Below are 72,089 nucleotides of genomic sequence, written 5' to 3'. Positions count from 1 at the left end.
CTGAAAAACAGAGTATGGATGATCACCTGCTCTTGAGTATATATAGAGAAAAGGGCCAAAGAGAGAAGAGCCAACTTTTAAAAAGTTATAAAAGGGAGATCCATGAGGGAGGCAGGTAAAAAAAATATATATATATAGTGTAAATAACATGAGAAGAAAATAGGGTCCCAAGGGGAAAGGAATGAAAAGTTTCAACAATATGCAAAGGTTTAGGCAACGTAGACATCAAGTAACTTGGAGCATCCCCAACCATCTCCAAGGGAGGAGGATGTTTAAGACCATTTGAGCCAGGTAACATAAATTAATGAAGTATCTGGACATAAAACAAATAGTTACAAGGACTGTTGCCATGTCAGATGATAAGTCCAGGCATATCAGGTCTTCAAATATGACCAAAATAAATGTGGGGAATGTCTCAATTTTTAAATGTTTTTTACAAACATATTTTTTAAAATGCATTGTATAGTAAATAATCATACAACATGATCAACTAGAATTTATTTCAGATATACAAGGCTGGTTCAACATTTAAAAACCAGTTATGCACTCCATCACATCAACAGTCTAGGAAGTAAAATTACATGATCACATCAAAAGATGAGAAAAATTATTGGATAAAATTCAAAATTCATTCATGATAAACCTCTCAACAAATTAAAAGTACATGAAAGTGAAAGTGAAATTCACTCAGTTGAGTCCAACTCTTTGTGGACTATGGACTATACAGTCCATAGAATTCTCCAGGCCAGAATACTGGAATGGGTAGCCTTTCCCTTTTCCAGGAGATCTTCCCAACCCAGGGATTGAACCCAGGTCTCCCACATTGCAGGCGGATTCTTAAGAACCTATTCAATTTGACAAAGAATATCTAAAAAATCCTACAACTAACATCATATTTAATGATGAGAAACTAGATGCTGTCCAGCTATGATCAAGAACAAAACAAGGATGTCCCCTCTTATTATCCTTTTCAACATCACACTGGAGGTACTAGATAATGCAATGAGAAAGGGAAGGAAAATAACGGGTAAAACAAGTATGCAGAGTGGGAAGAAATAAGTAAAACTGTTCACAGATTATATGACTGGCTATGGATAAAATCTGAAAAAAGTCAACCAAAACTCCTGGAACTAATAAGCAATTATATAAAAGTTCATGTACAAGGTGAATATAGAAAAGTCAATTGCTTTCCTAAATATATGAATACCAGTGATAAACATGAGAAATTTGGAATTAACACAATACTATTTATATTATATACCCCAAATTAAAGACATGGATATGTATAAGATCTATACTATGACAACTATAATACCCTGATGAACAAAATAAAAAATTAAATAGAGAGATATTCCATGTTTATCAATAGGAGATTTAATATTATCAAAATACCAGTTCTTCTCAACTTGATCTATAGATTTTGTGTAATCCTAATCAAAATTCCAGCAAATTTTTGTATGGATATTGACAAACTGATTCTAAAGTTCATATTGAAAGATAAAAGATAGAGAAAAGTCAACATTATATTAAGGAAGAACAAAGTCTGAGGACAGGTGCTATCTGATTTCAAGACTTATAATAAAACTATAGTAAATTCAGTTCAGTTCAGTTCATTCGCTCAGTTGTGTCCAAACTTTGCAACCCCATGAACCTCAGCACACCAGGCCTCCCTGTCGAACACCAACTCCCAGAGTCCACACACCACAAACCCATGTCCATTTGGACGGTGATGCCATCCAACCATCTCATCTTCTGTCGTCCCCTTCTCCTCCTGCCCTGAATCTTTCCCAGCATCAGGGTCTTTTCAAATGAGTCAGCTCTTTGCATCTGGTGGCTGAAGTATTAGAGTTTCAGCTTCAACATCAGTCCTTCCAATGAACACCCAGGACCGATCTCCTTTAGGATGGACTGGTTGGATTTCCTGCAGTCCAAGGGACTCTCAAGAATCTTCTCCAACACCACAATTCAAAAGCATCAATTCTAGACTGTGTTTGATGAAAGAATAGACGAACAGATCAATGGAACAAAATAAAGAGCCCAGAAATAGATTCACACAAGTATAGTCAACTGATCTCTGATGAAGGAGCACAGGCAATCAATTAAGAAATGATAGCCTTTTTGCAAATGGTATTGGGACAATTAGATGCCCAAAAATGGAGATACAGAAATTAGAATCTTCAAAAAACTCAAGTCATAGACCTGAATGTAAAATGCAAAACTATGAAACTCCTAGAACATAGAAGAAAATCTAGATAACCTAGGTTTGGCAGTGACTTTTTAGATACAACACTAACAGCATGACCCATTAGAAAAGATATAATAAGTTGGACTTCATTAAATTAAAAATCTTCTACCCTGTGAATGTCACTGTCAAGAGGATAGAAAGACAGCCACAAAAGACCTTTTAATCAAAATGTACAAAAAAATCCTTAAAATTCAATAATAAGAAAATGAATGGCCCAATGAAACAATGGGTAAAAGATCTGAGCAGTCAGTTTCCATAGAAGATATACATACAGGTGAAAATAAGCATAGGAAAAGATGTACAATATCATGCATCATTAGGGAATTGCAAATTAAAACAATGAGATACCACCACGTATCTATTAGAATGGCTAAATCCAAACACCAACAATACTAATGAAGATATGGAGCAATGGGACCTTTCATTAATTTCTAGGTGGAATGCAAAATGGTACAGCCACTTTGGAAGAATTTTGGCAGTTTCTTACAAAACTAAACACACACTTACCATATGACCCAACAATTGTGCTCTTTGGTATTTACTCAAATGAGTCAAAAACATGTCCACACAAAGACATGCACACAGATATTCATAGTAGTTTCATTCATAACTGTCAAAATTGGAAGCAATTAAGATGTCCTTCAATAGATAAATAGATGAATAAATAATGGTATATTCAGTCAATGGAATTTCATTCAGCCCTGAAAAGAAATGAAGTATAAAGCCACAACAATATATAACAAACTATGCATATCACCAAGTCAAAGAAGATAATCTGAAAGCTACATACTGTATGATTTCAAGTGTAAGACATTCTGCAAAATGCAAAACCATCAGATCAGATCAGGTCAGTCGCTCAGTCATGTCTGACTCTTTGCGACCCCATAAATCGCAGCATGCCAGGCCTCCCTGTCCATCACCAACTCCCAGAGTTCACTCAGACTCACATCCATTGGGTCAGTGATGCCATCCAGCCATCTCATCCTCTGTCATCCCCTTCTCCTCTTGCCCCCAATCCCTCCCAGCATCACAGTCTTTTCCAATGAGTCAACTCTTTGCATGAGGTGCCCAAAGTACTGGAGTTTCAGCTTCAGCATCATTCCTTCCAAAGAAATCCAAGGGCTGACCTCCTTCAGAATGGACTGGTTGGATCTCCTTGCAGTCCAAGGGACTCACAAGAGTCTTCTCCAACACCACAGTTCAAAAGCATCATTTCTTCAGCGCTCAGCCTTCTTCACAGTCCAACTCTCACATCCATACATGACCACAGGAAAAAACCATAGCCTTGACTAGATGAACCTTTGTTGGCAAAGTAATGTCTCTGCTTTTGAATATGCTATCTAGGTTGGTCATAACTTACCTTCCAAGGAGTAAGCATCTTTTAATTTCATGGCTGCAGTCACGGTCTGTAGTGATTTTGGAGCCCAAAACAATAAAGTCTGACAATGTTTCCACTGTTTCCCCATCTATTTCCCATGAAGTGATGGGACTAGATGCCATGATCTTCATTTTCTGAATGTTGAGCTTTAAGCCAACTTTTTCACTCTCCACTTTCACTTTCATCAAGAGGCTTTTGAGTTCCTTTTCACTTCTGCCATAAGGGTGGTGTCATCTGCATATCTGAGGTGATTGATATTTCTCCCGGCAATCTTGATTCCAGCTTGTGTTTCTTCCAGCCCAGCATTTCTCATGATGTACTCTGCATATAAGTTAAATAAACAGGGTGACAATATATAGCCTTGACGAACTCCCTCCTTTTCCTATTTGGAACCAGTCTGCTGTTCCATGTCCAGTTCTAACTGTTGCTTCCTGACCTGCATACAAATTTCTCAAGAGGCAGATCAGATGGTCTGGTATTCCCATCTCTTGAAGAATTGTCCACAGTTTATTGTGATCCACACAGTCAAAGGCATTGGCATTGTCAATAAAGCAGAAATAGATGCTTTTCTGGAACTCTCTTGCTTTTTGCATGATCCAGCAGATGTTGGCAATTTGATCTCTTGTTACTCTGCCTTTTCTAAAACCAGCTTGAACATCAGGAAGTTCACGGTTCACATATTGCTGAAGCCTGGCTTGGAGAATTTTGAGCATTACTTTACTAGCTTGTGAGATGAGTGCAATTGTGCGGGAGTTTGAGCATTCTTTGGCATTGCCTTTCTTTGGGATTGGAATGAAAACGGACCTTTTCTAGTCCTGTGGCCACTGCTGAGTTTTCCAAATTTGCTGGCATATTGAGTGCAGCACTTTCACAACATCATCTTTCAGGATTTGGAATAGCTCAACTGGAATTCCATCACCTCCACTAGCTTTGTTCATAGTGATGCTTTCTAAGGCCCACTTGACTTCACATTCCAGGATGTCTGGCTCTAGGTCAGTGATCACACCATCATGATTATCTGGGTCATGAAGATCTTTTTTGTACAGTTCTTCTGTGTATTCTTGCCATCTCTTCTTAATATCTTCTGCTTCTGTCAGGTCCATACCATTTCTGTCCTTTATCGAGCCTATCTTTGCCTGAAATGTTCCCTTGGTGTCTCTAATTTTCTTGAAGAGATCCCTAGTCTTTCCCATTCTGTTGTTTTGCTCTATTTCTTTGCATTGATTGCTGAAGAAGGCTTTCTTATCTCTTCTTGCTGTTCTTTGGAACTCTGCATTCAGATGTTTATATCTTTCCTTTTCTCCTTTGCTTTTCACTTCTCTTCTTGTCACAGCTATTTGTAAGGCCTCCTCAGACAGCCATTTTGCTTTTTTGCATTTCTTTTCCATGGGAATGGTCTTGATCCCTGTCTCCTGTACAGTATCACGAACCTCATTCCATAGCTCATCAGGCACTCTATCTATCAGATCTAGTCCCTTAAATCTATTTCTCACTTCCACTGTATAATCATAAGAGATTTGATTTAGGTCATACCTGAATGGTCTAGTCGTTTTCCCTACTTTCTTCAATTTAAGTCTGAATTTGGCAATAAGGAATTCATGGTCTGAGCCACAGTCAGCTACTGGTCTTGTTTTTGCTGATAGAAACAGTATTAAGATCAGTGATCATCAAGGGTTTGCTGCTAAGTCACTTCAGTCGTGTCCGACTCTGTGTGACACCAGAGGAGATGGCAGCCCACCAGGCTCCCCTGGGAAGTAAAGATGAACAGGTGGAGCTTAGAGGATTTTTGAGCAAGGAAACTATTTTGTAAGATATATAATTGTGGACACGGACATGATACCTTTGTTAAATCAGTAGAACAACGTAAACGTGTTCACTCTAATGCAAACTGTTGATAATGATGTGTCAATGTTGGTTTATCAACTGTAACACACTGGGGTGGAATGTGGATGTTCAGAAAGGCTGCATATTGTCCCTATGGTGAAAGGATACATGTGAACTCTCTGCTTTCTGTTCACTTTTGCTGTGAGCCTAAAACTGCTGTGAAAATAAAGTGTATTCATTTTTTAAAATTTGAATAAAATGAAAACAAGTCTATTTATTTAAAAACAACTGAATAAAATTAAAGAAAGCCACATATAGTGTGAGTCAAACAAAACAGGTCACCAGACTCAATTACAATTGTTTAAAGACTATGGCAGCACATACTCTCCAAGACTTAGAATATAATTAACAATATGTATAAAACACAGAAATAATGAGTAAAGGAAAATGGTCATTATTATACCATCCTTTATTTCTGTGACTGAAAGGAAATCCTAAGTACTAACAAGTCAGTGGGTAATGATTTCCACATTCTAAATAAAAATGTATTTCTTTTAGAAAGCAGAATCCAGGATTCTAGCAATTCATACATAACTGAAAAATAACAATAGTCAAATATTGTATAATCAAAATATGAGAAAAGGAGGAAATAAACCTTTCCACCCAAATCCATTCTACAAGCATACATGTAGGCTAAAATTGAATACAACATTTAGAAAAGACCACAACAGTATTCAAATAAAATTAAGACATAATTTTCAGGACAATATGGACTTTCTTTCATTTACTGATTTTTCCCTAGAATCTAAAACAATTTCTAAAATACAGAAATAAAAACTAAATAGTCAGTTAATAAATACATGAATTATATATTCACTTTAGAAAAAAAAAAATTGATCTACCTATATTGTGGACCAGAAAGGGGCAAGTGTGGAGATTAGAGGAACTTAATTAGCAGCCTATTGTAACTGTTTAGCCATAAAAAAATGTGTGTGGGAAAAAGCAATGGCAGAAACGAGTGAGTGTAGCCAGAAAGAACATAAACAAAGGCACAGTTAGAACAATGAGAATCAGCCACTGAAAGCACCAAACACTGAAGGGCTAGAAGAGAGCCCGAGAAAGATACTGAGAACTAACATTTGATGATGAAGGAAAGCACTCACAAGGCAACAATGTCACAGAAACTCAGAGAGGACAGACTTCAGAGAGAATAATACTATCAGGTTCACAAAGAGGCCCGATACCATGGGCAGGGCTGGGACAAGACAAGGTGAGGGAAGCACTCACCATGGGCAGAAAAAGTTAAGGGAGATCAAAAATTCTGTAATGAAGATAAATAATGTTTAAATAAATCACTTTAAAAGTAAAAGCAAATGCAAAATAATCCATGGTGAACAAAATATAACAACTTTTTTTCAACAAATCACAACTTTGAGTAAAGACGGGTGGTTGTAGGCGCTATTACCCTGTGTTACTGTACATGCCCACAGTCCGCAGTTCCTAGACCTCGGAAGACTTTGCTTCCCACCCCCGACCCGGCCCCCAGTAGGTATATGAGGCCGACAATGGTCTGCCAATACATGGGGCAGGATGGAGTTTATATATAGGCTCTTTTTTTTTTTTTTTTTTGATAGAGCTATTAGTAACTTTTTCCACTTATTTGAGAACATTGGGGAATATTTTAACAAGGAGATCTAGGGCCATGCCTTTTTCCTTTACCACAGTTTTCCAATATGACTTGGTACAGCACTCACTGAGACTTGGAAATCTTCCTTTGGGTTTAGCAATTAAAAGTCACTGGTGATTCAGTGGGAGTAGTTTCAATGTGGTAGTGAAAGGAGTGGTCAGATTGCTGTTGATTAGAGAAAATAGGCTGAAGACAAAGGGCAAGAGAGGGAGATATTTAAGGATAAAGGGTAAATAATCCATGAGGCAATACAACTTCAACACTGTTCTTTTATTCAAACAGATCCAACCACACCTGTTTCAGGGAAGCAAAAATACAATTAAAAAAGAAAAAAAAAGGAAAATACAAGTCATTCCTGGTATGCTTCTTCAGAAACCAGCATCTTCATGGAGGCATTACACTGAATACTTATGCCTGAGGCTCTGTGCTAATCAACCAATATCACCACGGTTTCAATCAGAACATTTCTGAAAGGTTCCCAGCAATATGTATGTTGACATATCTTCTACTCATCATACCACATCCCAAGAATCACCTCTACAAAGAATCATTCTCTTGAAAACTGGTTGACTGCTACTAAACAATAACCAAAACCCACAAATTTATACTTCCATTTACACTCATTTTGAAACCATAAATCTCCACTTGTTAACCTCTTAGATTCACAGATATCTCATAGGAGAAATTCCAAATTGGTTTATAAATGTAATCTTGGCTACAGAACAATCCTTGAAAGTTAATTATATCTTTACTCTTAAAATTTTCCAATATAAGTATGCAAAGCAGGCATATTCATTGTGCCCCACAGAAGACTGTCTCAATGTCAATGGAGGTGAAGGGGTACGAAGTAAATAAAAGGGGAAGGTTTCTAATTAAAACTGAGTTAAACACTTAAAGCAGAAAACTATGTTTTTAATTGTTTTGTGGGACTAATCTTAAAAGGCTAAAGTCTGATGAATTAGGTTATAGTTTTGTCAAGCCCAAAACTTCCTCCTGAGACATACATACAAACTGGTGGTTAAATGAGAAAAAGTGGAAAAGATATCTCCTACTTAGAGTGTGAAACCGGAAGAGTACTTAGAGAGAACATGAGTAAACAGGTAAAACTGACACAATGTGCTCCTTAGGAAAAAAATTACATATTTTAAGCCAGTAAATGATTTTCTTTTCAAATATTGGACAGCAGTGCTTCTCAATCTATGCTAAAACTACCTCCACGAGTCAACTCTGGACTTTGTGAAAAGTCAGATTCTGCACCCTTCAGGATGAGAATCTGAATGGGTGGGCCCAAGAATCTGCATTTTAAACAAAGTTTCAAAATCCCCATTTTTAGCAAACAACCCCAAGTGATTCTTAAGGGAAGAAATTTTAAGAAGCACTGAAGATGATATAATATGTATGCTAACATTTATAGAATATGCTTTACCATGAATTTCATAGTGGAAATTTACTGCAAAATAGGTCTACCATTCCATCAAAAACATCACAAATGTTGTGGAAACTACTTATAATGAAGTTAGCACCTTAGATCCATGAAGATAACAAATGAAATATCATCACAAGCATTTGTGGAATGTTTACAATACATGCACTAAATAAATCCAATTTGTTAAAAAATACTCCTTATCCCTAGAAAGCTCACATTATGTGCATTAAATGTGAGTTTTTCCTCTATTTCTAATAGTTCAGAATTCAAACATTTTCATCTTTTATTTGCATATTCCCAAAATAGCAACAGTCTTCTAAAAAACATAATACATTTAAATATGAACATGAAATTGCCATATGAATATTTCAATATTTGTTTACTGACATATTCAAAAGGGTTTAAAACAGACTGTAGAGATTATGTCAGAATTATGTAATTGCTTATCATAAGATCTATTGGCTTTCCTGGTGGCTCAGATGGTAAAGCATCTACCTGCAATGCAGGAGACCCAAGTTTGATTCCTGGGTCAGGAATATCCCCTGGAGAAAGAAATAGCAATCCACTCCAGCCCTCTTGCCTGGAAAATCCCATGGACGGAAGAGCCTGATAGGCTACAGTCCATGGGGTCACAAAGAGTCAGACACGACTGAGTGACTTCACATTCATGTTCGTTCAAGATCTATTTCAAAATATAAAAGAGGAACTCAAAAGCCTCTTGATGAAAGTGAAAGTGGAGAGTGAAAACGTTGGCTTAAAGCTCAACATTCAGAAAACGAAGATCATGGCATCCAGTCCCACCACTTCATGGGAAATAGATGCGGAAACAGTGGAAACAGTGTCAGACTTTATTTTGGGGGGCTCCAAAATCACTGCAGATGGTGACTGCAGCCATGAAGTTAAAAGATGCTTACTCCTTGGAAGGAAGTTATGACCAACCTAGATAGCACATTCAAAAGCAGAGACATTACTTTGCCAACAAAGGTTCGTCTAGTCAAGGCTATGGTTTTTCCTGTGGTCATGTATGGATGTGAGAGCTGGACTGTGAAGAAGGCTAAGTGCCGAAGAATTGATGCTTTTAAACTGTGGTGTTGGAGAAGACTCCTGAGAGTGCCTTGGACTGCAAGGAGATTCAACCAGTCCATTCTGAAGGAGATCAGCCCTGGGATTTCTTTGGAAGGAATGATGCTAAAGCTGAAACTCCAGTACTTTGGCCACCTCATGCGAAGAGTTGACTCATTGGAAAAGACTGTGATGCTGGGAGGGATTGGGGGCAGGAGGAGAAGAGGACGACGGAGGATGAGATGGCTGGATGGCATCACTGACTCGATGGACGTGAGTCTGGGTGAACTCTGGGAGTTGGTGATGGACAGGGAGGCCTGGCGTGCTGCGATTCATGGGGTCGCAAAGAGTCGGACACGACTGAGCGACTGATCTGATCTGATCTGAAGCTATAGGTAGAATATAGCATATCTTTAGAAATACACTCCTCTATGAACACACTGTGAGAAATACAACCTAGCCCAGCAGCTAGAAGTGAATTTCCAAAAGGTTAATTCTTAATTAATAGCTTTTAATTGGACTTCCCCAGTGGTGCAGTAGATAAGAATCTGCCTGCCAATGCAGGGGACACAGATTCCATCCCTTGTCTGGGAAGATTCCACAAATCTCGGATTGACTAAGCCCATGCACCACAATTTCTGAGCCTGTGCTCTAGAGCCCAAGAGCCACAACCACCAAGCCTGTGTAACACAACTAGAGCACACTGAAGCCCTGTGCCCTAGGGCCCTTGAGCTGCAACTACTGAAGCCTGTGCTCCTAGAGCCCGTGCTCCACAACAACAGAAGCCACCGCAGTGACAAACCTATCCACCACAACCAAGAGTAGCCCCCAGCTGCCACAACTAGAAAAAGCCCATGTGCAGCAGCAAAGACCCAGTGCAACCGAAAAATAAAAGAAAGAATTTTTTAAAGCCTTTAAAAATAGCTTCTAATTAAAAAAGCATCTTATTTATTTGCATCTTATTTCTTTTCTTTGAGCAAGACTTTCATATTTTAGTTTAATATGTAATATGTCATACTACTTCAGCATCAGCCCTAGCATCACAAGGCACAGAGCCAGTTTCAGAGAAGCAAAAGGGCCTGAGGAAAGAAATCATCATGGGGAAATCATCATCTTCAAATGGTATTTTCATTATTTTAAGGGAATTTCTTCTAAAACTCAAAAAACTTAGAAACATGTATCATTTTCTTAAAACCTCATCAAAGGATTGTACCTTTAAGCAATGGGTGTGCACAGCAATTGCTGCCAACTCTTTAATGCATGTTAGGCTGACTCGGATAAAAACAAGTATTTTTTCAACTGTTCATTTACCATCAATCCTTAAAAATCTCCAGTGTAGTATAAGTTATGTATCATTCTCAGAAGAGAATGTTTCTCTTCTCTTTAATATTTTCTGATTTATTGGGCCACAGAAACTTCTATTGTGTTCAGGGCCTTATTTTCAAAGGATAATACAGTTGCATCGACAATAACAGTGACCATTTATTAAATACCAAATAGGTGTAAGGTGTTAGGAACTTGACACAAACCACAACTAATCTTCAAATATTCTTTATGCCAATCCATAATAGTATTTATTATCATCCCAAGTTTATAGATTAGGAAGGTATCTCACAAATGTAAATTCCTTTAACCAAAGTCGCCCAATTATTAGGAAACAAAACATCAAATACACTAATTCTACTTCCCTCAGTCTACAAGAAAAAATTAGAAGACAGTGAGTCAGTCAGTCTCTCCTTCTTCCTCTCTCTCATCTCCTTTCTCCAGCTGACTGTCTCTCTGGCCATAATATGGAATTGATTTTCCATCTTCTTTCCCATGAAAAAAGTATTAAATGTGTATATATGTTAATTAAAGAAAAAAAGTCCTTATTTAGGAAGAATTTTCAACAAGGCATGACTTTTTCACAGAAGACACATATATAAAGTAATGAGGTTAAAAGAAGCTATCTATTAGCCTGCTAAACCAGTCAACTTTGCACAGTGTCACTAATGTCCCCAGGCCAAGGACCCTTCCACTTGATTTACTGAATTAGTATTTACTGCTCTTCAACTTTTTAAAAGCAAGTTAATTACATGCTTTTTTAAAAAAAATTAAAGCCCAAAGTAACCATTTTAAGTAAGTTTATTGCATTATATTTACATATGCCAACTGATTCTGTTAATAACATTTGTTAGAGTGTAGATAAACTGTTAGAAAAGACCTTTGTCGATAAATAGAAATTTGTATTTCCACTTTATCTTGTTAATCACACTTTAAGCAAAAACTAGGAGGGTTTAAATCTAAGAAAATTTTTTAAAATTGAGAATTACTTGCAAAGAACAGGAATGAAATGATGTAATGGGTATTAGTAATATATTGGACTCAATGGGAAATGATAAGGATTCTTCAAACCAAGACATATCATCATGACCCCAAACAGAGAGCACAAATGTGAGTTAGGGACCATAGCTTTCCTGGGACAATATGGTATTAGAATTTTTGCCTTTCTGGATGATGTGAAGGGAATGAGGTTTGGAACAGATTTATTATAGGGGGAAAATTGGGGGGAACCCTGAATAACAAAAAAAAGAAGGTTGAGCACCAAATAACTGATGCTTTTGAACTGCTGTGTTGGAGAAGACACTTAAGAGTCCCCTGGACTGAAAGGAGATCAAACCAGTAAATCCTAAAGGTAAACAACTCTGAATATTCATTGGAAGGACTGATGCTGAAGCTGAAGCTCCAATATGTTGGCTAGCTGATACAAAGAGCCAGCTCATTGGAAAAGACCCTGATGCGGGGTAAGAATGAAGGCAGGACGAGAAGGGAACGACAGAGGATGAGATGATTGGATGGCATCAACAACTCAATGAATATGAATTTGAGCAAGCTCCAGGAGGCGGTGAAGGACAGGGAAGCCTGGCAAGCTGCAGTCCATGGGGTCACAGAGTCAGACATGATTAAGCGACTGAACAGGATAATGAAAGAGAAAAGAATAGGGAAACTGTCACCATAGGCCTCTTGGGCTCTTATTGTCTTGCTGAGCCCATGACCTTGGCTACTCTTTTACTCAGGTCACCTTTCAGGACTGGTTATGAAACTGGAATTCTGAGAAGTGAGGTCAGATGAGATGCATCTGGTTTCTCTGTGGTCAGTTTTGCTTACCAATTGCTATAAAAGCAATGGGCCTCCCAAGCTCATGTTTCTTCCTTGGCTTTGCCCTCACTGCTCAGGTTGGCTTCAGCTGGCATTCTACATGATCTTGTGATATTCTGAGAACCAGCACAACAAATATTTTGACCCCTGCTTCTCCTTTGAGTATCTGCAGGAATCGTGTGTACTCTGTCAGCATACATGGAACTATGTGCCTGTGCTCAATTTTGCTCAGTCATGTCTGATTCTTTGCAACCCCATGGACCATAGCCCACCAAGCTCCTCTGTTCACAGAACTTTCCAGGCCAGAATATTACAGTGAGTTGCCATTTCCTATTCTAGGGGATATTCCCGACCCAGGGATCGAACTTGCATCTCTTGCGTCTCCTGCATTAGCAGATTGATTCTTTGCCACTGCACCACCAAGGAAGTCCCAGGGAACTACAGTAGGCTCTGCAGTTGTTTCAGTGGAAATTCTATGGCTTTTACATCTCCACACCATCAACCTTATTTTATCCAGACACAAAGATTATTTTATTAAGGAGAAAGAAATGCTAACAAGGATTCCTATCTTCCTTTTAGGCCAGTTTCCATGCAATTATAGAATTTGGGGTCTTTGCCCTGCTCCAACACTGCACCTTGCTCTTGCATCACTGCCTCACATTTTTCGTTTCACTAGCATTAAAAATTGAACTTTCAGAAGGAGGCTCATTCATTAATAGAAATTTTAAGTATTTTTTCTCATTCTATTTATTTAATGAAGGAAAATATTTAGTAGAATAATGCCATATTCCAAAAGCTTTGGCTTTAAAAAAATCTGTATCTTTATCACCTCTTAAAAACACTTTGACAGAATATTTCACAGAGTTCTTATTAACTATACTAACTATGCTTTACCACAATTTGGATCTGAAATTACAGACTGTTTCACATAAATAGTATTGGATTCATAAATATTAGCATAGTGTGTTAATTTAGGGCACATTTCTTATTTTATTATCACAGAAAAACTATCAAGAAATTAACAGAAAATTTGATTCCCCCCCTCACATCTCCCTCCATCCACCCCTCCCTCTCTCCCTCCCTCCTTCTTCCTTTCCTTCCTCTCTCTCTCTCTCCATCTCCCCTTTGCTCTTGCTCTTTTTCATTCTGGTTAAATATTTAATAATCATTTAAATTCAACAACAGTCTGCTTCAGTTGAAAATATTGAAATTAGTCATGTAAAAAATCATGTTAAAGTCAAGCACCGGAAACACACATTTTGTGCACTTCATTTCATTTTATAGTCTCTACGAACTATTACAATTTTTAATAAACTTGTATCTGGGATTTGAAGCCAAATGCTTACACTCAAAAGGCAAGAATTTATTAACCAAAAGACACCCAAAGTGGTACTAAAATGTATTCCCCAGTGATAAGCTTTAATGGGTTGTAAAAACTGAATTTTATTAATCTAGTCACAATTAAAGAACAACAGCTGTCCTGTCTATATTCCCAATGCCCACTTTTGTAATGATGATGATTTTTTTCATTTATGACATTGCTGATAAGCAAACATCTCATGGTTGAGTTCCAAAATCTTAGTTCTATCACTCTAATGGCAAAATGTTTTATTTCATCTTAAGCTTTAAAATATATGGTACTACATAAGTTTAAATTAATAATACTCTACATTAAAACAAAAATACTTTCTAATCTGTCTATATTCTTATCCTTATTTATGTCCATATCTGTATATCTAATGTGTATATGTACACATACCTACTTTTATCTATATATGTAGCAATATCATATATAATGTATTTGATTCATTTATCTTGGATTACTTCTCATTATGCAAAATAAATTAGTTCTAACTTTTGCTATGAAGAAATGCTTTTTTAACTGCCATGTCAGTGTCTTCCTTTAAAATTCATAGATGTATTAAAATCTGCTTTCCAAAAAAAATAATAGAGAATTTAATTTCTTTAAAAAACACAAAATTACATTTTAAAAGTTACTTTAATAAAATTTTACATCAAAATGGATCCTCTGGAATGTTTTATTTAAACTAAAATGAAAAGTGCTTTGTCTTTCATAAAGCAAATTATTTCTGGATATTTTTAATAACATTACTGTCAAATTCAGGCAGCTTTTCTGACAAAGTATATTAGCACACCACTTCATTGACTAAATGTAATATTGCTTCAAACATCACAAAATCAGGATGATATTGTTGTTCCCCTCTCATTTTATCTCTCAACTATATTTAGGGTTAAAGTTAAAAGTGAAAAATAGTCAAAAGCTTTAAGGAAGAGTCAGGATATTCAACGATAACAGCTTCAAGCTAATTAGGAGGAAGACTATATCTTGTGGAAAAGGTTTTGGTTTCTCTCTTTACCCCCTGGGTTGCTAAGTCTATCATTTATAAAATATAGGAAACATAAGGGCTCATGAATATGGAGCAACAGGCATTGAAGTTATATACATTTTATGAAATCAAGAAAATCAACAATTTTTAAAATCATAATGTTAATTAATATCTTAAAGAAAAAGAAAAACTACACAGAACCATTTGGAAACAGAATATAAGCATTTTGATCTTTATATTTCCAATATTAAAAAGTATAAAGTGACAGAGGATTTTTCAAGAGAAAACAAATGCATACCATGAAAGTCACTCATTGCGTTCAACTCTTTGCAACCCCATGGACTATACAGTCCATGAAATTCTCCATGCCAGAATACTGGAGTGGGTAGCCTTTCCCTTCTCCAGAGAGTTGTCCCAACCCAGGGATCAAACCCAGGTCTCCTGCATTGCAGGCAGTTTCTTTACCAGCTGAGCCACAAGGGAAGCCTTGATACGCTGGATAGCCTTCATACCCTAATAGGCATAGCATAGCCTATTAATATTATTTAGTGTCACTGGTATGTGAAATAGCAGAAGTGTTCATTTCTAAACTAATGTGTTTTTAAATATATGTTTTAACACTTTTATAGAGCTGTTTTTTAAATGAATTTCATTCTGTTACATTAAATAGAGTATGCTGAAAACAAACTACCTTTCTTTATGAATCAAGTCATCATCTTGTGAGTCACTCTGTACAGTTATAACATCAGAGACCACTTAGGCTTACACGTTTATTTTTTTATTCTTATAATGGCTTAAAAACATCTAGAAGAAGGGATTTTTTTTTAAATGAAAGGAAGAAAAAGAAAGGAAAGATGAGGGAGGGAGGGAAGGAGGAAGGAAGGAAGAAAATATTCAATTCTTTTCATTCCTATCATTTCAGCCTGCTTTGCTCTTACTGGATCTTACTACTATAATGTGCTGACTTATTTAAATACTACAGCCCAAATGAACATCACTTAGTTTCTTCTGTTTTATTTGGGCTTCAAAGTCATGTGACTGAAAGACAACTGCTTTTCCATGGGCTTTAGAAGGAGACATCCTGGGTTTAGACAGGGCATATGATCTGAATTCTGAAATTCACCATCTTGGGAACCTAAGTTAGGTTTATTAACCTCCCAGATTTCAGTTTCTTTTTCTTGTTAACTAGGGAATATAGTTTCAGTCTCTCAGGGCAAAAACTGAACATTCAGTAAAGTCAAGTCCTTTACCTCTGTTTTTCAGAAAATGATTTCTTATCCTAGTTCTGCTTTTAAGTACTATATTAGATTCATTTCATCTCTCTGATTCTCAGGTATTATGTCAATAAACCTGGGAATACCAGACCACCTGATCTGCCTCCTGAGAAATCTGTATGCAGGTCAAGAAGCAACAGTTAGGACTGGACATGAAACAACAGACTGGTTGCAACTTGGGAAAGGAGTACATCAAGGCTATATATTGTCACACTGCTTACTTAGCAGGGAGAAATATCAATAACCTCAGATATGCAGATGACACCACCCTTATGGCAGAAAGTGAAGATGAACTAAACAGCCTCTTGATGAAAGTGAAAGAGGAGAGTGAAAAAGTTGGCTTAAAGCTCCACATTCAGAAAACTAAGCTCATGGTCCCATTACTTCATGGAAAATAGATTGTGAAATGGTGGAAACAATGTCAGACTATTTTTTTGGGCTCCAAAATCACTGCAGATGGTGACTGCAGCCATGAAATTAAAAGATGCTTACTCCTTGGAAGGAAAGTTATGACCAACTTAGATAGTATATTGAAAAGCAGAGACATTACTTTGCCAACAAAGGTCTGTCTAGTCAAGGCTATGGTTTTTCCAGTGGTCATGTATGGATGTGAGAGTTGGACTATGAAGAAAGCTGAGAGCCAAAGAATTGATGCTTTTAAACTGTGGTGTTGGAGAAGACTCTTGAGAGTCCCTTGGACTGCAAGGAGATCCAACCAGTCCATCCTAAAGGAATTCAGTCCTGAGTGTGCATTGGAAGGACTGATGTTGGAGCTGAAACTCTAATACTTTGTCCGCCTGATGTAAAAAGCTGACTCATTTGAAAAGACCCTGATGCTGGGAAAGACTGAGGGCAGGAGGAGAAGGGGACGATAGAGAATGAGATGGTTGGATGGTATCACCAACTCAATGGACATGAGTTTGGAAAAACTCCAGGAGTTAGTGATGGACAGGGAAGCCCGGCGTGCTGTGGTCCATGGGGTCGCAAAGAGTCAGACACGACTGAGTGACTGAACTGAACTGATATCAATAAAATAATAAGTGTATGGATTCTTTGGATCTAATTTTCTGTGATTTTATTTTTAATTGAAAAAATAGGGCCTTAACATCTTATTTCAGTTAGAAAGTAACCTCTAAGAAACTAATGGCAGGATGATCTTGAATCAATGTTTATAACATAAATTACTAACATTAAAAAATGATAAACATTTATATAGTAGGTGATCTTAAATCAAGAGAGGTGATGGGACTGATAACCCTTCACAAAAGAATGATTCGTTGAACATTTTTCAATGACATAGCTAAAAAGGAGATTTCTTATAAAGGAGTATTTTTTAAATTTAATTGTATGCATGTCAATGAATGCTGGAGGAAAAAAATACTCTTAAATATCTAAATAAATGCTTTAAAGCATAATTTCTTATTACACATTTATTATTCCATAAGGAAGTCATGAGAATTTGGAACCAGTTGGAGGGAACAGTTATTAATTACATGAAATATATATCCTGAAAATGTAATTACTATATTGAGAATATATTTCAGAATTATAGAAAAAATAATACTCAATCACCTTTTATCATGAATCTTTGAAAAGGACTCATTTGTCCTACTAAACAGAAAGATTAAATGGTTGATCATTTTCCAGCCTTCTAATAAAGATAGGTTTTCTTACAAATGAACAGCATTTTTAAAATGTATATATTGTTAGATATGTACAAAAAGACTAGCATGTCATTTCTCCCTGCTTCTAGCTCGCAGTCCACAGCATTATTTTCACACTGCAGCAGATGAAACAAAAGTCTCTGGTGCATCAAAACCAATATCAACTTTCTTGAATTAATTACTTCCTTCAATCTTAGCTTTATAATGAGTCTCTCTGGGAATTGGCACAATTAAAAAAAATTGAGTCACCAGCAAGATGGGGGAAGATGCTGCTCTAAGGCCTGTTCTCTTTCCTCTCTCTTCTACCATTAAACTCTTCAGATTAGTATTCAGGAAGTAAAATTTCACTTCTAAGGATGATCTCTATTTAAACAGTCAAGGTTTTCAGATCACTGAGAAAGAAAAGTCATTTTCAACTCCCATATTACAAAACCAAATGTACCATGGCCTTCTCTGTTTTTACACGAAATAAGGTCTTTGAAAAAAACATTTTTAAATCTGGCACTCATTGTCTTTACTTGTGTTTTAGGGAATATTAATATGTCACAAATATATATAAGCTACTAGCATTTCTTCTTCAACAATTCAGAGATGGATATGTCCTCTGGGGCTAGGCTTTCAATAAAATTTTAATTCTGTTCTTCAATAATACATTATTACAAGAATGATTCTTAAATCTAGCTGGACATTAGAATAATTCCTGGAGATGTGGATTCCATAACATTTAATGGAAAAACTGGAATGCACTTTTAGGTCAACTAAGCTCAACAAAGGTCCGTCTAGTCAAGGCTGTGGTTTTCCCTGTGGTCATGTATGGATGTGAGAGTTGGACTGTGAAGAAGGCTGAGCGCCGAAGAATTGATGCTTTTGAACTGTGGTGTTGGAGAAAACTCCTGAGAGTCCCTTGGACTGCAAGGAGATCCAACCAGTCCATTCTGAAGGAGATCAGCCCTGGGTGTTCTTTGGAAGGAATGATGCTAAAGCTGAAACTCCAGTACTTTGGCCACCTCATGTGAAGAGTTGACTCATTGGAAAAGACTCTGATGCGGGGAGGGATTGGGGGAAGGAGGAGAAGGGGACGACAGGATGAGATGGCTGGATGGAATCACTGACTCAATGGACTTGAGTCTGAGTGAACTCCGGGAGTTGGTGATGGACAGGGAGGCCTGGCGTGCTGCCATTCATGGGGTCACAAAGAGTCGGACATGACTGAGCGACTGAACTGAACTGAACTGAAGCTCAACATTCAGAATACTAAGATCATGTCATCTGGTCCCATTACTTCATCGGAAATAGATGGGGAAACAGTGTCAGACTTTATTTTTGGGGGCTCCAAAATCACTGCAGATGGTGATTACAGCCATGAAATTAAAAGAAACTATAAGCAAGGTGAAAAGACAGCCTTCAGAATGGGAGAAAATAATACCAAATGAAGCAACTGACAAACAACTAATCTCAAAAATATACAAGAAACTCCTGCAGCTCAATTCCAGAAAAATAAACAACCCAATCAAAAAATGGGCCAAAGAACTACATAGATATTTCTCCAAAGAAGTCATACAGATGGCTAACAAACACGTGAAAAGATGCTCAAGATCACTCATTATCAGTTCAGTTCAGTTCAGTCGCTCAGTCATGTCCGACTCTTTGCGACCCCATGAATCGCAGCACGCCAGGCCTCCCTGTCCATCACCAACTCCCGGAGTTCACCCAGACTCACATCCATTGAGTCAGTGATTCCATCCAGCCATCTCATCCTCCGTCGTCCCCTTCTCCTCATGCCCCCAATCCCTCTCAGCATCAGAGTCTTTTCCAGTGAGTCAACTCTTCACATGAGGTGGCCAAAGTACTACAGTTTCAGCTTTAGCATCATTCCTTCCAAAGAAATCCCAGGGCTGATCTCCTTCAGAATGGACTGGTTGGATCTCCCTGCAGTCCAAGGGACTCACAGGAGTCTTCTCCAACACCACAGTTCAAAAGCATCAATTCTTCAGCACTCAGCCTTCTTCACAGTCCAACTTTCACATCCATACATGACCACAGGAAAAACCATAGACTTGACTAGACAGACCTTTGTTGGCAAAGTAATGTCTCTGCTTTTCAATATGCTATCTAGTTTGGTCATAACTTTCCTTCCAAGGAGTAAGCATCTTTTAATTCCATGGCTGCAGTCACCATCTGCAGTGATTTTGGATCCTAAAAAAATAAAGTTTGACACTGTTTCCACTGTTTCCCCATCTATTTCCCATGAAGTGATGGGACCGGATGCCATGATCTTTGTTTTCTGAATGTTGAGCTTTAAACCAACTTTTTCACTCTCCACTTTCACTTTCATCAAGAGGCTTTTGAGTTCCTCTTCACTTTCTGCCATAAGGGTGGTGTCATCTGCATATCTGAGGTTATTGATATTTCTCCCAGCAATCTTGATGCCAGCTTGTGTTTCTTCCAATCCAGCGTTATCAGAGAAATGCAAATCAAAACCACAATGAGGTACCATTTCACGACAGTCAGAATGGCTGCGATCCAAAACTCTACAAGCAATAAATGCAGGAGAGGATGTGGAGAAAAGGAAACGCTCTTACACTCTCGGTGGGAATGCAAACTAGTACAGCCACTATGGAGAACAGTGTGGAGATTCCTTAAAAGACTGGAAATAGAACTGCCGTACAACCCAACAATCCCACTGCTGGGCATACACACTGAGGAAACCAGAATTGAAAGAGACACGTGTACCCCAATGTTCATTGCAGCACTGTTTATAATAGCCAGGACAATGGAAGCAACCTAGATGTCCATCAGCTGATGAATGGATAAGAAAGCTGTGGTACCTATACACAATGGAGTATTACTCAGACATTTAAAAGAATACATCTGAATCAGTTCTCATGAGGTGGATGAAACTGGAGCCGATTATACAGAGTGAAGTAAGCCAGAAAGAAAAACACCAATACAGTATACTAACGCATACATATGGCATTTAGAAAGATGGTAACAATAACCCTGCATGCAAGACAGCAAAAGAGACACAGATGTATAGAACAGTCTTTTGGACTCTGTGGGAGCGGGGCGGGGGGATGATTTGGGAGAATAGCGTTGAAACATTTATAATATCATATAAGAAACGAATCGCCAGTCCAGGTTCGATGCAGGATACAGGAAGCTTGGGGCTGGTGCACTGGGCTGACCCAGAGGGATGGTATGGGGAGGGAGGTGGTAGGGGGGTTCAGGATTAGGAACACGTGTACACCCGTGGCGGATTCATGTTGATGTATGGCAAAACCAATACAATATTGTAAAGTAATTAGCCTCTATTAAAATAAATAAATTTAAATTAAAAAAAAAAAAAGACGCTTACTCCTTAGAAGAAAAGCTATGACCAACCTAGATAGCATATTCAAAAGCAGATACATTACTTTGCCAACAAAGGTCTGTCTAGTCAAGGCTATGGTTTTTCCAGTGGTCATGTATGGATGTGAGAGTTGGACTGTGAAGAAGGCTGAGCGCCGAAGAATTGATGCTTTTGAACTGTGGTGTTGGAGAAGGCTCTTGAGAGTCCCTTGGACTGCAAGGAGATCCAACCAGTCCATGCTAAAGGAGATCAGTCCTGGGTGTTCTTTGGAAGGAATGGTGCTAAAGCTGAAACTCTAGTCCTTTGGCCACCTCATGAGAAGAGTTGTCTCATTGGAAAAGACTCTGATGCTGGGAGGGATTGAGGGCAGGAGGAGAAGGGGACGACAGAGGATGAGATGGCTGGATGGCATCACCGACTTGACGGATGTGAGTTTGAGTGAACTCTGGGAGTTGGCGATGGACAGGGAGGCCTGGAATGCTGCGATTCATAGGGTCACAAAGAGTCAGACACAACTGAGTGACTGAACTGACTGACTGATATATATATATACACCTGCACAAAATAAAATAAATTATATATAAAATAAACAACATAAGATATATGTCTGTCTCAAGGCCACATTCTTAAAGATTTTGATTATGTGGGCCAGGGAAAGGAGTTTATTTTTCTTATTAGATGAACATTGGCCTAGTATCTTTTTTCTTAATCAGGGTGAAGAATACTATATTAACATAGTACATATTATTAAGATGCAATGAAAAACATTTGCACCTCTATTATGGTTTAATTTCTATATGTTAATATACTATTTTCTCGAAATATAACACAGATATGAATCTCTTTTACTGATACAGACTGTATTAACATAGCAACATCAGTCTTGCTATGTCATTGTATTTGGAACTCTGTTTAAAATATTCTTTACTTAAAGTATGTGAGACTACTCTGCTTTGGGGGAAAAATGTAATCAAATCAAAAAATTCAATGAACAATAGCTGTGATGGTAATCTGCCTTAGATATATGCTCATTCACCAGTAGGTTTGAGCTGGCTAACTATGATAAATAGGCATTCCTATCTAGCTCACCTGTCTATAGGTTACCTTCCTAGAGCAGCGCTTACAATCAGAGAGGCTGACTTTTTAAAATAGAAAAAGACTATTATTCATTAAGGATATTCTATATAATGGTCAAATAGAAGAATAAAGAAAAAAAGAATAAAGAAAATGAGGTCAAAAGAAGAATAAAGATAGAAAAAGTCAAGTGCTGGAATGAAGACTGGTAAGCAAAATATTTGGAGTAAGATACATGTCAGTGAGAGGAAAACAAAAATTGGACTTAGTATTTTAGAAATCAAAGGAAAAATGAAACATAATAAATTATGCCATTCACACTCTTGGAAAACAATAAATAAAACAAACCAATTATTTAGGAAAATCTCAGGTATTCCTGGAACTGAAACAGAGGAAAAATACCTTCTGTGGATACTGGAATGGGGTAAGACTTATCTATAACATTCTACTCTCTCTCCTCAACCCCAAACCCTAAGTAAATACAGTAACAAGTTTCATTAGTCTCTTTCTTATAATACCTATTAACACAGTCATTAGAAAAGAAATGAGGAGCTAAAACAATACAATGTAAGAATTTTTTCTGCAACCATATAGCTTAACCTGAATTATACACAGCTTCTTGGAATTATTCTCTTCCTCATTATTGGTGTAAATGATAGATTTAATATGTTCCACTGACAGCCAGACTAGGAGTAGGAAACCCATTTACTAAAGAAATTTGAGACTCTTACCCATACTTAAAGGCTTTCCTACTGGCTCAGTGGTAAGGAATCCACCTGCCAATGCCGGAGATGTTGGTTCAATTCCTGGCTTGGAAAGATCTCCTGGAAAAGAAAATGGCAACCCACTCCAGTATTCTTGCCAGAGAAATCCCATGGACAGAAGAACCTGGCATGCTACAGTCCATGGAGTCACAAAAAGAGTTGGATGTGTTTCAGCATCTAAACAACAGCAACCCATACTTAAATATCAAGCTTCTCAAATTCAGCACAAGGCTAAGTTATGAAAACATGGGAGAACATCACTAACATGTTCATAAAGAAAGAATCCTGGGTTTGTTCCATAAATGGAGAAGTAGTACTAGTAATTTTAATCTGCCTGAAAAACATTTGAAGCATATATAATTAGTAAATATATAAAATAGTGTCAATATTGCACTCGGAATTTTGGGCAACATAACTTCTCAGAAATCTTTTAAACTGGTTGCAAAATGCACATGCTTCAGTATTTAGAAGAATTGACTTAAACACATACTTCATAGTTTTATTTCAGTGAAACACTGAATAAAAATTTCCAAAACTGATTTGGTTTACCTTAAATCATTCTTCCTGGACAGTAATCAGAGAGCAGAGTCAACTGACTAATAAGAGTAGTTTTCTGCTTTTGACCTTAAAAGTCGTCAACACTGTAAAGGCAAATGCTTGTCTTTCTCTTTTATACAGAATGCTGCTGGGTTGAAGATAGCAATGAAATTATTAATAGGGAACATATGAGTAGAACTCATTTGAAAGTATCATTATATCATTATAAAATATTAAGAAGACAGACAAGATATACCCTTCTTTATCCTATTAGAAATTATTAAATGATTTGGCAGGAGACCATTCTGACCAATTCATATTCTCAAAGTAGTTTTAAGGTTATATTGGGAATCAATACCTCATACAAGCTAGGTAATAATCAATTGATATCTGGGGACAAGGGTAAGAAAAAGTCAATCAGATAGATACAAAATTTTCATGTTTTGTCCTAAAACTTTCTACATACTGTGAAAGAAGAGGGTGCTATAGCAACTTCATGCAGAATATTGGACTGAGGAGCCAAGCCTTCTGATTTACCAATGAAGAAACAAATATATCGTCTGCAGAGAAAATCTAATAAGCTAAATATTTTATAATCTGGGGGGAATAAAGGTTTGTCACTGAAAAGGGAACTGATTACAGTCTAAACTTAGAAATAACTATACTTTGGAAGTTTACACTTTGTGGGTAAAATAAACAGGAAAGGCCAGAGCCAAGTATTAGAAATAAACGTGTAGTTTCTTGGAAGTAGAAAAACGAGGTACTTCACAATTAACTACAATATATGAGAAAGTATAACTGGAAAGCACAATTCTACTGTTATGGAGTTAGTGAAAAAATCCACACTCCTCTTATAAGAACTAAATATACTTGTATAGATGAGGTAGAAAAATGAGAAATTGTGTATGTAATTTGATATAAACTCACTCAAGTGGCCATTTAGAAATTTGACTTCCAATTTGCCCTCACCAATCCAGAGTCAGGTTTCCCATTGACTGGACCAACCTGAATTATCAAGGTGGTTTGGGGAATGCTCTATGCTAAAGTATTTCAAGTGGAGAAGGAAATGACAACCCACTCCAGCATTCTTGCCTGGAGAATCCCAGGGACAGAGGAGCCTGGTGGGCTGCCGTCTATGGGGTCACACAGAGTTGGACACGACTGAAGCGACTTAGCAGCAGCAGCAAAGTATTTCAAGAGATTATGTCTTTGCTTCTGGAAAGACATTTATAAACTGCTCCTGCAGTTTATAAATATGAAATTGGAGCTGTTTATGGATATGAAATTGGAGCTGTTGAAGTCAGTTTTCCTCTAGGTGGAAAATACGGGAAGAGAGACTGAGAACTTCATAAGAATGGAGCCAGAGCTCTTATAGATCACAAATAGAAGCTTAAGACAACACCCATTTGTTATCTCACAGTTTTGTATTTCAGAAGTTTAGCATGGACATAATGTTCTGGATATAGTAAGGCTGAAATCAATATTCTGGCCAGACTGAATCATTCCTTAAAAATTCTATGAAAAAATCATCTCATTAACAACAGCTCCATTCTTGTTGCTGGTAGGACTCACATTCCTGTAGTTGTAGAATTAAGGTCTCTAGTTTCCTTGCTGACTGTCACCCATGAAGTTTTCTCAGGTCTTAAGAGGCTGCCACATGACCCCTCTTTTTCCAAGCAGGCAATGATGCTTCAAGTCTGTCCTGTGTCTTCGATCTTATTTCCTCAACCAGCTAGAAATAATTTCTACTTTTCAAGGTCTTATATGACTAGTTCAGAATTATCCAGATAATCTCCCTATCATAAGATCAACTGATTTGATATGTTAGTTAATTCATAAAGTCTTTTCACAGTGGTATCTAAATTCATGTTTGACTGAATAACTGGGTGAGAATATCTACTAGGGACTGGAAATCTTAGGATATCTTCATAGAATTCCATAAACCACAAAAGCCAATATATTCACTTTGATATTTATACCAGGTTGAATCACAATTTCTGTGTTTATAAACAAAAAAAACACTGTAACTGATATACTCCTTGAGAAAAATGACATGCATAGTGACATTCAGTTCAGTTCAGTCGCTCAGTCGTGTCTGAGTCTTTGTGACCCCATGGACCACAGCACTCCAGGAGCTGTTCATCACCAACTGCTGGAGCTTGGTCAAACTAATGTCCATTGAGTCAGTGATGCCATCCAACCATCTCATCCTCTGTCATCCCCTTATTATCCAACCTTCAATCTTTCCCAGCATCAGGGTCTTTTTCTTCACATAAGTTGGCCAAATTATTGGAGCTTCAGCTCCAGCATCAGTCCTTTCTTTAAGATTGACTGATTGGATCTCCTTGCAGTCCAAGGGACTCTCAAAAGTCTTCTCCAACACCACAGTTCAAAAGCATTAATTCTTCAGCACTTAGTTTTCTTTATAGTCCAACTCTCACATCCATACATGACCACTGGATAAAACATAGCTTTGACTAGATGTACCTTTCTTGGCAAAGTAATGTCTCTGTTTTTTAATATGTTGTCTAGGTTGGTCATCAGAGAAGGCAATGGCACCCCACTCCACTACTCTTGCCTGGAAAATCCCATGGACAGAGGAGCCTGGTAGGCTGCAGTCCATGGCGTTGCTAAAAGTCGGACACGACTGAGCAACTTCACTTTCACTTTTCACTTTCATGCATTGGAGAAGGAAATGGCAACCCACTCCACTGTTCTTGCCTGGAGAATCCCAGGGACGGAGGAGCCTGGTGGGCTGCCGTCTATGGGGTCGCACAGAGTCGGACACAACTGAAGTGACTTAGCAGCAGCAGTAGCAGGTTGGTCATAGCTTTTATTCCAAGGAGCAAGGGTCTTAATTTCATGGCTGCAGTCATCATCTGCAGTGATTCTGAAGCCCAAGCAAATAAAATCTGTAACTCTTTCCATTGTTTCCCTGTCTATTTGCCATGAAGTGATGGGACTGGATGCCATGATCTTAGTTTTTTGAATGTTGAGTTACAAGCCAGTTTTTTCACTCTCCTCTTTCGTTCTCAGGCACTCTATCAAATCTAATCCCTTGAATCTACTTCTCACTTCCACTGTATAATCATAAGGGATTTGATTTAGGTCATACCTGAATGGTCTAGTGGTTTTCCCTACTTTTTTAAACAAAACCTTGTGCACACCAGGAGCCAGGAGAAAGGAACAATGCCCCACAAGAGACTGAGTCAGACTTGCTTGTGAGTGTCTATGAGTCTCCAGCAGAGGTGTGGGTCCACAGTGGCCTGCTGCAGGGTAGGGACACTGAATACAAAATGCACAAGTCCTTTTGAAGGAGGTTGCCATTATCTTCATTACCCCTATCTTAGTTTGGCCTCATGTCAAACAACAGGGAGGGAAAACGGCCCTGCACATCAACAGAAAATTGGATTTAAGATTTACTTTACTCTTGCCTGGAAAATGCCATGGAAGGAGGAGTGTGGTAGGCTATAGTCCATGAGGTTGCAAAAGATCTGACAGGACTGAGCAACTGAACTGAACTGAAGCATGACCCCACCCATCAGAACAAGACCCAGTTTCTCCCACAGTCAATCTTCCCCATCAGGAAGCTTCCATAAGCCTCTTATCCTTACCATCAGAGGGAAGATAGAATGAAAACCACAATCACAGATAACTAACCAAACTGATCACATGAACCACAGCCTTATCTAACTAAATGAAACTATGAGCCATGCCATGTAGGGCCACCCAAGTTGGATGGGTCATAGTGGAGGGTTCTGAAAAAATGTGGTCCACTGGAGAAGGGCATGGCAAACCACTTCAGTATTCTTGTCTTGAGAACCCCATGAACAGTATGAAAAGGCAAACAGATATGACACTGAAAGGTGAATTCCTCAGGTTGGTAGGTGCCCCATACGCTACTGTGTTGGGGGCCAGAGTGAGGTACTCCGCCCGTGACAAAGGTCATGAGGAAGGAGGCTTGACATACGCAAAGGCGGGATCGAGCCTCAGGAGTCCCCCTGGAAATCCTCGAGCGTCTACCCCCATAACCAGAGCCTGCCTACTTTACTACTTTGTGCTCTTACCTACACCTCTGACTTTACGGGGGGCTGTCCCCCACCACCTCTTTCGGAGAAGGAGTTAACCTAGAGCTCCAGTCAATAAAAACTCTTGGGTGTGACAAGAGTGTTTTAACCTACAAACTCCTCTGAAGGTTCTCTAGCCTGCCTGACAGGCTCGTCCGGCCACATGTGATTGCTCACAGCCTCCCAACCGTGAGAGGCACGAGATGCTTTAAACCTTCTAAAAACAGGTTCCTTAGAAAAGTTAGAAAACTATTAGTATAAGTATAATGGGCTGATTAGAAATTGTGTTGGTGAAGGGTTTTTCATTTGTTGAGCCAATGTTTGTTGGTAAGTCTCCATATCCCCTGCCCTTACACACATTAATGAATATATAGAAGGAATAAGTATTAACCTTTGATATTAATCACGTTAGACTTTAGGCTAAGTAAATTCTTTCCTTAACTAAAACCCACTACACCCTCACCCTGTAGGAATGTAACTTTATTTGGGTGGCGTCTGTTTTGAGAATAATCAGCCCTGGAGAAATAAGTGTCCTGATTGACTGACCGCTGTCACAAGGAGAGGGTGGTAAATTGTCAGCAGGCCCCCCTGGCCAGAAGATGATGTAACACCCCTAAGACCTCTGTATACATTTGTGTGAAGCACCTGACTTTAATAAAAGTCAGGACTGCTGTCCCCACGTGACTTTTGTGTAACATCTCAGTGTATAAAAACAGACTCTGGAAAATAAAGAATTGGGATCAGTTTCTCGAAATACTGGTCTCCCCATGTCGCTCTCTCTCTCACTCTGGCTGAGTCTCCATCTGGAGCGCGGAACCCACCATGCTTACTAATTATGCCTGGGCTTCTAAGATCCGACCGGGGAGGCCTCAGTGTCTCCTCTCCTTCGGGAGAACGGAAGGACGCCTGCGGCCTACGTAAGTGGTGCAAACTTCTTGTCTTGAAGTTTTATTGGTCTCCCGCGTAAACCAAGCTACTCAGCCTCTTTTCTCCACTGAATTTTCCTACTGAGCTATCCTTATTCTATTACTCTTTATATCTTTAATTAATATCTAATTGAAGCTATTGTATCCTGATTCTCGCCTATGCCGTCTCTCCTTCGAATACCCTGGATCAGCCGGGGCTGGTCCCCGGCACTACTGGAGAAGAATGGAGAAATAATTTCAGAAAGAATGAAGAGATGGAAACAAAGTGAAAACAACAGCTAGTTTTGGATGTGACTGGTGATGGAAGTAAAGTCTAATGTGTAAAGAACAATATTGCATAGGATTCTGGACTGTTAGGTCAATGAATCAAGGTAAATTGGAAGTGGTTAAACAGGACATAGCAAGAGTGAATGTCAAATTTTAGCAATCAGTGAACTAAACTGGACTGGAATGGGTGAATTTAATTCAAATGACCATTATATCTACTACTGTGGGCAAGAATCCCTTAGAAGAAATGGAGTACCCCTCATAGCCAACAAAAGAGTCCAAAATGCAGTATTGGGTACAGTCTCAAAAATGACAGAATGTTCTCTCTTTGCTTCCAAGGCAAACCATTCAATATCACAGTAATCCAAGTCTATGCCACAACCACTAATGCTGAAGTTGAATGGTTCTATGAAGACCTACAAGACCTTTTAGAACTAACACCCAAAAAGATGTCCTTTTCATCATAGGGGACTGGAATGCAAAAGTAGGAAGTCAGGAAATACATGGAGTAACAGGCAAGTTTGGCCTTGGAGAACAAAATGAAAAAAGGCAAAAACTAAAAGAGTTTTGTCAAGAGAATTCACGGGTCATAGCAAACACCCTCTTCCAACAACACAAGAGATGATTCTACACGTGGACATCAGCAGATGGTGAATACTGAAATCATATTGATTATATTCTTTGCACCCAAAGATGGAGCAGCTCTTTATGGTCAGGAAAAACAAGGCCACGACCTGACTATGGATCAGATCATGAACTCCTTATTGCAAAATTCAGAATTAAATTTAAGAAAGTAAGGAAAATTACTAGATCATTCAAGTATGACCTAAATAAAATCCCTTATGATTATCACCTTTTCACATATACATATATATATATATATATGCATTTGTTTTATATATGCTGCTGCTGTTAAGTCGCTGCAGTCGTGTCCAACTCTGTGCAACCCCATGGACTGCAGCCTACTAGGCTCCTCCGTCCCTGGGATTCTCCAGGCAAGAACACTGGAGTGGGTTGCCATTTCCTTCTCCAGTGCATGAAAGTGAAAAGTGAAAGTGAAGTTGCTCAGTCATTTCTGACTCTTAGCGACCCCATGGACCGCAGCCTACCAGGCTCCTCTTCCCTTGGGATTTTCCAGGCAATAGTACTGGAGTGGGATGCCATTGCCTTCTCTGTGTTTTACATATAGATATAATAAATTATAAATTTAATATTAATGTTTTCTTATATATGATTTGCTATTCCCTTATCAGATATACGGGTTTCCCATGTGGCGCTAGTGGTAAAGAACCTGCCTGCTAATACAGGAGACACAAGAGACATGGTGTTAGGGAAATTAAATAAAAAAAAAATAGTCTTGCTTAGGCTTCAGAGACAAAGCAGAGCAGTCTTCTGACCTTACTTCAAACCTGCATGGACAGTGTCCTGACTGGGAGTGACTGCCTGCTATGAGTGCAAGACTTGCAGCACCATAGATAAGATAGGGGAGAAATCTTATGATTGTTGAGCCCCTGGAGGGGGCCTGGCCAGCCAAGCCCCAGGCTTAGCAACATTCCAAGTTTTACAGGACAAAACAAATAGCATTAACAGGAAAACAAGCTGACAATTTGCTCACAGATTGATGATATTATTTTGTGTCTGTCTTTGGATTATAAGTGGAACCCCAAACTGAAATCTTTGAAGTCTCACCCACAGAGTGGACATGCTGCCTGGGACCCTTTCCCAATTGGGACTCCAGATGTGCTGTGACACAGGACTTCCCAGTGCTGTTTAAGTCTGGATATTGGTCAAAACCCAATTTGGTGATGTATTTTCTGTTCTTCCTATTTCTCTTTTCTTTTAATGTTAATATGTTGAAAGTAAGCTAGATAAATATATGTATCTCTAATAAATATCTGTATTATTTATTTGTATATAACAAGTGGCTTATTTTGTTACCAAATCCTTTGAATTTGAGACGAAAGTGAAAACCTTCAGCAAAACACATGGATTCAATCCTTGGGTTGGGAAGATACCCTGGAGAATGAAATGGCAAACCACTCCAGTATTCTTGCCTGGAGAATTCCATAGACAGAGGAGTCTGTCAGGCTATAGTCCACGGGATCACAAAGAGTCAGACATGACTGCTTTCGTATATAGGTATATATTTGGCCATGCTGCATGGTTTGTGGGATCTTAGTTCCCTGACCAGTGATTGAACCCATGGCCCCTGTACTGGAAGTGTGGCATCCTAACCACTGGATTGCCTGCCAGGGAATTCCCTAGAACTAGAATATTAATTAAGGGGGAGCCTGATGGGCTGCCATCTATGGGGTCGCACAGAGTCAGACATGACTGAAGCGACTTAGCAGCAGCAGCAGCAACAGAATATTAAAAGAAATTCTTTCATGGAAAATTTCTTCTGAAATATACTGGAATTCCATGACAATCAGTATCTTAGTGCATTCCTGTTGTGATAACCAAATACCATAAGAACATGGTGGCTTATAAATAACAGAAATTTATTTCTCACAGTATTGGAGGCTGGAAAATCCAAGTTCAAAGTGCCAAAAGATTAAGTGCCTGGTAAGGGCCTGCTTCCTGATTCATAGACAGCCATCTTTTTGCCATGCCCTCACAGAACAGAAGTGAATGAGTGAGTTCTCTGGGGCCTCTTTTATGAGGGCCCTAATCTCATTAAAGAGGGCTTTGCCTACACGACCCAATCACCTCCCAAAGACTCCAACTCAAAATGCCATCACATTAGGGATTGCTGCTGCTAAGTCGCTTCATTCGTGTCTGATTCTGTGTGACCCCATAGACGGCAGCCCACCAGGCTCCCCCGTCCCTGGGATTCTCCAGGCAAGAACAGTGGAGTGGGTTGCCATTTCCTTCTCCAATGCATGAAAGTGTAAAGTGAAAGTGAAGTCACTCAGTCATGTCCGACTCTTAGCAACCCCATGGACTGCAGCCCACCAGGCTCCTCGGTCCATGGGATTTTCCAGGCAAGAGAACTGGAGTGGGGTGCCATTGCCTTCTCCACATTAGGGATTATGTTACACCATTTGAATATGGGGGAATACAACATCCAATCTATAGCATATATATCATCTCATGTCACAGAACAAATTATGTTCTTCAGGAGACAACTACTAATACTATGAAATGAATGAGTATGATATTATCCAATTAATGCATAGGGAAGGAATTGATGATTTTTCACTTATACAGAAGTTTTGATCTGCTTTTAATCATAGTGTGTCTGTGTATTTGTTTTCGTATGTGTGTGTGTCTCTAACTTTGTCTCATTTACCTTCTTGCATGGCTGTTTTTGGCATTATGAACAAATCTACTAGTATGAATTTATAGTTAATAAATCAAAATATGTCAATGAATAAAAACATCAAAAGTGTATCATTTATTATAAATATTCTTCTTTCAAGTGGATATTCTTTATTCAATTATAATAGAACACCCTTGTCATATTATTATACTATGGAATACTCTCTAATTATAATCATTTTTTAAGGCTATATTTGAAATTGCAGAAAATAGGAATCCATAAAAGGAAATTATTTATTTTCATAGTTTGTTCTTCTAATGTTTCACTTTTGTAGTAAGTAGACAGCATTAGAACACTTCATTATATCAAAAACACACATTAAAAAAAAAAGTAAAAAAAAAAACAACTATGTATTAATAAGTGAGTGACCATCAGCCTGAACCTTCCATATGTCCCGGTTCATTCCATTAGAATAAGTATTACCAGTATCACATAGAACATGTCCTCTTTCTGAACTGATAAATAAAGAAGACGTTCCTCATCCAGAGAGTTTCTAATTTAAAGCCCTTAGTGTTCAATCCAGCATAGAGCATGCACAGACTTGAAAAAATTCTCCTACAGTAGGAGGCCAGAGATCACACTTCCCAAGATTTCAGAATGCTGCTTTAGTTGTACCAGAATGAAGCAAATGGAAAAGTAAAACTCCCAGGGCAGAGTGGAATATGTCTGTAAAGTTAAAAATGCCTTTAACTTTACGGCTAAAAGTAATAAAAAGTTAAATTGGGATATTCAGTCCTCTCTTTACTTTCCATGCTAAGCCCTATACCTTAAACTGATGTTGTAAAATCTACAAGATAATCTTGCATAACTAAAAATCCTATTAAACTACCAAAAAATTTCCTGGCCTTGCATTTATAGGTGATGATGATTTCCGAGAAGATTAAACCCTCTAATTATAAACTTCATTAGTACGTCCTTCATAGGCACTCATGATCTAAAATGAGAAAATCTTCACATATTACCAAATGACTGTGGTCAGGATAACTGTGAATCCTGAACTCTCATGACTTCTGGGAAACTAGTCAGGCCAATTTGCCCAGCATATTCTTTTCTTCTTTAAAAACTTAATATTGCTGCTTATTTTCTCACTAGTCTCATCTCTTCATATTATTCACTTATTGATATTTTCTTGTCAATTACTAAAAGGTAAACATCCAACTTCCTCTAGGAAACCCTCTCTGAATATTTACAAGGACTACTTTTTGAGTACTTTTTACTTGAAATTTAGTTCCTGCTATCATATTTTCAGCTCACCACCTGCTTTCCCAAGGGGCATGCAAACTCTCTGAAAACCAAAGCAGAACCTGATGTATCTTAATATCATAGTTATCTCTTAACCTTATGAAAATCATCCACATAAGTGATCATAAACTGCACAGTAATAAGCAAGAATGCATTATCATTACACTGAATCTTAGCTGACAACTTTTGAATATGCTACTTCAGCAGATACAGAATCTCATGCTTCATTATACCCCCAGAGCTTGAATAACCCTCAGTTCAAATCAGTCGCTCAGTCCTGTCCGACTCTTTGTGACCCCATGAATGGCAGCACGCCAGGGCTCCCTGTCCATCACCAACTCCTGGAGTTAACTCAGACTCACATCCATCTAGTCAGTGATGCCATCCAGCCACCTCATCCTCTGTCGTCCCCTTCTCCTACTGCCCCCAATCCTTCCCAGCATCAGAGGCTTTTCCAATGAGTCAACTCTTCGCATGAGGTGGCCAAAGTACTGGAGTTTCAGCTTCAGCATCATTCCTTCCAAAAAACACCCAGGGCTGATATCATTTAGAATGGACTGGTTGGATCTCCTTGCAGTCCAGGGGACTCTCAAGAGTCTTCTCCAACATCACAGTTCAAAAGCATCAATTCTTCGGCGCTCAGCCTTCTTCACAGTCCAACTCTCACATCCATACATGACCACAGGAAAAACCATAGCCTTGACTAGATGAACCTTTGTTGGCAAAGTAATGTCTCTGCTTTTCAATATGCTATCTAGGTTGCTCATAACTTTCCTTCCAAGGATTAAGCATCTTTTAATTTCATGCCTGCAGTCACCATCTGCAGTGATTTTGGAGCCCCAAAAAATAACGTCTGACACTGTTTCCACTGTTTCCCCATCTATTTCCCATGAAGTGATGGGACCAATGCCATGATCTTTGTTTTCTGAATGTTGAGCTTTAAGCCAACTTTTTCACTCTCCTCTTTCACTTTCATCAAGAGGCTTTTCAGTTCCTCTTCACTTTCTGCCATAAGGGTGGTGTCATCTGCATATCTGAGGTTATTGATATTTCTTCCAGCAATCTTGATTCCAGCTTGTGCTTCTTCCAGCCCAGCGTTTCTCATGATGTACTCTGCATAAAAGTTAAATAAGCAGGGTGACAATATACAACCTTGACGAACTCCTTTTCCTATTTGGAACCAGTCTGTTGTTCTGTGTCCAGTTCTAACTGTTGCTTCCTGACCTGCATACAAATTTCTCAAGAGGCAGATCAGGTGGTCTGGTATTCCCATCTCTTGAAGAATTTTCCACAGTTTATTGTGATCCACACAGTCAAAGGCTTTGGCATAGTCAATAAGGCAGAAATACATGTTTTTCTGAAACTCTCTTGCTTTGTCAATGATCCAGCAGATGTTGGCAATTTGATCTCGGGTTCCTCTGCCTTTTCTAAAACCAGCTTGAACATCTGGAAGTTCACGGTTCACGTACTGCTGAAGACTGGCTTGGAGAATTTTGAACATTACTAGCGTGTGAGATGAGTGCATTTGTGCGGTAGTTCGAGCATTCTTTGGGATTGGAATGAAAACTGACCTTTTCCAGTCCTAACGCTGAAGAAGCTGAACTTGAACAGTTCTATAAAGACCTATTTGAAAGAGATGGGAATACCAGACCACCTGAACTACCTCTTGAGAAATTTGTATGCAGGTCAGGAAGCAACAGTTAGAACTGGACATGGAACAACAGACTGGTTCCAAATAGGAAAAGGAATACATCAAGGCTGTATATTGTCACCCTGTTTATTTAACTTATATGCAGAGTACATCATGAGAAACGCTGGGCTGGAAGAAGCACAAGCTGGAATCAAGATTGCCGGGAGAAATATCAATAACCTCAGATATGCAGATGACACCACCCTTATGGCAGAAAGTGAAGAGGAACTCAAAAGCCTCTTGATGAAAGTGAAAGTGGAGAGTGAAAAAGTTGACTTAAAGCTCAACATTCAGAAAGCGAAGATCATGGCATCTGGTCCCATCACTTCATGGGAAATAGACGGAGAAACAGTGGAAACAGTGTCAGACTTTATTTTGGGGGGCTCCAAAATCACTGCAGATGGTGACTACAGCCATGAAATTAAAAGACGCTTACTCCTTGGAAGGAAAGTTACGACAAACCTAGATAGCATATTCAAAAGCAGAGACATTACTTTGCCAACAAAGGTTCATCTAGTCAAGGCTATGGTTTTTCCTGTGGTCATGTACGGATGTGAGAGTTGGACTGTGAAGAAGGCTGAGTGCTGATTAATTGATGCTTTTGAACTGTGATGTTGGAGAAGACTCTTGAGAGTCCCTTGGACTGCAAGGAGATCCAACCAGTCCATCCTAAAGGAGACCAGTCCTGGGTGTTCACTGGAAGAACTGATGCTGAAGCTGAGACTCCAATACTTTGGCCACCTCATGAGAAGAGTTGACTCATTGGAAAAGACTCTGATGTTGGGAGGGATTGGGGGCAAGAGGAGAAGGGGACAACAGAGGTTGAGATGGCTAGATGGCATCACTGAGTCAATGGATGTGAGTCTCAGTGAACTCCAGGAGTTGGTGATGGACAGGGAGGCCTGGTGTGCTGCGATTCATGGGGTCTCAAAGAGTCGTACATGACTGAGCGACTGATCTGATCTGACCTGATCTGATGAAGACCTATAAGACCTTTTAGAACTAACACCCAAAAAAGATGTCCTTTTCATTATAGGGGACTGGAATGCAAAAGTAGGAAGTCAAGAATCACCTGGAGTAACAGGCAAATTTGGCCTTGGAATACAAAATGAAGCTGGGCAAAGACTAATAGAGTTTTGCCAAGAGAACACACTGGTCATAGCAAACACCCTCTTCCAACAACACAAGAGAAGACTCTACACATGGAAATCACCAGATGGTCAATACCAAAATCAGATTGATTATATTCTTTGCACCCAAAGATGGAGAAGCTCTATACAGTCAGCAAAAACAAGACCGGGAGCTGACTGTGGCTTAGATCATGAACTCCTTATTGCCAAATTAAGACTTAAATTGAAGAAAGTAGGGAAAACCACTGGACCATTCAGGTATGACCTAAATCAAATTCCTTATGATTATACAGTGGAAGTGAGAAATAGATTTAAGGGACTAGATCTGATAGACAGAGTGCCTGATGAACTATGGACAGAGGTTCGTGACATTGTACAGGAGTCAGGGATCAAGACCATCCCCATGGAAAAGAAATGCAACAAAGCAAAATGGCTGTCTGGGGAGGCCTTACAAATAGCTGTGAAAAGAAGAGAAGTGAAAAGGAAAGATATAAGCATCTGAATGCAGAGTTCCAAAGAATAGCAAGAAGAGATAAGAAAGCCTTCCTCAGCGATCCGTGCAAAGAAATAGAGAAAAACAACAGAATGGGAAAGACTAGAGATCTCTTCAAGAAAATTAGAGATACCAAGGGAACATTTCATGCAAAGATGGGCTTGATAAAGGACAGAAATGCTATGGACCTAACAGAAGCCGAAGATATTAAGAAGAGGTGACAAGAATACACAGAAGAACTGTACAAAAAAGATCTTCACGACCCAGATAATCACAGTGGTGTGATCACTGACCTAGAGCCAGACATCCTGGAATGTGAAGTCAAGTGGGCCTTAGAAAGCATGAATACCCCTATGTATTCATTTAACTCAAGTTGACTGAATGGTTGAATTAATAAACAAATGTTTAAAACAGAAGAGAAAAAATTAAGAATGAAGTATTCTCATCATGTAACATCTACTACCAGGACAACATTGCATACTGACTAAAGCAATAATAAAAAATTATCTGAACATATATTTAACCTCATAAGGTATATGAACAACTGATAAGCATGTGAAAAGATGATCAGCATAATTAGTCAGTAGAGAAATAAAAATTAAAATGACATAGCTGCCAGATTGACCAGAATTAAAATGACTGATCATGGACTTCTCTGGTGTCTAGTGGTTAAAAATCTGCCTGCCAATACAGGGAATATGAGGTTCAGTCCCTGGTCCAGGAAGATCCCACATGCCACGGGGTGACTAAGCCCTCATGCCACAACAACTGAGCCCAGGCTCTAGGGCCCAGTGCTCTGCAACTGCGGAGCATGTGTCCTGCAACTATTGAAGCCTGCATGCCTAGAGCCCACATCTGCAATGAGACAAGCCACCACAATGAGAAGACTCTGCACCTCAAGGAAGAGTAACCCCTGCTCACTGTAACTAGAAAAAAATCCACGCACAGCAACGAAGACCCAGGGCAGCCAAAAATAAATTCTAAAATACATTAACAAAACAGACTGACCATACTAAATGTTGGCGATGTGGATAAGTTTTAGAATTCTCATCTATCATTGGTGGGAATGGAAAAATGATATGACTACTTTGGAAAACAGATTGGTAGTTTTTTTACAAATCATGGTCCAACAATTTCACATCTAAATGTTTACTTAAGAGAAACGAACACACATGTTCACATAGACCTGTATACAAATATTAAAATCACTTTTATTTGTAATAGCCAAAATATTAAAACAATCCAAACGTCTATCAACAGGTGAATAAATAAACTGTGATATATCCATCCAATGAAACTTTCCTGATCAATGAAAATAAACAATCCATTGGTAATTGCTCCAACATGGATATTTCTAAAATAATTATTCTGAGTAACAGGAATCAGAGTAAAGAGTACATACTCAGTGATTTAGTTTATACAAAGTTCTAATACCTACTGATGCAATTAATTAATAGTGAAATTAAATATATTAGTAGTTGCCTGGGATTGGGGAGGGGATTGGGAATGAGGAATTAAAAAGGGTCATAAGGAAACTTCTGTGGATAATGGATACCTTATTATCTTGTCTGTGATGATGGATTCATAGATGTAAAGGTTTGTCAAAAGTTCTGAAATTGTATACTTTAAATATGTGTAGTTTGTTGTATGTCAATTTTACAACCATAAAGTTCTTCAGAAAGAAAGACTAAAAAAATTATTAGAATAAAATATCCAATATGTAATCTGAAGATGATCAATGAAGAGATATTATTTCAGTGTCTGACTATCTTACAACCTGCTTTACCTTCTCTGGCATCTGTCCAATAACTTTTAGTGGTGGTTTTTAAGTCCATGTAAGATGTAATTTAACATATCATTTATTATAATATTCATGAAAATATTATAATTATGTATTTTAAAATAATGATTATAATTATAAATTTATTTGGATTTTAATATGCATTTATAAATATGAATTATTTTATAAACATAATTATATAATCATTCAACTAGTTGAAACTAAAGTCTTCTTAATGCACTTAAAATAGCCAAACATTTTTCCATGGTTTAAAATCTCCCTTTTCATTTATCTTTTTAATATCATAATACTCTTAAAAATAGATCATTATGCTATAATCTTACTGACATTCTTTTTGTTCCTCTCCATTAGGAACATGTCAACTTCCATTTCCCTTAGGATATTGCACTTGCTGAAGCATTTTTAAACACTTTCCACAGGTCATCATCTCAACTCCTACATCCTTAGGGAAATCATCATCATAATACAATCCAATAGTCTACTACACCCTTCTCAATCATTTTTTTTTAATCACACCACCTTACTTCATTTTCCTTATTGTATTTTCTGATTTGTCCCATTTATTTATTTATTTACTGGCTATTGTCTATCTGTTTTTCATCACTAAAATGCAAGTACAATAGCTATGCACTTTGTTTTGTTCATCTCTGTAACTCCAGAGTGTAAAACACACCTGAAACAGGTAGGTAGTTGACACATTATTTTAATGGATAAAATGTTATATATATAGCATGATTTTAGTGTAAGAAGCAAGTCTGTTGCAAGTAGGCACTTGCTTCATCATGGCTGTCTCATGAAGACCAATAAACTGATTTTAAGTGATCAACTTTGGATGCAAATTTTGATGACAGATTTGGCCATTGAAATAGATTGAATCTAGAATTACAGCCACTAGATGTCAAGTTCCAAGTAGAATATGTGGCTAAGTCACTTCAGTCGTGTCCAACTCTGTGTGACCCCATAGAATATAAAGTTGAATAAATTGAATTTAGTTCAAGTTATTTTTAGTGATGTCATTTTTAAAAAACTAAGACTTTACTAACTTACTACTGGGCTCCCCTGATAGCTCAGCTAGTAAAGAATCCAGCTGCAACGCAGGAGACCCTGGTTCAATTCCTGGGTTGGAAATTTCCCCTGGAGAAGGGATAGGCTACCCACTCCAGTATTCTTAGACTTCCCTAGTGGTTCAAATGGTAAAGAATCCACCTGCAATGCAGGAGACCTGGGTTCAATCCCTTGGTTGAGAAGATCCCCTCGAGGAGGGTACTGGCAACCCACTTCAATATCTTACCTGGAGAATCCCCATGGATAGAGGAGCCTGGTGGGTACCGCCCATGAGTCTCAAAGAGTTGGACAGGACTGAGTGACTAAGTGTAGCACAACTTACTTCTACAATTTTATAGCTATTTGCTAAAAATAGAAATTTTGTGTCAAAATGCTGTAACCTAAAAACTTCCACCTTTAGTTACTTACTAAACTAGGTAATCTTGTGTCATTTCCACTGAAGAGCAACTAGATCCAGCACCAAATGTAAGTTTTATCACATTGATGCTTTCAGAAGAAATAAGAGAAACCTTCAAATTGTCAAATAAACAAACAGATAAGTAAACAACTAATAAAACAAAAACAGTAAGCAGTTTAGATGATGAGAGGGAGGACTGAAATAGACATTCTAAGCAATGTCTATGCAAGGGAAATAATTAAACTTGGTCCTCTCCGATTCTATGGTACCCTAAAGAGGGACTAAATTTTTCCAAAATCAATAATCCTCCAAATTCTCAGAAAAAAAGCAAATACAATCTTTTCCAAAGGAAGACATCTTCATTAGGGCCTGATATTTTCCATACATCAAAATCAGTCACATATAAGTTCATAAATAAAGCTATACACTCACTGAAACAAGCCCTCATCAGTGTTATTTGGCAGAAAGAACAAAAAAGATATATGCCCAAAAGGAAATTATAAATTAGAATTTATAACTAGACACAATAGAATAACATGTGATATTTTGACAGAAATATTTTATGATATCATAAAAAATAAACAGCAACATTTTATTTTCAAAAAGTACCAGGAAGTGTTGAAACCAATTACATTGTACCTTAGAAATAAAATATAAATGTTTTAATTAGAAATGCATGGCTAAATGCTTGCTTACCCTCAACTGAGTATAAGAAGTAGATAATAAAGCTAAAGAAACTAGTCAATAATGCATCAAAGAGAGCAAAGATGACAAAGAATTTAAGGAGTTTAAAGTATCTTCAGCATCAAATGTAAAAGCTAATATTCTAAATGAGGTCAAGGGGAAAGAGAAAGAAGGAAAGGCAATATTTAAAGACCTATTCAACTTAGAATTTTCTGAAACTGATACAAAAGAATTTATATAAGCAGGAAGCATAATGAATTCTAAACAGGATGAAAAATACATAAAAGTTGATAGACACAATAAGGAAACTAAAGAATCTCAAAAACAAAGAATATTTTCAAACCATCAAAGACAAAAGACAGGTCTATGGTAGTCTTATAACTAGACAGAAGATTTATCAATGGCAACTATGAAAGCCAGAAGATTGTAGAATGATATCTTCAACATCTTAGGAGGAAATAACTTTCCATCTATATTAATAAAACCATTGACATTATCTTTCAAGAATAAAGGTAAAATAGTATCATATAAAATTTATGAGAACTTACTACCAATGTACAATTACAGTCAAAGCTGAGATAAAGAATGTAGAAATGAATTTAATAAAGAATCTTAACTGAGACTATTTTTCTAGTACTAAATGAAGTATTAATGATTTGTTTTCAGGAAAATAACATTACACATTACATTGAATAATTTAGTTTTAATGTTTTGGTTTTATATTTATTGGTATTTCTGATTTTATTATGATTATATAAAAACTATAAGTTTAGGAAGGGTTTTCCAGGTGGCACTAGTGGTAAAGAATCCACCTGACAATGCATGAGACACAGGAGACTTGGGTTCAATCCGTGGGTTGGAATTATCCCCTGGAGGAGGACATGGAAATCCACTCCAGTATTCTTTCCTGGAGAATCCCATGGACAAAGGAGCCTGGAAGGCTACAGTCCATAGGTTCACAAAGAGTCAGACATGACTAACGTGACTTAGCACATACACACATAAGCTTAGGATATGCACAGGTGGTTTCAAATTTATACACACTTATATTATGTTTAATGAGTAATGTTAAAAAATACAAGTCCACGATACATAGTTTCTGTTTAAAAGAGTTCTTAAAGTCCTTTAAACATGATAAGTACTGAACTAGGAGAAGGCAATGGCACCCTATTCCAGTACTCTTGCCTGGAAAATCTCATGGATGGAGGAGCCTGGAAGGCTGCAGTCCATGGGGTCGCTGAGGGTTGGACACGACTGAGCGACTTCACTTTCACTTTTCACTTTCATGCATTGGAGAAGGAAATGGCAACCCACTCCAGTGTTCTTGCCTGGAGAATCCCAGGGACGGGAGCCTGGTGGGCTGCCGTCTATGGGGTCACACAAAGTCGGACACGACTGAAGTGGCTTAGCAGTAGCAGTAGCAGATAACCCTTGATATCTCCTGCAGCTCTAAAATTATTTACTTTCCTTTCTGCATCAATCATATGTCATTAACTAATCAGTTTCAACTTATTAATGTCTATTTACTGCACATGAATAAAGAAGCAGACTTCAACCTTTCAAGAATTTGAAGATTCCCCAGTAGCACAGTGGATAGGAATGTGCCTGCCAATGCAGGAGACATGGATTCAGTTCTTGGTCCAGGAAGATTCACATGCCATCAAGCAATTGAGACCAAGCTCAAGAGCCTGTGAGCCACAACTACTGAGCCTACATACCACAACTACTGTATCCTGAACACTCTATGACCTGCAAGTCACAACTTGTCCCCGTGCTGCAGCTACTGAGCCCCCACACCTAGAGTCTGTGCTCTGCAACAAGAGGGGCCAGTACAATGAGAAGCCCACACAGTGCAACTTAAGGTAGCCTCCATTCACCACAATTAGATAAAGCTGATGCACAACAACAAAAGACCTCGTGTAACCAAAAATTAATTAATTAATTGAAAAAAAGATTTTGAGCTAATGAAACTTATTAGAAGCTTACAAATTCATCTCTCCATTAAGTCTTCTAATGAATATTACACTTATGCAAACATGATGTTTTACTTGTTTACATAATTCCACACACAGGTAAATGTAAGTGACTGTACTTATACACAAGGTTGAAATCTCTATACCAAAATACAAAATGTCTACACGTGCTGTGCTTAGTCTCTCAGTCATGTCTGACTCTTTGCGACCCCATGGACTGTAGCCCGCCAGGCTCCTTCTGCCATGGGGATTCTCCAGGCAAGAATAATGGAGTGGGTTGCCATGCCCTCCTCCAGGGAATCTTCCCACCACAGGGTTCAAAGCCAGGTCTCCCACGTTGCAGGTGGATTTTTACCATCTGAGCCACCAGAGAAAAGTGCTTGCTAATTTTGTAAGAAAATACCACATTCTGACTTTTCTCTGTCCTATTAGCTTCCCACAAGATAAAACGACTGCTCTGTAAGGATGAACTTTTAAGTATATGAAAATAGTGGCTTTGCCATCATTTAGGAGCTTTATGCTTCTATGTTTATTTTTTACTGCAAAGTCAAAATCATGCAAAATGTTTTAAAAAAATTTTTTAGTTATACATTTGGTATACGACTGACAAATTATCAAACATTTACATTTTAAAATATTTTATAATTTTTCATTTATAAGTCTGCTTGATTAAAGAAGTTGCCTGGTCCTTGTCCTTTTGCTGTTTAAAACCAGCTGTTTTAAATTCTATTGCACCTGCTGCAGGAGAACGTAGCAAGACTTGCTAAGAAAGGATATTTTTATTGCCTTCATAAATCAGGTGATAAACCATGTAGAATGGTCAAATTTTAAAAACATTTAGAATATTGTTTTTATTGTCCTAGTATGTTTGTTATTTTTCATCAGGTATGTCTAGATTTCAAGTGTAATCAATTATTAAATACACAATTCTTTTTCAAGAAAAAAGGAGGAAAAAAATTCCACACATCATAGTTTGGTAAGCCTAGATTAGGAATGGAGAAAAAGGTATTTGCATTTCAACCCCAGCAATAGAGAACTAGGTAATTATTATTATTTTTTTTTTTTTAGGTAATTCTACCTGTCTTACCCCTAGTTTTTTTTTTTTTTTTTTCAAAAATCAAAATAAAGACAGAAAAAACTAATGTGTTTACTAGCTGATACTTGTATTAATCAAGAATATTTGCAACTTTAGGTATCAAAACTTCAACTATAAAGGCTTAAACAAGTTTTTCTTTAACTTTTTAAGGATTCAGCACTCTCATCAAGGGAGTTGCTTTTTTCCCCACGTAAAAAGAGGTTGAGCCCTCAAACTATAAGAAATATTTGTTACGCTAATCAAAAGACACCCAGGTGCTACCATATGTCTCCTCTCCCGAATCTGGCCACTGACTTTTAATCTTCCTTGTTACATGCCATAGTTCCATGAACTACATTTGCTTCAGTAAATAAGTCATATCTGTCTACTTTACACCAAAAAGCAGTGCTATATTTTTCCTGAACACACCTCCCATCACACCCTAGGGTAGTCCCTCTTCTATCTCACTTTGCAGAACTGGGACATACATTCATATAAATTTAAAAAGTACACTGAACAGAGAGGGCAACATGATTAGCAGAATTGGTTTAAACCAGTATTTCTTAATGGGAAGACCAGGAATATTTTAATTGGACAATTCTTTGTTATGCAGGACAGTTCTGCATATTCCAGGACACTTAGTATCTACAACCCAGGGCATTTAATGTCAGTATCACCTCTTAGTTCTTTTGACACTCTAAAATATCCTCTGTTCAGTTCAGTTCTGTCACTCAGTTGTGTACGACTCTTTGCAACCCCATGGACTGCAGCACACCAGGCTTCCCTGTCCATCACCAACTCCCAGAGCCTACTCTAACTCATGTCCATTGTGTTGGTGATACCATCCAACCATCTCATCCTCTGTCATCCCTTCTCCTCCCACATTCAATCTTCCCAGCATCAGGGTCTTTTTCAATGAGTCAGTCCTTTGCATCAGGTGGCCAAAGTATTTTAGCCTCAGTTCCAGCATTAGTCCTTCCAATGAATATTTAGGACTGACTTCTTTTAGGATTGACTGGTTGGATCTCCTTGCAGTCCAGATCAGATCAGATCAGATCAGTCGCTCAGTCATGTCCAACTCTTTGAGACCCCATGAGTCGCAGCACGCCAGGCCTCCCTGTCCATCACCAACTCCCGGAGTTCACTCAGACTCACGTCCATTGAGTCAGTGATGCCATCCAGCCATCTCATCCTCTGTCGTCCCCTTCTCCTTCTGCCCCCAAGCCCTCCCAGAATCAGAGTCTTTTCCAATGAGTCAACTCTTCACATGAGGTGGCCAAAGTACGGAAGTTTCAGCTTTAGCATCATTCCTTCCAAAGAAATCCCAGGGCTGACCTCCTTCAGAATGGACTGGTTGGATCTCCTTGCAGTCCAAGGGACTCTCAGGAGTCTTCTCCAACACCACAGTTCAAAAGCATCAATTCTTCAGTGCTCAGCCTTCTTCACAGTCGAACTCTCACATCCATACATGACCACAGGAAAAACCATAGCCTTGACTAGACGGACCTTTGTTGGCAAAGTAATGTCTCTGCTTTTCAATATGCTATCTAGGTTGGTCATAACTTTCCTTCCAAGGAGTAAGCGTCTTTTAATTTCATGGCTGCAATCATCATCTGCAGTGATTTTGGAGCCCAGAAAAATAAAGTCTGACACTGTTTCCACTGTTTCCCCATCTATTTCCCATGAAGTGATGGGACCAGATGCCATGATCTTCGTTTTCTGAATGTTGAGCTTTAATCCAACTTTTTCACTCTCCACTTTCAGTCTCAAAATTTCTAAATGTTCCTTAGAGGTACAGCACTTCCATTAGTTGAAGTTGGGCACATTTCCATGCTGAACAAGGCTGAAATTCTGTTGCAAATTCAGAAAAATGATGAATGGTACCTGGCAGGCAATCATAATGCCAACAATGAATTCTAAGTTCCCTTTTAGTTCTAATGTCTACAATTCTGTGAAGATACATTAGGCTTAGACAAACACATTTGATTCTTTAAAAAAAAAATTGCTATTCCAACATTGCCTTCTCATAGGCAAAAAACTTTATAACATTTTCCAGTGTATGCAGAATTATTTATTTCCTCTTTCTTCAGCACAATATTGTTACACTAACCTAGTAATGCAATCTGTAAATTTTTTCAGATAGTTTGTTATTTTTGTTGGAAAATCAATGTTTTAATTCATATTGGAGAGTAGAAGAGAAATCAAAAACACCAAACAGAAGCAAAAAGAGCCAATGATTATACCAACGGTGGTCTTGAGTCCATGGTTCAGGAGAAAAGTGAGAGTGGAAGAACATGAACTCCTGAACTCATTCTGAGTATTGAAATATTTGCCAGTTCTTTTCCACTGACAGTTCTAAGTAAGGTGTCTACATCACACTAAGTGTAATGAAAATGAAATGTTCGCATTTCACATAGTTCTAGTGTAGGCTCTGTACATATGACAACAGAGGTCTTGTCTTGTTCATCTTGTGCTGTGTGTGCTCAGTCACTTCAGTCATGTCCAACTCTTTGTGACCTATGGACTGTAGCCCACCAGGCTCCTCTGTCCATGGGATTCTCCAGGCAAGAATACTGAAATGGGTCACTGTTCCCTACTCCAGGGGAATCTTCCCAACCCAGGAATCGAACCCATATCTCCAGTGTCTCCTGCATTGCAGGCAGGTTCTTTACCCACTGAGCCACCTGGGAAGCCTATTAGCACACTAAGACCCCTAAACCTTGTTCCCATTAGCTCATGGTATCAGAATGTGGAGAAGCAAATCTACAGATGTCTCCTGACTACCTTCATAAGGCATGAAACTGGTCTGTTATCAACTGCACACAGGCCTCCTGAATGCATGGTTTCTCCAGCCCTGCAGAGCCCCTTAAACTGCTGCTGTAAGCGACATATACAGTAAACAAGAGCACCAGTATAAAGACAAATGTTGATTTAATACTGTCAGAGCAGCATTTCGCATACTCTCATGGAGCACAGGATACAGGATATGTTCCTATTGCACCATCAAGGATACAAGTTTAGTGAATAAATGAGTTTCTAGGGAAAAATTATACAATAAAATTCTTTTCTATGTCTTCACAAAAATTTTTGTATCCTATTTTTGTGTGCTTAAAATTATAATGGAGAAGGCAATGCCATTCCACTCCAGTACTCTTGCCTGGAAAATCCCATGGACGGAGGAGCCTGGTAGAATGCAGTCCATGGGGGTCGCTAAGAGTTGGACACGACTGAGTGACTTCACTTTCAGTTTTCACTTTCATGCATTGGAGAAGGAAATGGCAACCCACTCCAGTGTTCTTGCCTGGAGAATCCCAGGGACGGAGGAGCCCGGTGGGCTGCCATCTATCAGGTCACACAGAGTTGGACACAACTGAAGCAACTTAGCAGCAGCAGCAGCAAAATTATAAATGCTCTCAAACACTGAGAAAATTAGAATAAAATTTCTTTGCTTCTCACCTAAAAGCAATGATTTCTGGAGCCCTTGGATTCTGTAGAAGTTCCTCTAGGTTTAGCAGTGGGCATGTTGGAGGAAGAACAGAGCAAAGAAGGTCAATAGTTTAAGCTTGACATTTTACACCTGCTTTAACTATGCATTCTCTTATATATATATATATATATATATATATATTACAGCAAATATACAGCAAAATATATATATATATATATAATTTATTTGTGTTCTGTGTAAAATTTTGGCATAAATGCAACTATTATAAATAGTTTTGGAATCACTGGTCTACAATATTGGATAGGTGCTACTCTTGGTTGCTTCATTCCCAGGAATGGAAAATGTCTTCAAAGTTTGCTCAACGAAGTCCACTTTCCAAAAATAGTTAACCATTGTTCCAAGGCAAGTTACCTTGATGATATCCATTAAAAAAGTAGGGACTGGAATTTTTTCTTCATTTATGTCAACAGCACTGCTCCCTGGAGACAGAAATGCAATCTGCCCTTGAAGAGAAGAAGGTGCTGTGCAAGGTGCTAGGGAAATATATTAATAAGACATGATATCTTCCCTCAAGGAGTTTACAAGACAGCACATAGCAGAGATGTAAATACATCTCATTTTCTTAAAGAACCAGTTCAACCTACAGCCTTCTAAAGAACAGAAACATATAATAGATGCCATCCTTTCAACCACAGTAATTTAACTAAAAGCAGACAACTTATACACGTTCAGCAAATTATATTCTCTCTATCTGAAATTTGAAATTAGGTCAGTGATTCTGAGTCAATGATTAAGAAGAAGAGATGGGGAACTGTACAGCAAAAGAGGATCCATGCTGGCATTTAGGTAGGATCAAGTCACATATGGACTGAAATTATGAAGAAGCTGGGACTGAGGCCCTTGCAAAGATAATCAGTTTGCAGAAGTAAATAAAATAAATATGAAAAGAAAGAAATAAAGAGAAAAGAATAAATGTCCTAAAGATAGAAGAAACTACATTTTTCCAATTTGCATGAAGCCCAATGAAACCGCTGACAAATGAATTCCCTGTTATTTCTCAAGATCTTTGTAATGAGCCCCTTTAGGATGCAGTTAGAGTGGGTGTGGCTTCCTCTTTCTTCAGTCAAATGATTGGTAACTAGAAGCAGGATATTGGAAGGCAACTGTATACAAAACTCTCTGGAAGCCACACAGATGTTATCATTATCCATGATATACCGACTTATTGACTTTTGAATTTCCTCTTTATCTTTCATTCTTTATATTATTCTTTGTATTCCTTGCTGCCTATACCTCTCTCCCTCATTTTACTAATATTCATCTTAAGTTTTTTATTTTGAAAAAGTGCTTGAAAATTTACTGTACAGTTTCTTTAAGAATTTATTTATATATTGGCTTCTATATACTCTTACATTTGTATAAAACAATTATACATATTCTCTACAATTGTACATATATTAAATGATGGTATCATAAATACTGTTCAATGAGATTTTATGAAAGAAGTATTTATTTCCTTTCTTAGTTTTTCAATTTCACCCCCCAACTCTGAATAGTACACAAGTATTATTACCGGTTTACAGGCAATTCAAAGATACCATGTCACATCAACCTTTCCAACATAATCCTTGTTGTATTGTTTATCTATACTTTTTCAACTAAGAAACAAAATAAAAGTTGTATTATCTTTTTGGTCATAGATTCTGAATACTAGACTTAGACATTTTCTTGTTAGTGAAATAAGAACTAAAACATGAACAATTCATATTCTATTTTAGAAAATATTTTTGGAGCTTATAGACAAAATGTGTTTTAAGACTCAGGGCCCTGTAGACTACTACTTCTAAGTAAAACCATTTGAAAGTTTGACATGAATTAAGGAAATGAAATGCAGTAAGCTCTCCATGTCATAAAACAGCAGGCTTTCGTACATTCAAACTGCATGGGCTTTGGCATTCAGTTCTAAATGGACTCAAATTAGGCAGTAATGATCAAGGCCAAGAAAATCCTGGTGAGTAATGACCAGATGTGAAGAACTAATGGTCAAGGGCATGTTGGACAATTATCGTCTACTGGGTTTTAATCCCCAAGAAATATTATTTACTGAGGCTTCTACTTTGATCACAGCCTTAAATGGATGCTGAGCATTGATTTTCATTTATTTTTTTTACTAGCTTCTATTTACATCTACATGCTGAATTTCACAAAAAGCATGAATTCACCTATGCCTTTACAAAGAAGACACTCAATATCAGTTACTGTATCATCTGGTTTAACTAACAAGCAAAATGTAGCAAAGTAGGAAAATATTTAAAAAGCTATATTAAGAAGTACATAATTTTGTATAACACTTTACATATAGTATATACATTATCCTCATAAAAACATATGAGATAAAAATAGTCAAATTTAGTATTGGCTTCTTATAGGTAAGGAGTACTTATAGCTGTATTTCATTTAATACTAAAACCATATAATTATCCCTATTTTAATTATGAAAAATTTGAGATGGGGATAGGTTTAGTAACTTGTCTTTAAAGATGCCCAACTATCTCTGTTCATGGTAAGCTTAGCATGTTAGTAATTTTTTCCATGATGCCCAAGGCTAAAACAGAAGGGTAATGCACATCTAGTTTGGCAACTTTAGGAGCTCCCAGACTCCTTTCTCCAGTAAGACAGCCATAACAAGTAAAAATCTCATAAAAACTGACCATTTAAAGTTTATTAAAATTCTCCTAAAGGTGCACAGTATAAAAGGAAACATTTGTTCAAGAAAATCTACTCAGTCTCAGTACAAATAGTAAGAATCTGTTGCTTGAGCCACAGCCTGCTTCCTCCCTTCCCGCCCACCAGCTCTGTGTGATTCAAACTACAGGCCAAATGAAAGAAAGTGAAAGTCACTGAGTCCTGTCTGACTTTTCGTGACCCAATGGACTATACAGTCCATAGAATTCTCCAGGCCAGAATACTGGAGTGGGTAGCCTTTCCCTTCTCCGGGGGATCTTCCCAACCCAGGTATCGAACCCAGGTCTCCTGCATTGCAGCCAGATTCTTTACCAGCTGAGTCACATAGATGGGGTCAAAAATTCAATGCTCCCTGTCCCTCCAATACTCAGACACGGACTATGATATCTCCACAGAGGGCCAGGCCACCAGCATACCTCATCCTCCTCCTTCTCTGTGTTGTACAAATTCCAGGCAAGTGTGACCAAGAAGGCAGGGACACTTTTTGCAAACAGTCCCACTCATAACACAGAGCTTTTAGGATAAGCATGACAGATGAAGAATACTGGAACTCAGTAGCACTTGATCCAGCTTACTTATAGAGTGAAGTTCCATACTAACAAAGACAAGGTAAAAAAAATCAAAGGCTACTATTCCACACAGCATTCTGCTTTTACATCTGAGATGGTAAAAAGCTCTACACAGTCAGCAAAAACAAAACCGGTAGCTGACTGTGGCTCAGACATTGAACTCCTTATTGCCAAATTCAGACTTAAATTCAAGAAAGTAGGGAAAACCACTAGACCATTCAGGTATGACCTAAATCAAAACCCTTATGATTATACAGTTGAAGTGAGAAATAATTTAAGAGACTAGATCTGATAGAAAGAGTGCCTGATGAACTATGGATGGAGGTTCGTGACACTGTACAGGAGACAGGGATCAAGACAATCCCCAGGAAAAAGAAATGCAAAAAAGCAAAATGGCTGTCTGGGGAGGCCTTATAAATAGCTGTGAGAAGAAGAAAAGTGAAAAGCAAAGGAGAAAAGGAAAGATAAAAGCATCTGAATACAGAGTTCCAAAGAATAGCAAGAAGAGATAAGAAAGCCTTCCTCAGCAATCAGTGCAAAGAAATAGAGGAAAACAACAGAATGGGAAAGACTAGAGATCTCTTCAAGAAAATTAGAGATACCAAGGGAACATTTCATGCAAAGATGGGCTCGATAAAGGACAGAAATGGTATGGACCTAATAGAAGCAGAAGATATTAAGAAGAGGTGGCAAGAATACACAGAAGAACTGTACAAAAAAGATCTTCATGACTAAGATAATCATGATGGTGTGGTCACTCACCTAGAGCCAGATCCTTGAATGTGAAGTCAAGTGGGCCTTAGAAAGCATCACTAAGGCATCACGAACAAAGCTATGGAGGTGACAGAATTCCAGTTGAGCTATTTCAAATCCTAAAAGACGATGCTGTGAAAGTGCTGTACTCAATATGTCAGCAAATTTGGAAAACTCAGCAGTGGCCACAGGACTGGAAAAGGTCAGTTTTAATTCCAATCCCAAAGAAAGGCAATGCCAAAGAATGCTCAAACTACCGCACAATTGCACTCATCTCACACGCTAGTAAAGAAATGCTCAAAATTCTTCAAGCCAGGCTTCAGCAATATGTGAACCACGAACTTCCAGATGTTCAAGCTGGTTTTAGAAAAGGCAGAGGAACCCGAGATCAAATTGCCAACATCCGCTATATCGTCAAAAAAGCAAGAGAGTTCCAGAAAAACATCTTTCTGCTTTATTGACTATGCCAAAGCCTTTGACTATTTGGATCACAATAAACTGTGGAAAATTCTGAAAGAGATGAAAATACCCGACCACCTGACCTGCCTCTTGAGAAACCTATATGCAGGTCAGGAAGCAACAGTTAGAACTGGACATGGAACAACAGACTGGTTCCAAATAGGAAAAGGAGTACGTCAAGGCTGCATATTGTCACCCTGCTTATTTAACTTATATGCAGAGTATATTATGAGAAACACTGGGCTGGAAGAAGCACAAGCTGGAATCAAGATTGCTGGAAGATATATCAATAACCTCAGATATGCAGATGACACCACCCTTATGGCAGAAAGTGAAGAGGAACTCAAAAGCCTCTTGATGAAAGTGAAAGAGGAGAATGAAAAAGTTGGCTTAAAGCTCAACATTCAGAAAACAAAGATCATGGCATCTGGTCCCATCACTTATTAGGAAATAGATGGGGAAACAGTGGAAACAGTGTCAGACTTTATTTTTCTGGGCTCCAAAATCACTGCAGATGGTGACTACAGCCATGAAATTAAAAGACGCTTACTCCTTTGGAAGGAAAGTTATGTCCAACCTAGATAGCATATTGAAAAGCAGAGACATTATTTTGCCAACAAATGTCTGTCTAGTCAAGTCTATGGTTTTTCCTGTGGTCATGTATGGATGTGAGAGTTCGACTGTGAAGAAGGCTGAGTGCTGAAGAATTGATGCTTTTGAACTGTGGTGTTGGAGAAGACTCTTGAGAGTCCCTTGGACTGCAAGGAGATCCAACCAGTCCATTCTGAAGGAGATCAGCCCTGGGATTTCTTTGGAAGGAATGATGCTAAAGCTGAAACCCCAGTACTTTGGCCACCTCATGCGAAGAGCTCACTCACTGGAAAAGACTCTGATGCTGGGAGTGATTGGGGGCAGGAGGAAAAGGGGATGACAGAGGATGAGATGGCTGGATGGCATCACTGACTCAATGGACGTGAGTGTGAGTGAATTCCGGGAGTTGGTGATGGACAGGGAGGCCTGGCGTGCTGTGATTTTTGGGGTCGCAAAGAGTCGGACGCTACTGAGTGACTGAACTGAACTAAACTGAACTGAACAGCTGTGTGTGATATGGACAGAGGCAGATAGATTAACAGAGAAATTGGTGAAAAAGAAAGTCAAAGATATCCCTGCTAAAGCCATGACCATCCAAGATGCTAACTCCAATTCACAGGAATAGATAAGAATAAGGTATGTTAAAGAAGAAGGTTAATATAACAAACATCATAAATAAATACTTGCTCTTTCTTCTTTCTGCTTCTATAAAAATTACCAAATTATATAAAGTAATAATTATGACAACATATTGTTGGGTTAGTAAAATACAGAAATGTAATATCTATATAAAATAATAGCATAAAATGAAGAGAGGAAATACACCTATAAAGAAATTAAGAGTTATAAATCTCAGAATTAAGTACAAATCTGAAGCAGATTATAATAAATTGAGATAAATATGGTTAAACACTAGAGAAACTACTAAGAAAATATCTCAAAATCTATAATAAAAGCTCATTCAAGGAATTAAAATGTTATTTCAGAAAACACTTACTTTATGCAAAAATATGAAGTAAGGAAAGAACAGAGAAACAAAAAACCCATGTGAGTTACATAGAATCAAAAGTAAAGGGTAGATGTAGATCCTGTTATATCAAAAACTATATAATAAACATTAAATGTGAAACTCCAATCAAAAGACAGAGATTGTCAGATTACATAAAACAACATCCAGCTATGTGCTGTCTACAAAAGTATGTGTATTATACAACCAGCAACCATAAGAAAGTGGAATGGCTATAATACTATTAGAAAGCATAGATTTTAGGACAAAAACAAAAAAAAAATGTTACTGAGACAAAGGGCATTTTATTTTAATAAAAGAATCAAACTATCAAGAAGATAGGAAAATATAGAAAGTATGTATGTGCCTTAAAGCAAAATGTCCAAAAATACAAAGTAAAATCTGACAGGATAAAGGAAGAAACAGACAAGAGTACTTGGAGACTTTACATTCTGTCATGCACAGAACACCTACAGAGCTTCAATAAGGAAATCGAAGGTTGAATGACAAACTAAACCTAATAGGATAATACACCAAACAACAGCAGAACAGACGTTCTCCTTAAGAATATTTTCTAGAATTGATCATATATTAGAGCATTAACAAGTCTCAATAAATGTAAATGATTAACACAATACAGAGTATGTTCTCCAGTGACAAGGGACTGAAACCAGAAATCGGTAACAAAAAAAGATCGGAAAATGCACAGGTTTTTGAAAATTAAACAATATCCTCATAAATAAGCAATGGTTTAAGGATGAAATCAAAAGAAAAATGGAAAATAGCTTGAGATAAATGAAAATTAAAATGAAGATACAATATACCAAAACTAATGGGATGTAGCGAATACTTGGACTTCCCAGGTGGTACTAATGGTAAAGAATCTGCCTCCCAATGCAGGAGACTTAAGAGATGTAGGTTCAGTCCCTGGGGTTGGGAAGATTCCCTGGAGAAGAGCATGGCAACCTACTCCAGTATTCTTGCTTGGAGAATCCCATGGACAGAGGAGACTGGCAGGCTACAGTCCATAGCGTTGTAAAGAGTCAGACATGACTGAAGCGACTTAGCATGCATGCAGCTAATACAGAGCTTAAGTAGAAATTTATAACCTGAAACACTTATATTAACAAAGAAGAAAGATTACAAATAAATAACCTAAACGTCCACTTCCAGAACTTAGAAAAAGAAGTACAAATCAAATATACCCAATTGCTACTTCTGTGGCTTCTTTGGAGAAACGTCTTTTCAGATTTTTTTGCTCACTTTTACTTAGGTTTTAGTTAAAGGGCTTCCTTATATATTTTGGATATTAATCCCTTAATTAGATATATAGTCTAAAAAATTTTTCCCATTCTAGAAGTTGTTTTTCCACTCTGTTATTTGTATTCTTTGCTATGTCAAACAAGATTTTTGTTTGACATAGTCCCACTTTTCAGTTTCTCCTTCTTTGTGCTTTTGAGCTCTTATCTAAGAAGTCACTGCCAAGACCATTACCATGAAGCTTTTCCCCTACATTTTCCCCAAAGAGTTTTATATTTCCATGTCTTATATCTAAGTATTTAATCCATTTGGGGTTGATGTTTGTATATAGTGTAAAGTAAGGATCCAAATTCATTCTTTCATATGTGAATATTCAGTTGTTCCAACAGCATATTTTGAAGAGACTTGTATAGCTATGACTGATTCATTTTGCTGTATGGCAGAAACTGAAACAATATTGTAGAGAAAAGTATCCTCCAATTAAAAATAAATTTCAAAAAATGAAAAAAAATTAGCTCTGACATTTTGCATTTCCTGAAGAATTGCTTGTTCTGGTCTTTGTTGATTCTTGTCTTTCCTTTTCTTGGAATTGTTTCTAACTTGATGAATTATAAGCTTAATATAGAAATAAAGAAAGATTCTGTTAGTCATTCCATTGTGTCTGTCTCTTTTCGACCCCATTGACTGTAGCCTGCCATGCTTCATAAAAGCACATTTAAAATAAATTCTTTTTTGTTAATAAATTAAATTGGAAACAATAAAAAAAAGGAAATACTGGACACCACCATATTCATTTCCTTTCTACATTGCTATTCATATGGTAGCTGCTTTTAGCAATCAAACTTAAAATCCAGTTTTGTAAATATATGATGGCTTTCCCAGGTGGCTCAATGGTAAAGAATCTACCTGCAATGCAGGAGACATGGGTTCAACCCCTGAGTCAGGAAGATCCCCTGGAAAAGGAAATTGCAACTCATTCCAATATTCTTGCTTGGGAAATTCCACAGACACAGGAGCCTGGCAGGCTACAATCCATGGGGTCATAAATAGAGTTGCACATGACTTAGTGACTGCTGCTGCTGCTAAGTCACTTCAGTCGTGTTCGACTCTGTGCGACCTCATAGACAGCAGCCCACCAGGCTCCACCATCCCTGGGATTCTCCAGGCAAGAACACTGGAGTGGGTTGCCATTTCCTTCTCCAATGCATGAAAGTGAAAAGTGAAAGTGAAGTCGCTCAGTTCTGTCTGACTCTTCGAGACCAAGTGGACTGCAGCCTACCAGGCGCCTCTGTCCATGGGATTTTCCAGGCAAGAGTACTGGAGTGGGGTGCCATTGCCTTTTTCAGACTTAGTGACTAAATAACAACAAAAATATATGATAGCATCAAAAGAGATACAGTACAATCTAATGTTGAAACAATGAACTTCAAGCTAGCAATTTGCATAGTATTCAATAGATGTTTGACAGATGTCAAATATCTTTGTGTTTTCCTTTAAAAATTAAAATATCCTGTGATGCTATTCTGTGACCCTTCTATGAGTTTTACTTTAGCACCCTACTGCTTTGGAAACACTCTCCCTAGTAGATACCCTTGGTAAGCGGCAGAATATGGATTCACATGTCTAATTTTATAATTACTAACTCTCCACTTATTTCATGAAGCCAAAGTGCTGAGTACCTTAATCAAAATGATTTAATCTCTGAAATAGGGTGCAATATCATCAAAATTCAGAATATTATAACTTTTATCAGATTCAAATTAAAGTCAAATGGTGAAATCAGCCTGGGTTAGCAAAACGAAGAAACTGTTAAATTTAGAAGGAGAATCATTTCAGAAAGAACTTGAGTTTTGACAAAGAATTGGGTAAGTTATTAGCATTGCATTCTGAGGACCATTTAGTTAGACAATCACCTAAGCACAAGTCTAATAGGTAAAAAGTAAAGTTGTGTTTCACAGAAGGTTTTGAACATTTGGGCTTCTCAGGTGGCTCAGACGGTAAAGAATTTACCTGCAATGCAGGTTGGATCCTTGGATCAATAAGATCCCCTGGAAAAGGGAATGGCTATCCACTCCAGTATTCTTGCCTGGAAAATTTCATGGACAGAGGAGCCTGGTGGGCTATATATGGTCCATGGGGTCACACAGAGTCAGACATTTCAGATTTCAAAGCAAGTCTTTCAAATTTAACCTACAATCTAGTAATGTGAAAAGTAAAGTCGCAAATTCATTTCAGACACAATTTAAGAGGAAAACAACAGTAGCAAGTGTACATGTTTCTCTGTCATTGTGGTTTCTAGCACAGTATTCGGAGAAGGCAATGGCACCCCACTCCAGTACTCTTGCCTGGAAAATCCCATGGACGGAGGAGTCTGGTAGGCTGCAGTCCATGGGGTCTCGAAGAGTCGGACACGACTGAGGGACTTCTCTTTCACTTTTCACTTTCATACATTGGAGAAGGAAATGGCAATCCACTCCAGTATTCTTGCCTGGAGAAACCCAGGGACGGTAGAGCCTGGTGGGCTGAGATCTATGGGGTCACACAGAGTCGGACACGACTGAAGTGACTTAGCAGCAGCAGCAGCAGCAGCACAGTATTAAGAAACAAATATTTTTATTGAGAATCTAGAGCCTATTTTAAGAATATTAAATTGGCTTTAGGCCAAAAGGGAATAAAATCCTAGCTGGTCCATTCATTTACTAGGTGTCTCAATGTCCCTGAACTTGAGTCTTCATAATCTATGCAATGAGAGTATTCTCACAAAATTGTTACAGCATCAAGTGAGAAAAGCCTGAAATACTTAGCATAGTTTCCAGCATAAAATAAGAACTCATAGCTTGTGGTATCAATATTATTTGTTATTTCTAAGAGAATTATTAATCTCTTTAATTGCCCTTAATATCCAAATAGTAAATTCAGAGTATCTATTCTTAAAAGAAAATGAAAGGAAAGTTGCATATGCAAAGTCAATTTCAATCATCCACAGTAATGAGAAAACATAATTCCCAAAGTCCTTCTACTAATGACTGTCATGTTACACACACACATACACATACACATTGCCCTTTTAAAGAATCAATTAGAACCTAGGTTTGGTATTTTAAAAAATTATTTTAAGTATAAGTGAGTGCTTACAGTAAGAATTCTACCTTAAAAATCTATTTCATATCCAAAATAGTAGGAGTGGAGTGTTTCTATTCACCCTTTTCTAATAAATTAGGAAACACACAAAATTAAAGGCTCACAGGCATCATTCATGTCTTTGTCACTTGCATTTCATAAAAATGCCATTTCCATTAAAATGGCATTACATAAAAAAGAGATTTTAGCTGGGGGTACTTTTCAGCAGATTAGCCGTCCTAATTACATTTTGCTTGGGCTAATGTTAAAATTAGTTTCTATTCCCAAAGCATATATCAGCTGATAGTAAGAGAAGCACATTGCAACTTTCTAGGCAATGGAAAGAAACCACCTACAATTAAAGATGTGCCTAATTTAATCCACAGCAATCAGTGAGTACAGGCAGGCAAAAATGACTTAATGGTACTCATAACACTTAAATTTTTGATGAAATTCTACACAGAAAAGTACAGTAAATTAAACACATAAAAGAAAAATATCACAATTGATTTAAATCACACACTGGAAAAGAAAATCTCTTACTGTATAAAATCATCTTCAACTATAAATCAGAAAAGGATGCTTATGAAATTATTTACTATTCTATAGACAATTAGGACAAGTGATGGATTGATCTGTTTAAATAATTTAATGAAATCACATCTTGATATTTACCAGTCATTTTGAATGTACAATGCCTTAAAGTTCTGTCATGACTTCCAATAACATATATTAAATATTTACAAGGATGACAAAGCAGCCATATTACGATTCAGTTATCTAAATGAATTTTTTGAAGGTGAAGGTTAGACTGAAGATCTTTTTTTTTATAAGATCAAGGATCCATACTAATATTTTATGCATGAAAAAGTACAGTAGTAGTTGATGACCAAGAAATATTGATTAGTTGATGTGAGTAGCATCAATAAAGAATAGCTTTCTTCTTGCTCTCACTTTAGAACAGCCTGTCCTAACATTTGAACTTTCCTAGATAGGATTTTTCTGACCTCAAATAATAAAAATAAAATTCAACTCAACACCCATTTACTGCACACCTATTATATGTAAAGCATTGTACAATGTATAGTCTCGTGAAAGGTACTACAGCAAGACAGGAAGCTGTCCCTTTACCATGCCTCTGCCTCAAGGAGTTTGTAATGAATTAGGGCAGTTCTTCTCAAACAGTGATATGCCTGGGTATCACCCAGGGATCTTGGTCTGGGGTGTAGCCTAGAATTCTGCACTTCTAACAAGCTCCCTGGTGATGTCCATACTGCTGATTAACAGACTACACTGGGGAAGCAAGGGATTTAGAGGCAAACAAAAATAGTAATTAATAAAAAGAGTACTACAAGCTCCATAATGGGCACAAGAGGAAGAGATTGCTCCAACTAGAGAAGAAAGCAGGAGTGGGGAATTTAAAGAGTAATACACAGGCAATTGCACCCCACTCCAGTACTCTTGCCTGGAAAATCCCATGGATGGAGGAGCCCGGTAGGCTGCAGTCCATGGGGTCGCTCAGAGTCCAACAGGACTGAGCGACTTCACTTTCACTTTTCACCTTCATGCACTGGAGAAGGAAATGGCAACCCACTCCACTATTCTTGCCTGGAGAATCCCAGGGACAGGGGAGCCTGGTGGGCTGCCATCTATGGGGTCGCACAGAGTCGGACACGACTGAAGCGACTTAGCAGCAGCAGCAGCACACAGGATAATTGGTATTCTTATGGATCTTGAGGGCTGAGGACTATTTTAATGAACAGAGAAAATAGAAAAAGGGCAATAGGGGAAAAACTAAAAAATGTCAAGGCAGAGTGGAAAAAAATGTGACATATTTAGAGAGAATACTAAATAATATGGACAAGCAGAATGAGGGGAAATAAAATGAGTTTTCAAAATTAGCAAAAAATAAATATTATGCTTAGTGTTTTCATTATTTCTGTTAACAATCATTGCCCTGCTACTTATAAAGTGCTTTCATGTTATCTTCAGGGTGTTCTTTTCACAACTGTGACAGAGATTTCTGTTGTTGTTGTTATTGTAACTCATTTATAGATAACGATTCTGAAGAAAATATGTTAACTGTCTTCAAACAAGTTTAAATAGTTAATGCTGGATTCAAACTCCAAAATTAATTTTTGCCCTTACAAAGCACTGTCTCGAGGAACTATTTCTAGAGTAAGAAGAAAACAACATATTTTAATTACAAATAACAATCCACAACTAAATTACTCTTTATCACAGTGGCCAGGTAACAAGAAAACCCTTGTCTTTCTTTCTGACTTAATAGAAATTTACCTAATGTTTCACTGTTAAAAATGATATACCTTGTTAGTTTCAGTCAAGTTCCTTACAAGGATAAGAAAACAAAATTCCATTAATGGTTTTCAAAGAATTTTGATCAGGAGTATGTATTGAATTATAAAAGAACCACTTCATTAATCAACATTATGACTTCCCAGATACTATCTATAAATGTAAATTATAGAACAAAATTGTGAAAGATAGTCTCTCTTCAATGAGCTGCCATATTAGTCATGGTTGTCACTGTTTACTTCCTAAGTCAGGTCTGACTCTTTGTGACACCATGGACTGTAGCCTGCCAGACTCCTCTGTCCATAGGGTTTCCCAAGTAAGAATACTGGAGTGGGTTGTCATTTCCTTCTCTAGGGGATATTCCCTAAATTTAATGTATTGAAATCTAATAAAAATTAAATTAAAAAAATTTTTTTAATTTTTTTTTTATTTTTAAACTTTACAAAATTGTATTAGTTTTGCCAAACATCAAAATGAATCTGCCACAGGTATACATGTGTTCCCCATCCTGAACCCTCCTCCTTCCTCCCTCCCCATACCATCCCTCTGGGTCGTCCCAGTGCACTAGCCCCAAGCATCCAGTATCATGCACTGAACCTGGACTGGCAACTCGTTTCATACATGATATTTTACATGTTTCAATGTCATTCTCCCAAATCTTCCCATCCTCTCCCTTTCCCACAGAGTCCATAAGACTGTTCTATACATCAGTGTTTCTTTTGCTGTCTCGTACACAGAGTTATTGTTACCATCTTTCTAAATTCCATATATATGTGTTAGTATACTGTATTTATGTTTTTCCTTCTGGTTTACTTCACTCTGTATAATAGGTTCCAGTTTCATCCACCTCATTAGAACTGCTTCAAATGTATTCTTTTTAATGGCTGAGTAATACTCCATTGTGTATAGGTACCACAGCTTTCTTATCCATTCATCTGCTGATGGACATCTAGGTTGCTTCCATGTCCTGGCTATTATAAACAGTGCTGCGATGAACACTGGGGTACACGTGTCTCTTTCCCTTCTGGTTTCCTCAATGTGTATGCCCAGCAGTGGGATTGCTGGATCATAAGGCAGTTCTATTTCCAGTTTTTTAAGGAATCTGCACACTGTTCTCCATAGTGGCTGTACTAGTTTGCATTCCCATCAACAGTGTAAGAGGGTTCCCTTTTCTCCACACCCTCTCCAGCATTTATTACTTGTAGACTTTTGGATTGCAGCCATTCTGACTGGTGTGAAACGGTACCTCATAGTGGTTTATAAATGTTTATTTAAAAATTCTCCCTAATATAATCTTAAAAATCAAAGCTATTGTAGACAACCCAAGCATTGAATACTCTATTGCTCTGAAAAAACAGATTCTCATTTTCAGTTTAATTTGCATGCACAATATGATGAATATTAGTCTCTAGTGCTAAAGCAAAAAGTTCAGGAAATAATAAAAGGCTTAAAAATGTTAAAAATAAATGTATTTAATTACATACAAACATACATAATCTATATCTATCTATAGCAGTATCTCTATCTATTTATAAATATTTATAAATTATAATTGTATTGGGGTACTAAAGTTTGTATAATATTTGAAAATTTTTATATTATTTATTCTTTTTTCTTCTTAACTTATTCTGACACTCTTACTATATGCAATTTTGAAATAAAGTACACTAAAACTAGGAAAAATTATGTGGTAACAATAGGTTTAACTTTTATGTTAAAATTAAATATATTCAATATTTGACTCCGGTTAAATTTCTCTTTATCTTGAATTTCTTATTGAAGTGGACATTTTGGGCTTCTTTTTGAGTCTAACACCAAGCAGGTATGTCAGAATAAGTATAAAATATAAAATAATTTAAATTAATATATTTTTAAATATTTGTTTTCACAAGGATAAAATATAGAATGTAAAATAGAAAAAGCAGCAGTTATCCCTTTCCAGTCTGGCTTGTGAGACTCTATAGGGAGTCAATCTGCAATAGTTAAGTGGTTAGTTCTTCTGTCTAGGATCAGTGTTTTCATGGTGACTTTGGAGTTGCCATATGTTACCTGCCAGAGAGAGGTCATGGCCAAAGCAGTAAAAGCCCCCTAGACAGTTGCTAACGCATAAAAACTCCAAATCAGGAAACAAGAGAGTGAGAGTGACAAAACCTCTCCAGTAGCTCCATGGTTGGTCAAGAAAGAAAAGAAAAGAAGGGCAAGAAGGCCAAAGCTCCTCTAGAGAGTGCAGGTGAGCCTGGAGATGGGGACAGTGACACCACCAAAAAAAGAAGAAGAACATAAAAGTGGAAATGGTTCTAAGTAGTGGAGACCACTTTAAGCACTCTGTCAGCTGGAAGAAGAAATTAAAACCTTACTGAGAAAAATATAGAAAATGATTTCTCATGTCAGCACATTATAAAAGAAAAAATAATATGATTAAGACATATAAATATCATGAGTCTATTTGCTATATCTGCTCCCATATCACTAAAAGTACTTATCCTATTAACTATGCTTTCCCCTTGACATTATAAGGTTCAACTCAGCCAATAAATACTTTGCACCATGCGCAGCATTATATTGTACTGAGATTATTGATGGTGCTTCTAATGTTGACCCTGAAAACAATCAATAACTGATGCTGACAGATTTAAATGCTAATACCCCCACAGAGGAGTATACCCAATACCAAGATAATAATTGTCTTCAATTTTAGAAATGAAACACCCTACATATAGGCTACATATAATAATAAAGAGAACAGCAACAGTGAGGAGCTATTTTTAGAAGGAGCTAAAGAACTATTCCATGATAGATGGAAGCATTCTGAAGACCTAATGCCTGATATACATTCCGGCTGCTAATATCATGGAGTTCTTGTGTTCAGTAAGAGGACAGCTTATTCACCTGCAACTTAGTAAGATGTTCAGTATTTTTTCTATGAGCTATGAAAATTAATTACAGACTATTTAAAATTTAAATTAGTCATTAGTTTAAAATGATGGGAATTAATTTAATATTCTACTATGATATACAAAGTATAATCATATAGTTGAAACCATGGAGAGAGAGTTGAATTTTAATATAAAAAGTAATGTTTGGGTTCATCTTGAACTGGCTAGCTACAATTGTCATTAAGTTTCTAAGGGAGAAAGTGTAATGATTTAGATGACATCTAAATTTATACCAAATAAAATAATTGTGTTCTTCTTAATCACCAATATAATTGTAAAAGTTTGTCTTAAATTTGCATATGTAGCAAGGTGTGTATGTGTATATTAAACATGGAAATCCCAGGTAATGTTAAAAACTGACATGGGTATGTACTGACATTAAAAATTAATCTAACAGTCACTGAATTCTAAGTACCAGGTATTCGTTCTCCTCTAGTCACAGTTGTAATTTTCTGCAGGATTGCCTAGCCCCTGCTTACTTCCCTCATCTCTTCTTGCTTCTCCCCATGTCTCTCAGAGCCCATTTATTAGGCATTCCCTCAATCCCTCAGTGCCTCCTACTTACTCTGCACCATTTACCTGAAATACAATTTACTCTTCTCCATACTTACCTAAATCCAATCCATCCAATGGATTATAAGGAAATTGCTTTTCCCCTCTATTTGTTGGTGTGATCTTATCTGATTAATATTAGTATCCCCACTAGAACATAAGATATACAAGACTACTCCTGTATATGTGAGTTCTATGTCTGTTTTTCCTCACCAGTACACACAGCATCTAGTTTGGGCACTTTAAAGCATTACTTCAATCAATGATCTATTTACACAGTTTATCACATCCTTTTTTTTTTTTAAATCTCATGACCAAGTAATATCATATTATTTTCCAGGTAGCATGTTATTTTGAACATGGCAAAAATAGCCAAAAGCAGACATTACTAGTTGAGTTTAGACTTTCAAATTTAAAGTAAAATAAGGAAAATAAACTATAATAATGATACATTTCTTCACAGAATTATGGTCAAATAAATTGTAAAACTGTAATATTTGGGTGAAATCAGGAGTCCTTTCTTGAATATCTGTTTTCAGACAACTGTCAAAACACATAAAGAAACAGAACAATAAAATCAAAATCAAATACACTTAAATAGTGCGCTTCTGAATGGGAGTGAGTCATTTTGAAAAGAGACACTGGAACACGCTTGGAGAAAGAAACAAAGGAAGACACAGGGCAAACGATCCTCAAATGATACCTACCACAGAGCACTCCATATCCATACGTTTACCTAACATCTGGCAGCTTGAATTAAAAAAAAGAAACATACTACCTTTCAAATGTTGAGGTGCTTTCAAATGGAAAATTAACTTTAAGGCTAAATATATATCACAAATGATGCAATCAAAGTGCATTTAAATCTATGAAAGGGAACAAAAACAAGTTTCAATAACACTTTGAAATACTGTAAAAGGAATCACTATGAAGCAATTTTTAATTACGAACTGAAATTGTGACATTATCCCTCAGTAGGAAATATGTAGTTACCTTCTTTAGTGTGCTTCAAGAATGAGATATGTTGAAAAAGAACAAAAACACACTAACTAATATATGAAGTTAAATGATATGCCAGTGGTCAAGCTCTAAAGATTGAGTGTTCTCAAACTCCAAGCATTTCAAAGATGAGAATCTCTATCTCAAGTGCATATTTCATCAAGCCATTATGGACAAGCAGGAAGCACTAAGAGATTGCATCTTTTCCCGAAATAAATTTCTAGTCATATGCCAGAAGTCTAATGCATTTTAGATAAATTAACAAAATACAGGTACCCATGTAACTCAAGATATAGCAACATTTCAACTCTGACAGCTTGACTGGCTTAACAATCATTTTATAATTGGTCACAGTGTAAATTTGTCAGGCTGCCTATGAAAAAAATTTATGAAGATTAACTAAATAACAGCTTGACTATCAATTATTTTTTAAGACATTATTACTTACACAATGCTATGTCAATCCTACATCCAATCTTACTAAATTCAGTTCTCCATCCCTTTAAGATCATAAACAGTCCTTTCCCCTATACCATAACTTCCTGGAAAGTGAAAGTGAAGTCGCTCAGTCGTGTCTGACTCTTTGCAACCCCGTGGACTGTAGCCCACCAGGCTCCTCCGTCCATGGGATTCTTCAGGCAATACTGGAGTGGGTTGCCATTTCCTTCTCCAGGGGATGTTCCCGCCCCAGGGACTGAACCCAGCTCTCCCGCATTGCAGGCAGACACTTTAACCTCTGAGCCACCAGGGAAGCCCTAACTTCCTGGGGAAACTGTTAAATAGACATAAGCAGATTGGGCAAAGAGCACTATTAGATTAATGCCCCTTTTATACAAGACAGAATGATTTCCACGGACTAAGGGTGTACACTCTGTCAAATTATTTATGCTCTTGAATTTTCATACAGCTCATTTAATCCTCACATCAACCACATGAAGGGAATAATCATTATCATCCACACTTTAAGTACATAGAAATTGAGGATAAGGCAGGTCAAGCGAATTTCTCAATCTGACTAGTAAATAAAGAATAAGCACAATGAGTATAGAGTCTATTTGCTTCCAAATTTCATATATACTTACAAAAAATATCTACTACATTTTGACTAAAGTAAAAAGCTTATTGAAACAACCCAATAAAGATGTAAAAAGCATAGCAATTCCATAGCATTCCATACCAATTCCTGTCCCACCACCTTTAAGTAACAAATGCAAACAGTGCACTGTATCCCCCCATGCCTTTTTTATTAAGATATTTTTATTAAAGCACAGCTGACTCACTGGAAAAGACCTTGATGCTAGGAAAGACTGAAGGCAAAGGAGAAGAAGGCGGCAGAAGATGACATAGTTAGATAGCCTCACAGACGCAACAGACATGAACTCAGGCAAACTCCAGGAGATACAGAGGAACAAGGAGGCCGGGCATGCTGAAGTCCATGGGGTTGCAAAGAGTTGGATACGACTTAGCAAATGAACAAAAAATAGGCAAATAGTTGATTTACAATGTAATATTAGATTCAGATATACAACATATTGGGCTTCCCTGGTGGCTCAGCTGGTAAAGAATTCACCTGAAATGTGAGAGACCTGGGTTGATCCCCTGGGTTGGGAAGATTCCCTGGAGAAGGGAAAGGCTACCCACTCCAGTATTCTGGCCTGGAGAATTCCATGGACTATACAGTCCATGGGGTTGCAAAGAGTCAGACAAGACTGAGTGACTTTCACTTTCATACAACATAATACTTGATATTTTTATAAATTATATTTAAAGTTATTATAACATATTTGTTAGTTTGCTGTGCTATATATTATATCCTTGTATCTTACTTATTTTATACCTGCTGCTACAGCTACTGCTAAGTCGCTTCAGTTGTGTCTGACTCTCTGCGACCCCATAGACGGCAGCCCACCAGGCTCCCCTGTCCCTGGGATTCTCCAGGCAAGAACACTGGAGTGGGTTGCCATTTCCTTCTCCAATGCATGAAAGTGAAAAGTGAAAGGGAAGTTGCTCAGTCGTGTCTGACTCTTCGAGACCTCGTGGACTGCAGCCTACCAGGCTCCTCCGTCCATGGGGTTTTCTAGGCTAGAGTACTGGAGTCGGGCGCCATCACCTTCTCCGTATTTTATACCTAGTTGTTTGTAACTTAATTCAATTCAGTTCAGTTCAGTTCAGTCGCTGAGTCGTGTCCGACTCTTCGTGACCCCATGAATTGCAGCAAGCCAGGCCTCCCTGTCCATCACCAACTCCCGGAGTTCACTCAGACTCACATCCATTGAGTCAGTGATGCCATCCAGCCATCTCATCCTCTGTCATCCCCTTCTCCTCCTGCCCCCAATCCCTCCCAGAATCAGAGTCTTTTCCAATGAGTCAGCTCTTCGCATGAGTTGGCCAAAGTACTGGAGTTTCAGTTTAGCATCATTCCTTCCAAAGAAATCCCAGGGCTGATCTCCTTCAGAATGGACTGGTTGGATCTCCTTGCATACCATCCCCTATCTTTTCACTCCCTCCACCTCTCTCTATACTGGTAACCAGGAGTTTGTTCTTTGTATCTATGAATCTGTTTTTTATATGTTATACTCATTTGTTTTATTTTTTAGATTTCACGTATAAGTGAATTTATACTTCACTTATATTTTTATTTCTTTGTTTGACTTACCTCACTAAGCATAAATCTTCCCAGGTACAACCATGTTGTTCCAAATGGCAAAATTTTCATTCCTTTTTATGGCTGAGTAATATTCCATTATATATATATATATATATATATATATATATATATAATCCCACTGCTTATTTATCCATTCATATGTTTATGAACATTTTGGTTGTATCTATGTCTTGGCATATTGCAATGAACTGTGGAAAATTCTTCAAAAGATGGGAATACCAGAACACCTTACCTGCCTCCTGAGAAATGTGTATGTAGGTCAAGAAACAACAGTTAGAACTGGACATGGAAAAACAGACTGGTTCCAATTTGGGAAAGGAGTACATCAAGGCTGTATATTGTCAACCTGCTTATTTAATTTATATGCAGAGTACATCATGAAAAATGCCAGGCTGGATGAAGCACAAGCTCGAAAAAAGATTGCCGGGAGAAATATCAATAACCTCAGATATGCAGATGACAGCACCCTTATGGCAAAAAGCGAAAAAGAACTAAAGAGCCTCTTGATAAAAGTGAAAGAGGAGAGTGAAAAAGTTTGCTTAAAATTCAACATTCAGGAAACTAAGATCATGGCATCTGGTCCATCACTTCATGGCATATAGATGGGGAAACAATGGAAACAGTGAGAGACTTTATTTTTGGAGACTCCAAAATCACTGCAGATGGTGTTTGCAGCCATGAAATTAAAAGACACTTGTCCCTTGGAAGACACGTTATGACCAACCTAGACAGCATATTCAAAAGCAGAGACATTACTTTGTCAACAAAGGTCCATCTAGTCAAAGCTATGGTTTTCCAGTAGTCATGTATGGATGTGAGAGTTGGACTATAAAGAAAGCTGAACACTGAGGAATTGATGCTTTTGAACTGTGATGTTGGAAAAGACTCTTCAGAATCCCTTGGACTGCAGGGACATCCAACCAGTCCATCCTAATGGAAATCAGTCCTGAATATTCAGTGGAAGGACTGATGCTGAAGCTGAAACTCCAATACTTTGGCCACCTGATGCAAAGAACTGACTCATTGGAAAAGACCCTGATGCTGGGAAAGATTGAAGGCAGGAGAATAAGGGGTCAACAGAGGATGAGATGGTTGTATAGCATCACTGACTTGATGGACAAGCTTTGAGAGTTGGAGATGGACAGGGAAGCCTGGCATGCTGCAGTCCATGGGGTCACAAAGAGCTGGACATGACTGAATGACTGAACTGAACTGAATTGAACCTCTTGAGTAGTGTAAAAAGTGTTGCTGTGAATGTTGGGGTGCTTGTATCTTTTCTAATTAGTGTTTTCATTTTCTTCAAATATATATGCAGGAGTGGATTTGCTAGATCATATAGTAGTTCTACTTTTAAATTTTGAGGAAACTCCATAGTGTTCTCCATAGCCACTCTACTGATTTGCATTCCCACTAACAGTGCATGAGGGTCTCTTCTCCTCATCATATAAACATTTATTATTTGTTGTCTTTTTAACAAGAGCTATTCTGAGAGATGTAAGGTGATATCTCACTGTGATTTCAATTTGCATTTCACTGATGTATAGTTATGACATTTTTGTTGTTTAGTCACTCAATTGTGTCTGACTCTTTGCGATCCTATGGACTGCAGCTCCCCAGGCAGCATCTTTTAATGCTCTGTCTTCTTTGAAAAAATGTCTATTGAGGTTTTTTGCCAATTTTTTAATCAAGATGCTTGTCTTATATTGAATTGCATAATCTCTGTATATCTTTTAGATAGTAACCCTTTATCAGATATATCATATGCAAATATATTCTCTCACTCAAATTTATCTTTTCATTTTGTTGGTTTCTTTTGCTATGAAAAAGCTTTTGCTGATTTTTGCTTTTACTTTTGCCTTTGTTTCCCTTGTCAGCGGTGAGAGATTCAAAAAGGTAATTGCTCAGACTTATATAAAAGAGTATATTGCTTACATTTTCTTCAAGACATTTTATGGTTTCCAGTTTTACATTTGACCTTTAATCCATTTTGAATTTACTTTTGTATATGGTGTGAGAAAATGTTCTAATTTTTTTCTTTATATGTTACTTCCAGTTTCCCCAACACTACTTATTGAAGAGACTGTCTTTTCCTCATTTTTATTTTTGCCTACTTTGTCATAGATTAATTGACTGTATTTGCATAGATTTATTTCCAGGCTCTCTGTACTGTTCCTTGATTTAGATGTCTGCTTTTGTTCCACAATCCTTATGTTTTGATTATTATAACTTTGTATTAAAGCCTAAAGTTAAGGAGCATAATACTTCTAGCTTTATTCTTTTTTCTCCCGACTACTTTGCCTACTCAGGATCTTCTGTGATTTGACACAGATTTTAGGATTACTTGATCTAGTTCTGAGAAACTCATGGTGTTTTAATAGGGATTACATTAAAACTGTAAAGGTTGAACAAAGAGTCCCTCTGCATCTTGTAAATAACAAAGTAAGTAGGCAAACAATAAGGACCTGCTTTATAGCACAGGGAACTACATTTAATAGCTTATAATAACCTATAATGGAAAAGAAGGAAAAAGAATATATATATATATATATATATATATATATATATATATATATACAAAATGATGAAGCAGGGCAAAAGCTAACAGAGTTTTTCCAAGAGAATGCACTGGTCAGAGCAAACACCCTCTTCCAACAACACAAGAGATGACTCTACACATGGACATCACCAGATGGTCAATACCAAAATCAGACTGATTATATTCTTTGCAGCCAGAGATGGAGAAGTTCTATACAGTCAGCAAAAACAAGACTAGGAGCTGACTGTGGCTCAGATCATGAACTCCTTATTGCCAAATGCAGACTTAAATTGAAGAAATTAGGGAAAACCACTAGACCATTCAGGTATGACCTAAATCAAATTCTTTTTGATTATACAGTGGAAGTGACAAATAGATTGAAGGGATTAGATCTGATAGACAGAATACCTGATGAACTATGGACAGAGGTTCATGACATTGTATAGGAGTCAGGGATCAAGACCATCCCCAAGAAAAAGAAATGCAAAAGGGCAAAATGGTTGCCTGAGGAGGCCTTACAAATAGAAAAGAAGAGAAGCTAAGACAAGGGAGAAAAGAAAGATATACCCATCTGAATGCAGACTTCCAAAGAACAGCAAGGAGAGATAAGAAAGGCTTCCTCAATGATCCAAAGTGATCAATGCAAATAAATAGAAGAAAACAGTAGAATGGGAAAGATCTCTTCAAGAAAATTAGAGATACCAAGGGAACATTTCATGCAAAGAAGGGCAAAATAAAAGACATAGAGGGTATGGACCTAAGAGAAGCAGAAGATATTAAGAAGAGGTGGCAAGTATACACAGAAGAACTATACAGAAAAAGATCTTCATGACGCAGATAACCATGATGATGTGATCACTCACCTAGAGCCAGACATCCTGGAATGTGAAGTCAAGTGGGCCTTAGGAAGCATCACTACGAACAAAGCTAGTGGAGGTGATGGAATTCCAGTTATTTCAAATCGTAAAAGATGATGCTGTGAAAGTGCTGCACTCAATATGCCAGCAAATCTGGGAAACTCAGCAGTGGCCACAGGACTGGAAAAGGTCAGTTTTCATTCCAATCCCAAAGAAAGGCAATGCCAAAGAATGTTCAAACTACTGCACAATTGCACTCACCTCACACGCTAGCAAAGTAATGCTCAAAATTCTCCAAGCCAGGCTTCAACTATAGATCAACCGTGAACTTCCAGATATTCAAGTTGGATTTAGAGAAGGCAGAGAAACCAGAGATCAAATTGCCAACATCTGTTGTTGGATCATCGAAAAAGCAAGTAAGTTCCAGAAAAACTTTTACTTCTGCTTTTTTTTTTTTTTAATCTCTTCTACTTCTGGTACCCTGGTAAATGCAAATGTTAGTATGCTTGATGTTGTACTGAAGTTCCTTAATCTGTTCTCATTTTTTAATACTTGTTTTTCTTTTTGCTATTCCAATTGGGTGATTTCTAGTATTCTATCTTCCAGATTGTTTATGTATTTTTCTGTATCTCTTAAACTACTTTTAATTTCCTCTAGTGTACTTTTTCATTTCAGTTTTTGTATACATCAGCTCTGACTGGTTCTTTTTTTATATTTTCTGGTTGTTTGTTAAAATTCTCACTGAATTCATCTATTCTTTTCCACAGTTCAGTTAGCGTTCTTATTACTGTTACTTTCAACTCTTTTTCAGGTAAATTATTTATCTGTTTCATTGGGGTTTTTCTTTAGTTCTTTTGTGTCAAACTTATTTCTCTGTCTTCTCATTTTAACTTTTGTTATCTGTAGGACATTAGGAGAAATAATAACCTAATTTCCCAGCATTGAAAGCAAGTTCTTGTATGAGAGCTTTTCTACGCAATCTGTGCATGTCAGTGGTTTTGGTGGGAGAACTAGATCTTAAGTAACATGGGCTATGTCTTCCTTAGGGGGCTGTGTCTTCCTTAGGGGGCTGCTTTGTCTACCTTGGTGGGAGGTATGGATGGAGTTTGAGGGACTAGAGCCAGAACCAGGTAGAAAAAACATAAGTCTGGTTTTCTTATAGCCCTATGGTAATTCTTATTGGTTTTTAAACCAGCTAAGAGGGCTCATCTCCCCATGTCGATGTGGGACCCCAGAATTGTGATGTCTAATACCCAGCTCAAACCCATCACTCTTAAGGAAGGATCCCCAAGCCTGGGATATCTCTCTCCTCTTTCCATCCTCTACCAGGGATGTGGGTCCTAACCAGACTGCTTCTCTTCCCTTCCTACAG

General features: G+C 37.7%; 1 protein-coding gene and 1 non-coding gene across 2 annotated transcripts in view; one reads left to right on the top strand and one right to left on the bottom strand.

The window, feature by feature from the left end:
• Positions 1–23,219, bottom strand: part of NAALADL2 (N-acetylated alpha-linked acidic dipeptidase like 2) — a 1,274,580-nt gene extending 1,251,361 nt beyond the window's left edge. Inside the window, exon 1 of the mRNA XM_086394834.1 lies at positions 23,201–23,219. The gene's annotated coding sequence lies outside the window, so the exon portion shown is untranslated. The remainder of the gene's footprint in view (positions 1–23,200) is intronic.
• A 38,869-nt stretch (positions 23,220–62,088) lies between these two features.
• Positions 62,089–62,217, top strand: LOC147379554 (small nucleolar RNA SNORA56). The gene has a single exon (XR_015135375.1). It is a non-coding gene; the product is annotated as a small nucleolar RNA SNORA56 (small nucleolar RNA).
• Positions 62,218–72,089: the final 9,872 nt, after the last annotated feature.

This window comes from Bos grunniens, chromosome 1 (genome assembly GCF_055505025.1).
Source record: "Bos grunniens cultivar Pamir isolate PY7600 chromosome 1, Bosgru_T2T1.0, whole genome shotgun sequence".
Classification (NCBI taxonomy): Eukaryota; Metazoa; Chordata; class Mammalia; order Artiodactyla; family Bovidae; genus Bos; species Bos grunniens.
This window is presented reverse-complemented; position numbering and strand designations above follow the sequence as displayed.